The sequence below is a fragment of the Lycium ferocissimum genome, chromosome 4, assembly GCF_029784015.1.
Source record: "Lycium ferocissimum isolate CSIRO_LF1 chromosome 4, AGI_CSIRO_Lferr_CH_V1, whole genome shotgun sequence".
Classification (NCBI taxonomy): Eukaryota; Viridiplantae; Streptophyta; class Magnoliopsida; order Solanales; family Solanaceae; genus Lycium; species Lycium ferocissimum.
Genome location: NC_081345.1, coordinates 50595134 through 50667222, shown reverse-complemented (window position 1 = coordinate 50667222; position 72089 = coordinate 50595134). Strand labels below are relative to the sequence as shown.

The 72089-nt window shown below is 36.0% G+C and overlaps 3 protein-coding genes and 1 non-coding gene across 4 annotated transcripts; 1 reads left to right on the top strand and 3 right to left on the bottom strand.

Annotated features, from left to right (window-relative positions):
- Positions 1 to 10223: 10223 nt before the first annotated feature.
- LOC132053468 (uncharacterized) lies at positions 10224 to 16721 on the bottom strand. Its single transcript, XM_059445513.1, has 7 exons — positions 15487 to 16721; positions 14643 to 14758; positions 13087 to 14238; positions 12072 to 12492; positions 11834 to 11987; positions 11397 to 11490; positions 10224 to 11288 (listed from the first exon to the last, which is right to left on the bottom strand). Exons 1-7 carry the CDS (start codon positions 16309 to 16311, stop codon positions 11171 to 11173), a joined length of 2880 nt encoding a protein of 959 aa, XP_059301496.1. The 5' UTR covers positions 16312 to 16721; the 3' UTR covers positions 10224 to 11170.
- A 20515-nt stretch (positions 16722 to 37236) lies between these two features.
- On the top strand, positions 37237 to 49669 carry LOC132053467 (uncharacterized). Its single transcript, XM_059445512.1, has 3 exons — positions 37237 to 37436; positions 38196 to 38333; positions 49402 to 49669. The coding sequence occupies exons 1-3, from the start codon at positions 37346 to 37348 to the stop codon at positions 49416 to 49418; spliced, it is 246 nt and encodes an 81-aa protein (XP_059301495.1). The 5' UTR covers positions 37237 to 37345; the 3' UTR covers positions 49419 to 49669.
- Positions 49670 to 57433: 7764 nt separating this feature from the next.
- LOC132054975 (U5 spliceosomal RNA) lies at positions 57434 to 57550 on the bottom strand. The gene has a single exon (XR_009414447.1). It is a non-coding gene; the product is annotated as a U5 spliceosomal RNA (small nuclear RNA).
- A 1174-nt stretch (positions 57551 to 58724) lies between these two features.
- Positions 58725 to 60729, bottom strand: LOC132054836 (transcription factor MYB86-like). The gene is made up of 2 exons (XM_059446804.1): positions 60480 to 60729; positions 58725 to 59860 (listed from the first exon to the last, which is right to left on the bottom strand). Exons 1-2 carry the CDS (start codon positions 60655 to 60657, stop codon positions 58938 to 58940), a joined length of 1101 nt encoding a protein of 366 aa, XP_059302787.1. The 5' UTR covers positions 60658 to 60729; the 3' UTR covers positions 58725 to 58937.
- Positions 60730 to 72089: the final 11360 nt, after the last annotated feature.

Genomic DNA, 72089 nt, shown 5'->3' with positions numbered 1-72089 from the left:
GGATTCGAAATCAATAGAGTTCAAATGAATCAGTAAATTTGTAACTACATCTGCCCCATGTGGGTGTCATGATATGAGCTTATTTCCAGCAGAAGTTATTTAATATTTAGCCACATTTGCACTATCTAGCTAGAATTAGTTTAGAATAGTTTGGTTATTATTTCAGCTTTCAATAATCGCATTTTAGTCCTTGTCATTTCCTTTTCTTTGTAACGACTTAGTCATGTGTTCCAATACATGTTAGAATTAGGCTGATGTAATCGTCCTTTATATTAGCTGGGTTGTACTACTAGTCCTTTTATGAAATATATGAATCTATATCTTTTTCCCCAATTCTTCTTTTCTCTATCTCATTTCTGTCTTCTGCAACTTAACTCACGACTTGAGCTCTCAATCAGCTCAAATCGTGACATTGGTATCAGAGCAATCACGGTTCTAGGGCCAGAAATGTCGGATAATCAAAAGTTTAAAGGATTGGAGGATGGAATTAAGAAGCTTGAAACTCATGTTCAATCCATGGCTGCCAATATTGCCAAAAGATTCGAGGTACTAGAAACGAACTAGAACCAATTCTCGTCGCAGCTACAAGAAACACAGAAAACTAAAAAGAAATTAGAGCTGATAATCTCTCAACTAGAAGCAATGAAACAATCTAACGCTGCTGACACCACACCGGGATTTATGGCTTCCAGCGTTCATGGACAACCAAGTACCTCCGAACAGGCCAAACCATGAACAATCGTATGCAGGTAACACCTTCTTCCACTCCTACTAGCTATCCAGTCGGAAGGGGATTTACTTTTCCTCCTATTTTTTCACCTCAAAGTTCACCGTACCAAAGAATTTCCCTTTCACTTCCAACCCATTCACAAAACCACACAGCCCGTCACCGGTAACCCCCAATTACTCCCTTTACCCACCACAAATACTAACCATAACCCCAAAAATGCAATCAATTCCTGCCACTCCTTCAAGGCTAAAATCAATTTTTTGGAGTTCAATGGAACTAATCCCCAAGGATGGATAACAAAATGTGAGCAGTTCTTTGAATTATCAAATTCCCGACCATAGCAAAATAAGTTATGTATCAGTTCACATGAAGGAAAAGGCAGATGTATGGTTTGATAGCCATATATTGGAGAAGAAGGGTACTAATTAGCAACTGTTTTGTGTTGAAGTGTGTCGAAGGTTTGGTAGTATTAGATCCCTTGACATAGTTGATGAGTTCAACAATCACAAACATACTGAGAGTATTGAGAGTTATCAAGAGAAATTTTGATGAACTTAAAGCATATATGTTATTGGTGAATCCTTTGCTAAATGATACCCACTTTATTTCTAGCTATATTAGTGGACTGAAATATGAGATCAAACCCTTGGTGGGAATGGCTATCCCACTGACTTGATGGATGCCTTTGAAATTACTAGGTTTGGTAATATTAGATCCCTTGACATAGTTGATGATTTCAACAATCACAAACATACTGAGAGTATTGAGAGTTATCAAGAGAAATTTGATGAACTTAAAGCATATATGTTATTGGTAAATCCTTTGCTAAATGATACCCACTTTATTTCTAATATATTAGTGGATTGAAATCTGCAATCAAACCCTTGGTGGGAATGGCTAATCCCACTAGCTTGATGGATGCCTTTGAAATTGCTAAATCATATGAAACCTCTTTCAAAGCCTTTGCTAAAGCCATATCACCTAGACCAAACAATTATCCACCAACTAACCAAACCAGAGCCATGGTTCCTTAACAAGGACCCACTCAAAACCCATATTTTAGAGCTGTGGTACCTTATTTAGGACCCACTCAAGCCCAAAATCCCAGAGCTTGCCCAAAAACAACTCCCTTCAAACTAAACCCTGCACTAATGAGTTGAGGGGTAAAGGATTATGTTATAGGTGTCATGAAAAATATTACCCTAGTCACCAATATAGATCAAAAACTTTGAATGCCATTACTTGGGAAAGTGCTGAACAGGGTATGCCTATTCCAGCAATTTAGGAAGAGGGTGAAAGTAGTGGAGTTAATTTAACTAATGAGGATGAAAAGCCCCCTGAGGAGGAAAAACAAGTCACTGAGATGACAGTTTCCTTATGTGTAGCCTTGGGATTAGATGATTTTCCTTCCACTATAAGGATTCTTGGGTATGTTATAAAATACGTATCATTATTTTGATTGATTATGGCTCCACTCACAGTTTTATGTACCCTCAATTAGTTAAAAAGTTAGAGATTGGATGTTGTTCCTTATTTGAGCCCTAGGAAGGTGAAGGTGGCTAATGGTGTTGATATGTTGTGTAGAGGATACTGTTCACAGTTTTGGTGAAAAATGCAAGAGGAACACTTTTGTTTTGATATGAGATATTAAAGATTGGGGGTGTTGACAGGGTTTTGGGTATTGATTGGTTGGATCTGTTCGCCTCAATCATACTCAATACAAGACCTCATAGCATCACCTTCTTTAGAAGTGATCATTGCGTGACAATAATGGGACAACAAGAGGAGCACAAAGTGGTCGATGGAGAACAACAAGTGCAAAAGTTGTTCAACAAACATTGGGAGGCTGTTAGTGTTGTCTGCATCGTTGAGAACTTATCTGATGACACTAAAGAAGGCTTAGATGACTCAATGGTTCCTGCTAAAGTAACAACATTATTACACATTTTTCAGAATGTGTTTGAAGATCCACAAGCACTACCACCTAACAGGGACTGTGATCATGTTGTTCTATTAATTTCTAGAGCTCAACCATTCAGTTTGATGCATACATGTACTCATTTTATCAAAAGAAGGCAATTGAGAAGATTGTTAGTGAAATGTTAGCATCACAAACTGTAGTGCCTAGTCATTCATGCTTTGCATCTCCTGCATTGTTAGTTAAGAAGAAAAATAACACTTGGGAGATTATGTGTTGATTCTAAGAGGTTAAATTCTTTGACTGTTAAGAATAAGTATCATGCTCCTATGGTAGAGGATTTACTAGATGAACTAAATGGCTCCAAATTGTTTTCCAAAATAGAATTAAGGTCAGGGTACCATCAAGTGAGAATTCAGCCTTATAATGTGCACAAAACTACCTTTAGGACTTATATGGCCTATGACTATTTAGAGTAATGCCCTTTGGATTTACAAATGCGCCTGCAACCTTCTAATCACTAATGCATCAAGTGTTTTGGTCCTTGCCTCAGAAAGTTTATCTTGGTATTTTTTGATGACATACTTATATATAGTAGGTCATTAGAAGATCATTTGGAACATTTAAAGGAAGTGTTACAGTTGTTAAGGGAACATCAGTTGTTTGCCAATTAGTCAAAGTGTTCTTTTGCTCAAAACCAAGTAGAGTATTTAGGACATATCATTTCTGGATAAGGGGTAGGGACTGATTCTGGTAAAGTGACAGCTATGGTTCATGGCCGGTACCTGAGACACTGAAAGAATTAAGAGGTTTTCTTGGTTTGACTGGTTACTATAGGAAATTTGTAAAGAACTGTAGTCTGATCAGTAAACTATTAAACAATCTTTTGAAGAATGGGGCCTTTGAATGGAATGAAGAGGCTGTTATGGCATTTGAGGAGCTCAAGATTGCTATGAGTTCTGCTCCTTTGCTTATTCTACCTGATTTCAGCAAACCATTTGTGGTGGAAGTAGATGCTTTTGGAACTGGAATTGGGGTTGTACTCATGCAAGGAGGACAACTATTAGCTTATCTAAGCTAAACACTTAGCAAAAGGCCCAAGGATTATTAACTTATGAGAAGGAGTTGATTTCACTATTGATGGCAGTGGATAAATGTAGACATGATCTCTATCTTCACCACTTCATCACTAAAATTGATCATTTTAGTTTGAAACTTTTACAGGAACAAAAGATCACTACCTTTCTTCAACATAAAGGATTGACTAAATTAATGGGACTCAGTTATGAGATCTCAGTTATGAGATCCATTATAAAAGATGAGTTGAGAACACTGTTGCTGATGCACTGTCTAGAGTGCATGAAAATGTTCCCACATGTTGTGTCATTTCTCAGGTGCAACCTAAGTGGATGGATGAAATTTACGAAAGCTATGAGGGGGGACATTAAAGTTACAGCTTTGTTGACTCAAGTGACTATAAATCATGTTGTTGTTGAACATGTTGCTCTGCACTAAGGGCTTTTAAGGCACAAAGCCAGGATTTAGGTTGGTAAGAAAACAGAACTAAGACTCCAATTGGTACTCCATATCCACTCTTCTGGTTTGGGGTGGGGGCTGGTGTATCTACTACTTTATAAAGGCTTAAAACTGCTTTTTAGTGGCCTAACATAGTTGAGGATGTCAAGAAAGTAGTGCTGGAGTGTGAAATATGCCAAAGGTGCAAGGATGATCAAGCAGCTTATCCTGGACTTCTTTTACCTTTACCTATTCCAGCTAAACCGCGGGAGCATATCATTATGGACTTCATTGAAGGACTTCCCAAGTCTGAAGGGAAGAACACCATTTTTGTGGTTGTGGACAGATTCAGTAAGTATGCCCATGTCCTGTCCCTTTCTCACCCCTTCAATGCTATCCAAGTTCCTATATTATTCAGGGATAATATTGATAAACTTGATGGACTGCCCCAAAGCATTGTTAGTGATAGAGATAAAGTGTTTCTGAGCCTATTATGGAAAGAGTTGTTCAAAGGTCTGAAAATTGAATTGAAGTTTAGCTCTACCTATCATCCCCAGACAAATGGGAAAACTGAGAGAGGGAACAAGTGTTTGGAAAATTATTTAAGGTGTATGTCTTTGAGTCATAAACCAAGTGAATGGCACAGATGGTTGTCCTTATCTGAGTTTTGGAACAATTCAAATTACTATACATCCACCAAGATGTCCCCATTTAAGGTGTTGTATGGTTATGAACCCCCTCAGTTTGCTTTTGAGTTGAAGCTCAATCCAAAGGAGCAGCAGTGGATAGTGGCTCCAAGAGAGGCAGATCATGACTGAAGTCTTAAAGGACAACTTGGACAAGGCTCAATAGAGAATGAAGTTCTTTGCTAATAGAACGAGAATTGAGAGAGAATTTAAAGTTGGTGATTGGGTATATTTAAAACTGCTACCTTATAGACAGACCATTGTGGCAATTAGAAGTAATGTCAAGCTGACTTCTAAATATTATGGACCCTATCGAGTGATCAAAAAGCTTAGTTTTGTGGCTTATGCACTACAATTTCCTTTAACAGCTAAGATACATCCAGTTTTCCACATCTCTCGCTTAAAGAGAAAGATTGGGTCCAATGTAATTCCAAAGAATAGATCCACCAATATGCTCATCTGAGGGGCAACCACTTACAGAACCAGTTGCAATTTTGGACAGAAGAGTTGTGAAGCAGGGCAATGTGGTAGTAACTCAAGTGTTAGTGCAATGGGTGAATCTTTTTCCTAAAGAAGCTACATGGGAGGATTATAATTTTCTGATCTCTCAATTTCCCAACTGTGATCCTTGAGGACAAGGATCTTAAGGGGGATGGAATGTCATGATATGAGCTTATTTCTAGCAGAAGTTATTTAATATTTAACCACATTTGCATTATCTAGCCAGAATTATTTTAGAATAGTGTGGTTGTTATTTCAGCTTTCAATAATTGCAGTTTAGTCCTTGTCATTTCCTTTTCTTTGTAACAACTTAGCCACGTGTTCCAATACACGTTAGAATTAGGCTGATGTAATCGTCCTTTATATTATCTGGGTTGTACTGGTAGTCCTTTTATGAAATATATAATCTATATCTTCTTCCCCAATTCTTCTTTTCTCTATCTCCGTTATTTCTTCAACTAAACTCACGAATTGAGCTCTCAATCAGCTCAAATTGTGACACTGGGAAAGGGTGTTGACTCCCACATCGACTTTGTAGGGATGGCGTGGTCTGTTTATATGGTTTGATTCTTGAATAACCCTCATCCCATGAGCTATTTTTCGGATTAAACTTGGATAATTGCCAGTTTTCTTAGTTGTTTAATTTGAAGTGAAATGGCGTCCTTATATAATATTAAGAACACAAAGCTAATTTAGGTTGAAATTGTTATCTTTCGGAACAAATTGAATCTCTACCTTTCGGAACAGAGACTTCTGTTTATAAATCGTTAAAAATAACGAAAATAATATATAAAAATGGAGTTACTAATTATCCAATTCAGTTTCTGAATTTCTAGAGATGGTGTCGTCTTAAATATTATCACAAAAGTCTATTTCACTTCAATATCATAAATTGCTTAAGTCAAGGAAATTCAAAAGGCTAGTCTTGCACTAAGGCCACATGTAAGTGCATCCGGGGAAAGAATTAGAGACCACAAGAAGCTTTATCATGACGCACTTATCCCCGCATTTCTATAAGAGACCTACCCTGAATGGGGCGATAACTATGACCTACATGCATGCTTGGTTTTGAACACCTACAATCATATCATTATGAATTATTGTACGTACATGATCTAAATAATGTTTACAACACACTCGAGCAACAGTGAAAAGTTCTCTTATTTTTGTCTCACAAGCAAGAGAGATATTATATAAGGGTCCCAAACATCCTTCAGCCAACCAACAAAAAGATATAATTAAAATATAAAAAAAAAGTATTACTTACATATTTCCAGCTCTAAGAGGTCTTTATTAAAGAGGCAGGAGGACCAAGGGCGACTAGATCAATTAATACGTACACTAAAGATGATGGAACGTTTATGTTTAAAGGCAGAAAGTGGCAAAATCAACTCTTTTTTTTAAAAGTAATCCGCGTAACTCGTTCAAGTTTTAACAAGGTGGATATTATGATTCATTTCTTGATTTAACCTAGCGGGTTGAATTCGAAATGATCCATCATTATTGGGACAAGCGCATAGATGGGTTGTTTTTGGGATCACTATTTAAGTCATAACCGTTGTGTATAAGAATTTGCAAGTTTAACCACTTTAAAACCAACTTCAGACATACATAATTCAAATTGCAATTATTCACATATGAGGTTTGGCATTTTGATTGTGCAAGCAAACTTCCAACATTTTTTCTTGAAGTTTATCTTGCCAAAACCAAACTTCCGACAATCGTGCCTAAAGTTTGTTTGCCAAGACCAAACGTCAAACATGTATATGTGAAATTTCAAACATATATGTTCGAAATTGAAAGTAATTTTTTTTGGAGTTTGAACTACTAATCTCTCTGTGACCAATATTTCAAAGCATTACAACAACACCCCACTTGATTTAGACTCAATTTTCATATTCACAATTCAAGACCCACTTCAAGCTTGGAATAATGGTGATTTTAATGCTAAAAAACAGTATCCGAGTACGGATGCAAACTAAGTGTTTAAAATATGTGATTACGCCTTAAATTGCGATGTGCAAGTTAAACAGGCTGCCTCTGCGAAAAAAAAAATCATTATTGACTAAGGCCAACATGGTATAACCCAAGGGGTTAAAATTCAATCCAACCTTAATTTAAGAAAAATACATTGACATTTCTATTTTCTTTTTTGAAAAGCAAAATAAAAAGGAGGAGAGGTTGGGTCATGTTGGACGAATTGGATTATGAAACGGTTATTTAATTCACCTTGACATTGGCGGAGCCACATGCATTGGCCAAAAAATTACGCTATGTAAATACGTAAAAAGAATATCTTTATGTATATATACTATGTGTTGAACCCCCTTAATTTCATCGTATATTTACTTTTTTTATATTTTGACACCCCTTAGTAAAAATCCTAGCTCCGCCACTGCACCTTGACCCAAACAAACTTTGAACATGTTGGATGATGACCCTTTTATTGATTTTAACCGTTTTGACCCGCTCAATTTGATGTGGATTTGAGACTATTTGTACATATTTAAAAAAAGGGAGAATAACCTATATATACGTACGAATAGGGTATATTTACAAAATAAGACGATACTTTTCAGTTTACAAAACATACCAATAGATTTCTTACAAAACATATACGAAAATTTTGTGTATGAAATGTGTATATCTCACTCAAAGCTTAAAATTTTCGCTCAAAATTTTGTGTATGAAATATGTATATCTTGCTCAGGACTTAAAAATTTCACTCAAATTTTTGTGTATGAAAATTATACTATGAAATATGTATATCTTGCTCAAACCTTAGAATTCTCAACATTTTTCGTGTATGAATATGTATAAATTGGTATGAAATATGTATATAACTATATAAATTTTGTATAAAGTTCATGTTGGGTTTTTGGAAATTTATTACAACTATAACAACATTTTATACAACTTTCATACAAATTTAACACAATTTTGTATCTCGCTTCGAAATTCTGATGAAATTTAATACAACTACAATAACATTGTATACAACTTTCATATAATGTTAATACATTTTCCAATAGTCCAAAATCAGAATAGAAGTTTTTATTTCTTCCGAATTTCTAGAGGGGCAATTAACTCAACTGTCTTGGTTTTTCGTTTTCATACCTAGCTTTAAAAATATTAGAGAACATTTGGGTTAGTCTGAGACATTCTATATTGAAAATCGAGTAGTCATTGGTTGAAGGATCAAAGGAGAACAATATAAAGTTGCTAGTGCACGTTGTAACATAAGTACTTCCCATCGGTAGAAATTTAGTTGTCATCTTCTCAAAAGGCAAAAGAACTAATAATTCATATATCACACTTGATTATTGGTTGAAGGATTTCATAATTGGGGCGGGGCTTTGAAGGAAAGCACCGATGAAACAAAGCATGGCGAGCGATTTTTTTCCGAATCAGAAAAGATAGAGAAGGAGTATGGAAGGACGGTTGTTTTTTTTTTCCAGTGTCAGGTATTAGAGAAGGGAAGGGAAGGATGGCATTTAATTTTTCTCTTTTATCCGTTGTGTTCTCTAATTAAATTGGTATATTTTGTAAATAAGGAAAAATATCCTTATATATGTTTTGTAATATAGAATCTTAAGTAGTATTATTAGGTCATTTTTCCTTAAAAAAGAGCTAACATGTATATGCATAGGGTCCGCGACAACCAATTTTTTGAAGTTGGCATACAAATAGATATGTTGTCCCTCTTTTCTGCCTTTTGCAAGTTGATATATTACTAATGAAATTACTATAGTGACGGCAATATGCTCTTAATTAGCACCAACTCTTATCCGTAAGCCATATCACTGCATATGCATTGCTTTAGTGGGGATGGTTCATCCATTATCACCTTAAAAAAAAAAAAAAAAAAAAAAAAAAAAAATAACAGTCAGGTGCGCTAAAGTTCGAACTAAGAGGAGTTCAAGCTGGCGGAGTTAAAAATTTTACTAAAGGAATTCAAAGTATGAAGAAATAAAATATAAAGAAGCCAAAAGAATTCAACATTACTATATATACATACAATATTATTTTGACCTTATATATACTGTAATTTTCAGTGAAGGGATGGATGAACCCCCTTGCACCCCTCTCCGCCCATGGCTCGGGGAACGGGTGGATTATTATATTTGTTCTAACTTCCATTTTTACTTTATGTTTCTACAAGAAGTTGTTTTTATCACTTGAACAATTGGACCCGTGACCTTCTAATTGTAACACGGCCAGAAGAGGCTGTGCGGCCGTTTTTCTTCTGGACCACTCAATTTATGGAGTCAAAAACCTTAGTGCAAAAATTAAGAACGAAGCCAGAGCTAAAATTCACATTTTGGTTATACTATGCAAATAGGGTAAAAGTAAATCATTTTGGTTGTGTATGGATCGTTGAATCTCCTTGATATAAGGAAAAATTCTAGTGTAATAGTAAGTTGATTCAAAAGTTGTTTTAGGTTATAAGTTCAAATCATAGCTTAGATTCTTTTAATCCCCTTATATAAATTCTTAGCTCCGCCCGTGACCCAATGGTGGAGCTAGGGCGTGCAAGGGGTTCATCCGAATCCCTTTCCTGAAAAATTACATATAGTATATACAAAACTAAAACGGATTATGTTTTATGTATATGATGTAGATATTAAATCCTCTTGGATCTTTATGTGTTTACTTATTTATATTTTGAATACTTTTAATGAAAATTTTGGCTCCGCTAGTGCAGCATGACCTACGTCCATGATCTTCATGTGACACGACCCGAAGAGGTTGCATGGCTTTTTTTCTTCCAGAGCAGCCAGTTTATGAAGACTAAAACCTTATTGCAGAAATTAAGAAGCACAAGGCCAAAGCTAAACTCAACATTTTATGAAGAATCTCTCACCCTTTAACTGGTGGACGTTAATTCTAAATTCTAAAGGGAAACTTGTTGGAAAGTAGAAGATATACATTGCATGTTCTATATATCTTAATAATGGGAAACAAAGGGTAATTCATTGGGTACTGGTATCTTTTGCCTCCTGATGATTCTTGTTCACAATGAATTTCTTCACCAGTTTACCTGTACAAATCAGCCTGATCAAAGCAACCTCGATTTCTATTGTCTAATTTAACGCTCCATCGCCACTAAGTTGACTAGTGCTCTCGAGATCCTTATCAGCAAGCACCAACATGGATCATTCTGAATGACTTTCAAGTAAGATTACTCTCATCTAAGGATAAATTTGTTCTACTATTAAATATGATGCTAGTACACAATGCTAGTCTTATGGAGTATTATTTACGTTGCCAAGTATCTCCAAGTGAGCTTTAGAATTGCAAATATAAAGAAACTTGAAAGACACAACTCATACTATATATCACAGAAGGAAATCTTTCCTTTCTCCTATTATATACAAAGGATGGTTAGTGGAACCAGCTGAGACTGAATCCTCTGTCAATCTACACCTGGTTTAGATAGTAAATTAACCAGAAAAGAATTTCATGACTAAGAAGAAGAAAATATAGTAATCACCCTTTTGCTCGTCTTTCCTTGTACAAAAAGGGCGTCCGGCACACCTCCAGAACTCTGCCTTGCTCTCGGTGTCCGTCCCAACCCTGAATAAAGGAGGAGTATTGTAATAGGGTGACAACCGCCGTAAACTAGTCAATTTATAATTAATCCTCAACACAAAGTATGCTTGGTCGTGCTTTCCTATCCACACGTTACATAATATATTGGACTGGGATGAGCTTGAGATTCACATAGCCGACCTTAACTTGCTCAGAATTGAGGCATAGTTATTGTTTTGTCGTTGTTGTCTGGCAGACCTCCAGAGCTAAATCCAGTTCACATGTACATCATGAATGAGCATATGCACGTACAACGTCCATTATTGGAGCTCGGCATATTGGACATTTTCCAGTACTGGAAATCAATTCATGTGCACACTTGAAACAGGTGCACATATGCCCACATCTGAAAACAATGGAAAAAGTTATGGACATGATTAGTTTAATGGATTTCTAGTATAATTTTTTTGGTTTGGTACTTAGCGTGGTTAAACTGCTATCTATATAAAAGTACCTGTAAAGAAGAGAATCAACTGGCTTCTCACTGCAAATACAACAATTTCCTTTGTTTGGACCCTTGTTATCTGAATTCCCCTTGCTCTTTTGACCTGTATTATAAGAATCTCAGTCTCTTCTTTACATAATGAAAGGAGATGGTATTTTCCCCATGAAGTTTTTTTGTAGTTTGTTGCAGTCAAACTTCTCTATAACAACATCATTTGTCCAGATATTTTTTAGTTGTTACGAAATGTTGTTAAAGAGAACATATGATATAACATACCATGAAAGATCGGTTCCACAGAAAACACTGTTATAGTGAAATGTTGTTATAGAAAGGTCTGACTGTATAAAGGGTTTTACAAAGTCAAAACAAAAACATAAAATGGACTTCAATTGAATATAAAAAATTTATTAGAATCTCATATCCAGATCTTTGTTGTTCCAGCTCACCTAACTGACTAATTGCAGCAGCAACATCCTGCTTAATGGAACGTTGTAGTGTCATTTGCATGTTCATACAACTCTTCATAGATCTCCGAATTTCGAAAATCTCTTGGTGGAGCTGCTCCATATGTCCTCTCATTTCGTATATGAGTTCCATTTCCTGTTAATTCCATGTCATTAGGTCTAACTAATCCCATACTTAGCAAGAATATCTAGCAAGTCAATCCAAGAATAGACAACTCACAGTTGAAGGATGTCTGCTAGACGGAATATTAGACGATTGAGATAGCAGTGAAGAAGGAGATGGGAAGTGATAAGAGTCATCAGTGATTTCCTGGTCTTGATTTGTGTTCCATGACTGTAAAGTCTGTGAAGATGTGTTCTGATGAATTAGTACTTCGGGTTGTCTGCTAGAGCTACTATCATCTTCAGAGTAATTGGCATAGCCCCATTCTTCTTCGTGTTCTTCTACTTCTTCTTCTTCTTCTTCTTCTTCTTCTTCTCGTACCTCATCCTCCTCTTCTCTTGCATTCTCTTCCACTTCCTCCTCCTCGTCTTCCTCAACATAGCTTCTCACTGCATTTGGTAGTTGTTGTGAGCGAGACGCCATTATTCGATCAATTTGCTCTCTCAAATCACTGGTAAGAAATGTCGAAACACTTTTTCTGCACGAATATGAAAATCATAATCAAAGTGCAAGTCAGGGACTATGCTTCAGTTTCAAAATTTGAAGGAGGAATATCATAGGAGGGAGCAAGATCATATAAACTAAAAAGTGCTTATAAACTAGTTTGACCGGCTTATAAGCTTAGCCAAACACCGTCAAGACCCAAAGGCAAGTTAACAGTTGATTAAAATGATGCATTTTTTTCTCAAATATTTAGAAATATATATGGCTGATTCCCATCTCATATCAAGCGAGTCTTTCACTACAAATTGAGAGGACAAAAACAGATAACCTTCGTGTTTCTAAGTGAGAATTTAAATGCTTTAAGAAGGGAAGTTTACTTTGTTATTGCCTTCATTGTCTGATTCTTTTACCTAGAATGTCTAGGCAATCTCTTAAAGATGCCTGAAGTTTACATGTCTATGTATGAACAAGCCTTTCACATTTTCTGCTATGTTAATGGACACACAAAGCATATTTTTCGAACATGGATGATTAACAAGTAATTTTGAACTAAATCACAAAAGGTGCAGAAAATGATGACAAATGTATAAGATTAGTATGACAATTAAGTGGAAGGAGTTGGTAATACCTGTGAAGAAGTTGTTGTATGTCATGATTGTCTGACAAAGGATCAAGCATCTCTTGGTATCTTTCTTGCCTGAGACCTTCCCATTCTTTACGTGGACGAGAGATATTACTTATCCAGTCTTCATTAGACTGCAGTTCATCCCATCCACTAGCTGTGAGGGAATAATCACTTACCGAGCCACTTTCACTATCAACTAGACACTTAGGAGGTCTTGCTGACTCTACAAAATCCAGCAAGTTACTATGGCTAGCTTCGGAGCTTGTGTTTCGCCAACTGACTTTTTCAGTGACATTATCTAAGCTCTGTGCTTGAGAAGCAAAGCTCGGTAAGCTGGTGGTAACTTTATGATGGTTAAGGTCCATGTCATGTTGATTTGATTTACAAGAACCTTCTGATTTTTTCGTGCTACATGCCATCTCCTTCTGATTTTTTGACAAGTTTCTGGAGCTCAATTTCTTACATAATTCCTCATAATGATTCTCTTCACGCAGTTGATTGGATACACCAAAAGTTTCAACTTTTGGGATGTCATCTACCACCTCTTTATGGAAGTTTCTTGGTTTATGATGATTCTCTTCTTTAGACGTGCAAGGGTCTCGAGTGTTTTCTCCCGATGCTCTATTGGTACTTATTGACTCTGAAAATCCATTTCTCACTTGTATACCAGTTGCAACTTTCGGGGGGCTTACTTGCTGGGGTACTTCCCCGTGATGATTCTCTTCTTGTAGTTGATTGGACATATCAGTATTTCCAACTTTTGGGTTGTTATCTACTACCACCTCCTTCTGGGGGCTTCTTGGTTTGTTGTGATTCTCTTTTTCAGATATGCTAGGGTCTCGACAGTTATCTCCCAACGCTATAGGGGTATGTCTTGATTCAGCTACACCGGGGTGCAGTCCTGCTCTCTCCTTGACCAGCCCCTTAAGCGGATCCTGTTCTCTCCGTTGATATAATGAAAATCCAGTTCCTTTCGCTGAGTTACTACGAGCCAGTTCTCTATGGGGGCCTTTGAAGTCCCGATAAATACTCTCTTTTTGTTGTCGATTTGGTGTGGAAGGGAGGCTTCCGCTCTCATGGGAACTTTCTGCTGCTTCTTTTGAGGTGTTTCTTAATTTGGTAAGACCATGCTGTCCTACTGTATTGAACTTTTCCCTGAAATGAATTAGCATTATGGTTTGGTTCACTGTGTATTAGAATTCAATATACATCAGAAAGATCACAAGTTTGTTACCAACAGAAGCATAATTGAGTTCCTTTCAACTTCACAATTCATGAGGAAAAGTCTTAATCTCCTACATTTTTGTAACTGCAAATATATTCAATTCAAAATACAGTCACACCTCTCTATAACAACACTTCACTATCACGGCCAAGTTTTCTTTGCAACTGATTTTTCACGTTATGTTTTATTATATGTTCCCTATAACAACTTTTGCCTATAGCAGCCAAAAATATCAAAACAAACGACGTCGTTATAGAGAGGTTTGACTGTTTAAGACTGGCCTTTCAGCATCCACACATGGAGAAAGAGTCAAAAACAGAAGGAAGCACTGCACCTGAGATGCATAATTGCAGAATGTGTCGATTTATTTGATTCAGATGCTGGCCAAGTCACTGATCGACCACCTCTAACTTCTGCACCACGTCGTATGAGTCTAACTCGAAGCACAGCCTAGTTAGGAAATTGAATTATAAAGATTAATCAGTACCCACAAATAGTAAGTCCTTTAATGCTTAAGCTTATCAGTTATATTACAATAATAAACACAGTTAAATAAGAAAAGTGTCATGAAAGCACAACAGGCAATACTGTCTATCCAAACATGAAGTTCAACAACAAATTACATTATGAAACAATGAAAACTAGCAATCTAAGCAAACTGGGGAAATGATTTTTCTAAGAGAGTCGCAAGCAGCAACTATGAAAATATGAATGAAAATCTGTCTCTTGAAATTTCATTAATCATAAGGCTTTAAATACCCAAATAAACAAAGTGGTAGACTCCTCCTGCAAGTAAAGTATTAGACTCTTATCAAAATGAAACTAAATATTCTACTAAATCAACCACAATCAGACCTCTCTATGGCAACCATCGCTATCACAACATTTCACTATAATAGCTATGTTTCATGTGGAAACGATCTTTAATGGTATGATATATATATATATATATATATATATATATATATATATATATATATATATATATATATATATATATATATATGTTCTCTATAACAAAGATTTCGCAAAAAGCAGTCAAAAGCTATCGGAACAAATGACACTGTTATAGAGAGGTTTGACTATATTAGACTTTTCTCCCAACTAAACAACTAATTATTCTTAGAAATGTAGCAGTAACAGATGCAACATCCAACAAATAGAACAGAAAAATGCACCTGAATGCGGCCTCTTTGTTGGAACTTAGAAACCGCCTTACGCTCCACAAGACCTTCAAGTTCCCTCTGCCTATCGCGTTCCATTTGCAAGAGCAAATCACTAAACGCCTGTCGCCCCCTGATGAAACGGGGCGAACTCAGAACTGGGGAAAAATTGCACCTTTGTCCTTCCGAATGATCCATTGTTGATGTTCTAACCCGAGGCAACGATCCGCCATTGACAACAACAACATTACTATTATCAAATTTCAATTTCTTGATTATATCTGCAACTCCTAGCCTCTCACTTTCTTTAACATCAGAATCTTTACTTATAGTATCTGTTTTATCTGATTCCCAATCACCAACTGATTCACTTTTCACAATGGAACAAGAAGATTCATCACATTCATCATATCCCTTCTTAGGGGACCCCACAAATTCAGAATTTTCAAAATCTTTCCATTTTCTAACAAGGGAAGAAACACCACCATGATTTGGAGATTCAACAGAACTTTCTTGATTCTCTCTATCCATTGAGAAAACCATATTTCTAGCTTTATCCCATTTCTCAGCAGCTTTACTTCTCTTCTTTGGACTACTATTCTCATTCTTTTCATCACATTTTGTTGTTTTGTGAACCCATAATTCTGCATGCTTTTGAGAATTTTCACAAGAATCAGAAGCAAATGTTTTTTTGTGTTGATTTGACATGCAAGAATGCAAGTGTGTTTGGACCAAATTCTTGAAATTTTTCTGATAAGCATTGGAATCTCTAGCACAACATCTATTAAGGACATAACCAAATGGAGAAGAGGAGGCAATTTCTACTTGAGAAGAAGCCATTTATTTCTTCTTCTTCTTCTTCTTATTATTATTATTCTAATCCTCTCTTCTTCCCCACAATCAAGATTGTTAAGGAACTAAACTCTTACTATTATTCTAATAAGAATAAGGTGAAATTTTTGAACATGTCAATGTTTTTTTTCAACAAGCAAAAAGATTTAAGACAAGAAGAGAACAAGTTTGATAAAAATAGGTAACATAACAGAAAGAATGAAAAAAGAACAAGATTTTAGGAGCATCAACCGTAAAACAATGATCATCAATAATAATAACAAACCATTTTGCTTCCCTCTATTTTTGGTCTAATCCAAATGAGTCAGTCAAAGTGGAAATTTGAAAAAAATTGCCTAAAATTTTGGGTTAGTATTTAATGGCTGTTTTATTGGGAGGGAATTTGAAACGTCAACCGATCAATTATAGCTCTAATGCACGTTACGCCTATATTTAAACACCTCCACTTTCCATATTTATTATGGGGTGCAATGTTTGTTTCTTCTTTCATCTTGTACGTCAAAATTGTTTGAAATAGGCAGGGGCAGAGCTAGCTCACTGGGTGCAGGTTCGGCCAAACTCATAGCTTTGGTTCAAACCTTATATTTGTAGTAAAAAAAATCCATTGAATATGTACAAATTAATAATTTAGAACCCAGTAGCTTTAAAAAACTAAAATTTTGAACTCATAAACGTCAAATTTTGGATCCGCCTGTAAAAATAGAAGAAGTTGATAAGACAATTTTCCATAAGGAAACAAAAAGAGAGAGAAAATACATTAAAAAAAATATTACTCTTGTGGTTTCAGTCTTTCTATTCACGTGATACTTTTTTTTTTTTTTAAGTTACTCAAAAAGAATGGTAGCTTACTATATTTAATAGTAACAATTTTAATTTAAACTTCTCATTGTACGTTAATGAGATTATTTAGTCACACAATATCTATGCATTATCTTAGATCACATGTTGTCTTCCTTTCATTCTTAAACTACGTGCTCACATACACCACCACATAAATTGTGACGGAGGGAGGATGAATTAAACATGATTAAGTGAGATAAGTGTATGTGCAAATGCATGTCATACATCTATGTATTTGGTGTAAACACTGAGCACGGATAAGTTTTTTACTTATGACAAGATTGCACAAAAGTGCAGCCTAGCTAATGTTCGATAAAATGGGGTGAAAACTGTGAAAATCCAAAGGTTCAAATTTCACTAGAGATAAATAATAGACTAGCTAATTCTTTCTTATTTGCTTAAGCATGGGTGATCAAACTTAACCGATATAATACCGGCGGAACATAGTAGCTATCTAATAAAATAGTTGAGGCGCATACAGAAATAAAATAACTCCGACACGATTTATATATAAAAAGAAATAGAAAATGGGATATGACTAGGTGGTGTTGTGTGGTTGGGAATGAAAACGTGTCTATAGGTCTAGATACATGTAAAGGTTGAGCAAACAAACAAAAATTGGAAGCTTCGCATAGAGAAGTACCTTAAAGAGAAATAAAAAAAAGAGGACTATGAGGTATTTGATGTGGTGTTTTGTTCGATAAAATATTTGCAAGTGTACAGTTATGGCACTGCCAATTTGTTGTGTGAAAAAGGTGAGCGAATGATTAGGAAGGGAAAGAATTGACATTGGGTTTGTGCAATTAGGAAAAATTAAATTTAGGGTCATTTAACGATCATTCCGAGGAAAATGAGAAAAATTGTGTTCACCACTTAAATCGATTCTCGAGTTAAATTGGACATAACTATTTAATTATGTGATTGTCTTCATCTGTACTCGGTGTTTACACTGAATTAGTGAATATATGATACATATATTCACATAGACTCTTATCACTAAATCATATATGTAATTACTACACATTTTTCATTTTATTTTATGACTTAACCATGATAAATTAGTATAATTTGATATAAATATGAGTATGGTAGTTCTTATCCTCATATAACAAAACACCAATTAGCAATATAAAACCGTTCTTGTTTTCTTTGGCATTTCTTGCCTTTTACGTGATCGCATCACCCTTTTGAAATCTTCTTAATTATTTCCAACTCATTTTCTTTAACGAAATTAATCGATCAATTACGCCTTAATTTCATTGTTATGTAATTTAGTACTCCTGCTCCATATGTAATTTAAACTGATTTCATTCTAATACTAGATTTTGTTTCATGAATAATGGAGACGAATTTGATATCTGTTTAACCTTAAAACGGAGAACAATTAAATTTATGCATGACGCCAAAGATATGTGGCTAAATTCAATTACGGACTAAATTGCGAGATAAGCCAATAAGTAAACAAAGAAACGGATCTCAACCAACTATTAAGTATGTCTGGCCTCAGCATAGAAACTGAGGTTGATACCTACGGTGAGTACTTACACGATGAATAATAAAGATGAACTTAAGAACAAAAATGGGAATGGTTTCAAAGGATTCTTATTATTCTTGATATGAACTCTTTAAATCTTTTTCTTGCCAACCCCTCCAATGATGGGAACCCTCCTTTATATAGTAGAGGAGTCAACTGCATAATCTGATTAAAGAAAGAAATGCGACAATTGTATTTATTCTGAGATCGACGCCGTAAATATCGGCCGAGGGCGGATATTTCGATCTTCTCCTTATGGCAAGAATGCAAGCCTTTCTTTATCGCCTCATCCCAAATCGAGCTCGATGCCTCGTTCCCGATGAGCTGGTCAGATCGTGCCCCAGCATAACCATGACAACGGAAAATCGAGTATGTCTGTATCCTCGATTTTACCCGTATACAGATAGTCCCCCCATTTTCGAGGTAAAATTACTAACGGCAGGGAATTTGCCTAAATAAAGTCAGAATAAAATGTTCTTCAATTACCTAGGACAAGACCTTTCCGGGGCCAAAATTCTTCACTCGCCCGATTTGTGCTAGGTCATCATTACCCAAATTTCGCCAAATCTTTTTGGGAATCCTCCTCGTATCGAATCCTTGATATGCCACAGACTTCGATTCTCTTTCTATATAAAGCCCGTGTCTTATTCCTTTCTTACGCATAGCGCACTTCTTCAAATCTCACTTTGCTCCTCCTTAAAATCTTCGCGATTCCACTAAGCTTGTAGTAATCCTTCTCGAATTTTCAATCTTCCTTCATCGCATGGACTATTTACCTAAGAAAACATTCCACGAACATGGCTTACATCCCATTATTGACTCAAGTGTGACATCAAGACTCGCTTATGTCACTAACGGAGCTTCGCCGTTCTCGACAGTGGGCCAGAATCTCTCGTCGTTGTGTATTCTCCGTCGGCCTTATCTATACGAATGACGCAAAATTTTTCACCATTTAATTCCTCGCGAAGAACTTTAAATCTTTAGACATGACGGCGCCATTACCGTGGTTGAAGAAGACTGCAGCTTAGCGGGCAGATGTCGTACGGCTCGGGCCTATTGGGATCAGGTGAAAATAAATCACCACATTGTCTACTGTTGTCATATACGTATTCTTTTGCTATGATTCACTCTCCCCGTCATCGAGGATCGAGGACTTCACCGTCACCTAGATTTGACATGATGGGGTAAATCGCTTCCACAAAGTTCGAGACTCATGGGTATTGTATCGGCTGGCGACACGGGCCGTGAGTCGGCCGAATCGTGCCTTTTCAACGAGGCCTCGCAGTATTGGAACTGTGCCGCCGAGTTCTACGCCCTTTTCACTTAGCCTTAATTTCAAGCCTTATTTTAACAACCATTCCTCTTTCCTTATGTGCCTCCGCGTGCTTCATTATGCAAGCTTCCACCTACCAACAGTACGAAGTGGCCGGCCAAGGAGAGCTCAAAAGCAAGAGTCGTGAGCGGACGAGCTCATTTAATCAGACGAGCAAGTCGCATATATCTCGTCTCTCCCCGACCTTTCTATCCTTAAAATTGATTTAGCAAATGGCCGAGCGTAAGCCGTCGAGGCCAAGCGGAACGTGGCCACAAGGTAGAGACAGGTATTTTCAAGTTTATAATAAATCTCATTGGCCGAAAGCACGCTCTTCTTCGTGCCCGGCATATTTTAGCTGCATTGATCAACTTCGGTAGACCTTGATTTGACCGTCTATGTTTAACGCCCTCCGTAACGACTATCGTGTTTGGCCAAACGTGATGTTCTCGTAGAAAAATTTTCAAGGCCGAGAACAAATAAACGGACGCCATCGCTCATTGTAATAAGTTGAACGGGATCGACTCCAATCCGTCATCAATGACGACAGATGCATCATAGCGCCTGACTGTGATTCCTGGAAAGAGAACAGACAGTAGCAAGGCCGACGCACGCCGCCAGGTGCCAAGAATTTACGAGCCGAGTACGCGCGGTGCTTATCGCGAAGTGGAAACTCAAAGAAGTCAAGCCACCGGAGTGGACTTGTCAGATCTGATCGAGGAGGCCAAGAAGCTCGAAGCTGAAGCAAAGGCTGCGTTCGACCCTGAGGATTCGAATATCGACATCGAGTCAGCCGGGGAAGAGACTGAGGGATCGGGTGAAGATTAGGCTCGTAGGCCTTACATCTCTTTTTTCCCCCTTTGTTGTTATTTTTGCTTTTTGTTTTAAGGCAGCTAATTTGAGCCTTTGTAAATTCACTTATATGTATGTATAAATGAAAAAAAGATCTTCATACTGCCTATATCATCGCCTTTGTCGCTTTTTGCAAACTATTCCTTGTTCAATATTTGTTCGATTTATGCCATCGTTTTAGCTTGCCTTATTGTTTCGGCCGGGATAAAATTCAAGTGGTAACGGCTCGTGATCGGATTTTAGTCCGTGTTGACTTTAGTCATTACTTTATTTATAAATTGCAAGACAGAACAGATCACGATATTTTTTGCGTTTTAAGATCGTAATCTTCATGTTTTATAGACCGTAGTCTTTAACCGATTAGGCCATAGCTTTTTAGCATTATGTATGCTTTCTAGATCGTAGTCTTTAATCGTTTGGGCCATAGCCTTTCAGTATCTGGCAACATTGGATCATTGTGATCGAAATAAGATTTTTTATTGAAAAACCGACCGGATATGTATTTGCAATTGTTGCCGTGGCAAAAACAAACTAATTGGACACGATTCAATCGATCGTTTGGTCCTTACATCTGATCCTATCGTTCAAGCCTTGGCTTTTACATAGTTATCACTAAGATAATACCCCCCCCCTAGTACTCGAGTCCAAAGAGAGTTTCTGGTACTATTAGCCCTAGACAAGTGTACCCCTTGCCTCCGGTCTTCGATCGGTATAACTATTTTATGTAAAGACAATCGTTCGCCGCTCATTGAAAACCTTGCCGAAAACCCACTTCTGGACAAAACTGGCCAAAGGAAAAAAAGAGGGCAAAGACGTGCTTTCACTCCTGGGCCTACGACTTTGACTTCCGTCATGGCCGTTTCGGTGCCCCTGACCGTATCCCCGAGTGGTTAGATCGAGAGAGAAGAAAAAGAAAAAAGAAAAAGTTATTCGCACCTTTAACAAGAATATCGTTTTAGGTGTGCTACATTCCACCCGTGTTTCTGGCCAGTCGTCCGTTCGGTTCTTCGAGCCGATAGGTTAACCCTTCCTGGCTATTCCAAGACTCGCACGTCCTTCCCACCCGAGGCTAATTCCCTCGCGAGGGTTCTTGTATGAAGCGTGACCTTCCTCGCACCAAGTCCCCAATCCGAAAGTGCCTCGAGGCCGGTCCTCGGCTATAATATCTTTGCATCCTTTGTTTTTGCACAAATTTATCCGGACAAGGAAAGCGCTCTTCCTCCTTTCGTCCACGAGATCTGTGATTGACAGACATCGCTTCATGGTTCCGAGTCCTCGTGGCATATCTAATCTAAGTTTGCTCACCAACTTCGACGGCATCGCCTCGCCCATACAAGGGAAAACCTGAGTCTCCCGACAGCCGATCTTGCCGTGTACGTGCAGGCCCATAAAACTCTGCTAACCCTCCTTCCATCTAAGTGCTTAGAGTCGGCCAGCTTTTTTCTTTAAATTCTCGCAAGATAGTTTTACTGCAGACTCGCCCGGCCATTCGCGGGCTCCGATGATACTAAGTGGATAAGATTTTCGATTTTGTATTCTTCGAAAAACTTGTCGACCACGCTACCTATGAACGCTTCCCGTTATCACACGCGATCTCCGGCGGCATTCTCGAATCGCCGCATTATATGGTCGAAATGAAATCAATGACCACTTTTTCCCCGACTTTCTCGAGTGCCTATGCTTCCACCCATTTAGAGAAATAATCACTACAAGAAAATAAATCGCGCCTTACCTGGGGCCCATGGCAAAGGCCTTACTATATCCATGCCTCATTTCATGAATGGCCATGGGGAAAGGACCGGATAGAGCTTTTCCCCGGGTTGGTGTATTGACGGGGCATTTCTTTGGCATTCGTTTTCGAACGAAGGTTTTGGCGTCTTCCTCCATCTCGTTCCAATAGTATCCTACCCTGATCAGCTTGCGGAGCAACGAATCGGCTCCCGAATGATTTTCGCAAGTCCCCTCGTGAACTTCTCTCGTAATCGTAGTCGGTTTCTTCTGGTCCCAAGCATCGCGCATGGCCGTGGAACGACCTTCGGATAACCGGCCATCGACCAAACAAAATCTAGCTATTTCAAGTCCGGAGGGCTCTTATCTCCTTGGTATCGACGGTAGCTTTCCCGGTTAAGATAGTCATGTATTTGTTCCTCCAATCCTGGGCGAGGCCGGTCGAGTTTATCTTGCCGTAGCCGATCTCTACGATCGATTTTCACAATCGCACCACAAATTTAACGGAACCCATCCGATTCTACCTAGGATCCTAGATTTGCCAGGGCATCCGCCTCATTATTTTGATCCCGAGGTACGTGTTCCAACATCCACTCAACCGGCGGGGATAACCTCGCAATTTTTTGATATCTCCGCATTCGATCATCCTCGATTTCGAAGGTTCCGTTCGTTTGATTGACTACCAGAGAGAATCACATTTGGCCCTCAATGATCTCGGCCCAAGCTTTAGCTAATTCTAAACCCGCAATCATAGCCTCATATTCGCCAAGGTTGTTAGTTAAATTAGCCGATCTAATAAACATTGTCTTATTACGTCATTCGAGGGAGGTTTAAGAACGATCCCTAACCCGACCCTTTTACATTAGAAGCACCGTCCGTGTAAAGAGTCCGCATCTGCATCGGTCCCCCGAGGTAAGCAGCGCATTTTATCGACCCCGCAATCATGGCCTGCAAAATCGATCACGAAATCCGCCAATATTTGGGATTTGATCGCGCCTCGGTTTGTATTCAATATTATAGCCAAATCTGGCTGTACCCACCTCGGTTAGTCCGCCCGAGAGTTCGGTTTATGCATGACATTCCCAGGGGGTACGACGTTACGACGCATATGATGACACCGCAGCAAGGTTTTAATTTTCGTATGCACTCAATAAAGCCAAAGCGAGTTTTTCCAAATGTGGGGTACCTGGTTTTGGCGTCACCGAGGGTTCTACTTATAGTAAACCGGGCATTTCTTACCTTTCTCTCGAAACTGTGACGCCGCTCACCGTTTATCTCGACACCGCCAAGTATGTATACTACCGTCATTCGCGGCGCGCGGGAGTAGAGGTGGGCTTGACAAGTACCTTTGAGTTTTGCTAAGGCCATCCTCGATTACTCCGGGTCCATGCAAAGTCGCCTTTTTCTTTGTCACTTTTTCTTTAGGAACGAGAAAACGATGGCTCTCGTCCGAGGATCCGGAGATTTAATCGCGCTCAAAAGGGCCTATCCGTCTTGTCAATCTTTGTACCTCTTTGATGTCGTTGATCACGGATATCTTCAATTGCCTTTTATCTTATCAAGTTGATTCCGATCCCGATTTGATACCATGAATCCGAGAAACTTGCCCGATCCGACTCGAAGGCACATTTTTCCGGTTAGAACTCACGTTGTACTTCTAATATGCTGAAAGTTTCCTGTAAAAATTTTAAGTGGTCCTCTGATCGCAGGGACTTAACGACCATGTCATCTATATAAACTTCTATGGATTTCCCTATTTGGTGTTCAAACACGCGGTTGACTAAACGCCGATAGTGGCACCGCATTTTTTAAGCGGGCATTACATTATAACAATATGTACGACCTAGTTATAAAGGAGGTTTTTTCTCGATCCTCCGGTCCATTTGTATTTGGTTGTACCGAGAGTAGGCATCGAGAAACTCCGCCGTGTCGTGACCCGGGCAGAGCGCGATCACGCGATCGACGCTCGGCAAAGGAAATGAATCTTTCAGTGCGGTGCTTTGTTTAAATCTTTATAATCTACGCACATTCTAAACTTATTCCCTTTTTTAGGCAATACTACAACGTTAGCTAACCAATCTGGGGTATTTTACCTCTCGAATGGATCCTATATTAAGGAGCTTGGTTACCTCGTCCCTGACGAATGTATGTTTTACCTCGGGTTATGGCCTCCGCTTTTGTTTATTTGAGGAAAACTTGGATCCAGGCTCAACTTCAAGGTGTCGTCACGTCCGGTGAATACCCGTCATGTCTAAATGGACCAAGCAAAGCACCGAGTTATTTTTAAGAAACTCAATAAATTCTTTTCTGAGATCGGGGGTTAACCCCGTGCCCAGGTATACCTTCTTCTCTGGTAGATGGACAAACAGTATGACTTGCTCGAGTTCTTCGACTGTGGACTTAGTGGAATTAGAATCATCGGGCACCATGAAGGTTCTCGGCACTTCGAATTTTATGAATTTTAACTCCTCGTCTAGTGTATCTCCGTTCCGATTTTTCGAAGAATCCGGGATCGAGATCTGTGATTGCTATTTAGCATTCTTCCCTTCGTTCCGACCTGGCGCCTTTATAGTCTTAATAGATTCTTCAACCGCGAACATTTCTTTTGCGGCCTGCTGTTCACCACGGATGGTTTTGATACCTTCTGGGGTCGGGAATTTTAATACCTAATGTATAGTCGAGGGAATCGCTGTTACGAGGTAAATCCACGGTCTGCCCAGCAATGCATTGTATCCCATGTCTCCCTCTATCACATAAAAAAATTTCTGCTGCGTAGTTCCTGCCATATTGATCGGTAAAGTAATCTCACCCTTCGTCGTTTCACATGCCATGTTGAATCCGTTGAGGACCCGTATTGCCGGCACGATCTGATCTAGTAGTCCCAGCTATTCGATGACTCTCTATCGGATATTAGCCAAGCTACCTGGATTAATTAGCACACGTTTAATTCTAAACTTATTGACAAGACGGATATTACCGGTGTGTGGTTACGGGTCGGGCGATGCCTTCCATGTCCTCATCATTGAACGTGATGCGACCATCGGGGCCATCATTCCGGATACGCTTTTCTCTCGTTATGGAAATTTTTGTGCGTTTACAATCGGCCCAACGGGAACGTCGGTCCTCCTACGATCAGCGTGTATCACCCGCCGGCGCTCTTCCGGCCTATCCTGGCTTGTCGGAGTCCGGTTTTGAAATGGATTTTTGCTCGTTCACTTAGGAATTCTCAAAGATGTCCCAAATTGAACCGTACGAGCGACCTCCTTTCTCACCGCCGACAATCCTGAAGGTTCGATGGCCGCGAGTATGATGATACTTACAAATAAGACTTTTATCCCGCTTCCTCGATCGATTGATTGGTCTTGATGTCTTGTTTGTTTGTTTTCGATAACGACCGCCGCTATGGTTGCTACATCGACGCAAAAGTTATACTCGGATAACCTTGGAGTTTCTCTGTTTCCCGGGGCTCTATCGATAGCATTCCTGTTTATCAATCCACGGCTACTTTGGCCTCGATCATTCCTCCTATCATTCTTGCCTGATTCGCTGTTGCGCCCGTTCCCCCTTCGATCGAGTGGGTAAGGCCGGTACCTGTCATATGATGGTCTAGAATCCCGATCTACCACTCTCCTCGAGCGATCACTCCCTTTACTGGAATTCCATGACATCGGCGCCCTCGAATCTTATCATCTTCGACCCCGATTTTCGACCGATAATTACAGTGTACACGCACCAAAGCGATCACCGGTATTCTATCGATTTTGCTTTAGCTCCATAGATGTGATCAAGCTCCTTGAATCGAGCCCTTCGGGTGAAAGCCCGAACGGCCCAATCGCGCTGATCGGGGGTAAGTCCATGCGCTCCATTTGAAATCGAGCCACAAACTTCGCAAGGGTCTCGTCATCTCGTTGCTCGACGTTGAACAAGTCCGATTTTCATGTTTCGACCTTGACGGCTCTGAGCCTTGACGAAAGCATCGCCGAGCATGGCAAATGAATCAATTGAATGCTCGGGCAAGTTATGATACCAAATCATCGCCCCTTTGAGAGAGTTTCCCCAAATTTCTTAAGTAAAGACCGATTCCCTTCGTCATCGGCGAGATCATTGCCCAATAGCCGTACGTATACGCAACAACATGTTTATTTGGGTCCGTCGTCCCATTGTACTTCGGGATATCGGGCATGCAAAATCTCTTAGGGATTTTCATCGGTGCCTCACTCGGCGGAAATGACATTTGAACAAATTTTTTCGAATCCGATCCCTTCAACACTGGTGGAGCCCCCGGAATCTGATCGACCCTCGAGTTGTAGTTCTCCACCTTCTTGTCGTTCGCCTCTATCTTCTTTTCGCCGGACTCGACCCGTTTAGTCAATTCTTCGAGCATTCTTATCAATTCGCTGCTTTGCCCGAGGTGGTTCTCGTTACCCTGTGGGATGCGTCTTTCCTCCGTATCCTGGGTCCGTTCGATGGGCATATCGGTGTTTGACCCCGCTTTTGCAATTTGCTATGATCTCTTGCTGGGCCTGCAACTGAGCCATAGCTATATCTAACTGGTTTTGGAGCTGTTGCAGCATGACTCCGTTATTCTCGCCAGCCGGTACGTTGCCCATCAATGATTCGACTTGAACAGGATTAACGGGGGGCGCGTTGTTGTTTGGTACGTCCCCGTCGTCATGCTCGTGATGGCTTGGTTCCACTTGAAAATTGACGCGTAATGGGAATCCGACATTTCGGTATACCCGAAATCAAACCTTTAAAGAACAAATGTAAAGTATCGAGTGTAACCCGAATGTTGTATTGAACCGCCACTTATCTAAGGCCCGCGGTGGGGCGCAAATCGTTTAACCTTAAAACGGAGAACAATTAAATTTATGCATGAAGCCAAAGATATGTGGCTAAATTCAACTACGGACTAAATTGCGAGATAAGCCAATAAGTAAACAAAGAAACAGATTTGACCAACTATTAAGTATGTCTGGCCTCGGGTATAGAAACCGAGGTTGATACCCTCTGTTGAGTACTTACACGGTGAATAATAAAGATGAACTTAAGAACAAAATGGGAATGGTTTCAAAGGATTCTTATTATTCTTGATATGAACTCTTTCTGTCTTTTTTCTCGCCAATCCCCTCAATGGATGGGAACCTCCTCTTTACATAGTAGAGGAGTCCCAACCTTAGTACAATTCTAAATAAGAAAAGAAATCTGGTGACAGCTGTTACCGAGATCGACGCCGAAATATACCGGATATTTCGGTCTTCTCCTTATGGCAGTTAACCACCCTTCCTTTATCGCCTCATCCCAGATCGAGCTCGATGCCTTGTTCCCGATGAGCCGGTCATATCGTGCCCGAGCATAACCAAGACAACAGGAAACCGAGCATGTCTATATCCTCGGTTTTACCCGTATACAATATCTAATCCCCTTTAGATTTCTTTTTCTTTTTTCAGAAAAGAAAAGACTAATCCTCTTAATATAGGGACGCTACAAATTTATTAGGACATTAAATAGCCATAAAAGTAAATAATTGTTAGTTTGAAAGTTTAGTTGTAGCATTAAGATGCAAAGGACGGCTTGTTGGCCACTCTTTAAAAAAAGTTGTTGATTATTTTCAAACTAAGTGCTGGCCAACAAAAAAATGCTTTTTAAATCCACAAAATTTGAAATGATCAAGATATCATCACTATAACAATCTAATTATGTGCTAGTTGTTTGCGACGCTAAATTTTGAATTGTTACTATCATTTATAGCTGTTCATTGATCAATCCATATTTAAAGGGTTTCCATATGTTCAGCCCTTTACTAATGTATGTAAATATGTTTTGTCATTTTAAACACTATGCATAGCATGATAGTGGACAAAAGTATTTCCACGTCTTGATCAAATGATTATACATATGATTTCACTTTGTTAGATCAGCTTCTTTCCTTTTTATTGGAGAAGTTCTAGAGATGGAAGTATTAGGAAGAACGTTTATAATCAACAAAAAAGATGCTCTATCGAATATATACGCATGGAGGAAAATAGGGTAACGGATAAGTTGGTGCGACATGACCATACTAGAATGTCGTTCAACTCTCTTTTTTTTTTTTTTTTTTTGGCAAAACCAACTAGTTTTGTCAAAGCAGCCCTCCAGGATGATAGATCAGGGGAACTCTCTGATGATTCCCCAGTTCAGAGGCAGAGCCAATAAGGGGCCAGGAGTTCATCCGAACTCCTTTCGCCGAAAAATTACACTGTATATATAAGGTTAAAATTATATTTTATGTATATATAGTAGATGTTGAACCCCCTTAACTTCTTCGTGTGTTTATTTCTTTATATTTTGAACCCTCTCAGGAAAAATTCGGAATCCGCCACCGCCTCAGTTATCCCTTTTTATAATAACTCTACTATGAGTCACTCCCAGGCCATCATGTTTGCCATGGCTCTGTTTTGACTCATGAGTCATGCATGCGCCTCCCTTTTTTGTGTATTGGATACTCCAGATTAAACTATGCTCCATTGCTCCCTTTACTATGACTACTTAATAATATAGTAGTATGTTTCTTCCAGACCAACAAATAATAATAAACAAAATGTGCTCAGCAATACTGTATTAAAATAATGATAGTGTTTTTGGTGGTAAAATATAAACTTGAGACATGCTACGAAAGTTGTTACCTGCAAATTTTAAAATATCATCTACTCTCATGATATACCAAATCATTCTGAAATCTCCAATACCTCTAAAGAAGATTCAATTTTTTAATACTTTATTAAAATAATGATAGTGTTTGTGGAGGTAAAATATAAACTTGAGACACACCACGAAAGTTGTTCCCTGCAAATCATAAAACATTATCTACTCTCATGATATAACAAATCATTCTGAAATCTCCAATACAGCTCTAAAGAAGATTCAATTTTTTAAAGGCCTGTTTGGAAAGCCACCCATGTAATTGTAATTGAGTGTACTTGCACAGTCAAGCCAAAGTAATTACATGGTCAGTAAGTCATTGGTCGTCGTAATTACTATACTGTGTCATTACTAGGCTGTGTAATTACCACCCTAGTAATTACACCAATTCCAGGTACCAGGTGGCTTTCCAAACAGACCCTAAAGGAATTTAAAATGAAAAACTTTTTTTTTCTTGGAGTATAGAAGAAATGAAGAACCATAGAGGATCATTTCATCTAGTGGTATCATCTCAGATTCCATAGAGAGTCGAGGACGAGAAATACATACGTAAGCATTTCAAGTTATCGGACATAAATGTGCAAAATAATTTGAGTTTATAATTTAAACTAGAGAATATTCCCGCGCTTCGCACGGTTATGAATGTAATTTTGTTTCTATTTTTAAGAGGATAAAATTCAGTATTAATATTTAAGAAGGTTTATCTGTAAATATCAATTGGGTGATTTGATAACTTAAAAAATTCTTATATTCGATGTGTATAACTCAAAATGAAATCTTTCACCACGACTTAAAACAGAACTATCATATTTATTGCAGCCATATAAGATTAAGAACAATGAGATCTTTTTTAATTGACAAATTTTGTAAAAAGCCTACACAACAATGAGATTTTTTTTAATTGACAAATTTTTCTAAAAAGCCTACAACATTATTAATTAATCAGCATACCCATGGCCTGTGGAGAGAAGTACACAATCTTAAGCCATGATTGTGAAAACTATTGGAATACTCCATATATAGAAGTATCACAAACTAATATTTCATCATAGCGATCAATTTATAGTTATATCAAATCGATCGATAAGATCAGTCGAACTAAAGTAAAATTTCCTTTCAAATATTTTGATACCTTTGTTCTTAAACAATTGCTAAGGAAGTGTTTATTCTTTTCTTCTTTTTCTTTTGTTGTTGAAGCGTCAAGATGATTATAATGGGGCAGATCTTTTCATTTTTTCCGATTGTATGTGTGTAAATCTAAGCCGAAAGCTAAAGTAATTCTATAGAGAGAATTAAGAGGTATTATAAATGCGACACACCTCTTCAGATTTTTCCCCTTTTACAGGACTTGAAATTTGTCATTTTTATATATGAAAAAAGCTTATCCAGTCCACATAGATAGATACTGAAATACTTGAATATTGTTCAATAAATAAAAATTATAGAGGAAGGAGAGAGGTTGAGTAACAATAAAATAAAAATGACCAAAAAAAAAAGATGAAATAGATAAATAGATTGAGAAGATCATATTACCACAAATAAGTTATTAATTCTCTGATGATCACCTTTAAATTTATTGTACCATCCTAGAAATTTTCGTGCTCCCATGCTTGTTTCCTCTCCTTCCCCCATAAGTCATTATATAGACCACATCCATCTCACAAATCACAACTCTTCATTTCTATAACTCCTTCCAAATGATTAATGAGTTTTATTATTATTAAAAGCTTCCGTCAGTTTATTTCCTAGTGCTCCAAATAGAGCTAATCAATATAATTACTTTCTATAAAAACTTAAATAGAGGAAGATGAAAAGAACAAACTCAAACAGAAAATGTTAAATGAAAAAACGAAAGATAAAGAAGGCAGAAAGAGGGTTTCTTGAAAAAGACATAAATAGTAGTAATAATAATGAGGAAAGAGAAAAATTAAAGAGTACCTAATTTCTGAAGATTTCTTTAAACATAAAATAAGGATACAATTCAAAAAATTGGAAAAATAGATAAATATAAATAGTGATCATAGAAAGGTATCACATCACCTTGTTTATGCCTAGCTTTATTACATAATAAATAAAGAGATAATATAATATATAAATTGAATGAGTAGAATGAGGAAAGTTTCATTGCTTTTAATTAATAAATTTAATACAAAGTAATCACAATAATTATAAGGGAAGTGGTGGCAAATGTAATGCTATTAAATGGTGAGTGAGTCTTTATTATGGGTGGATGGATGAAATCTTTAATATTTTAATTTATTTAGTAAAATAGAGAAATGAAGAGGAAAATGTCAAAAACTTGAGAAAAAAGATAAATGCCAATGGAGGCTATAGAGAGGTGCCACATAGGATTGGTTATTCCTAGCTTTATTATATATATTGATATTGATTTGGGATAAGGACACTACGTGACACATTGGAAATAAATAAGACAAATTTTAGCACTTCTTTGTACAAATTATCCGAAATATACTTCCTCCCAAAATAAAGACAAAGTTAACCACGTGAAGCTTGGCAGACGGTCTCCTCGCTAAGACTCTTCATTTTCAGTATCGACGATGGATAGATAGACGGAGCCCTTATCAAAGACCGTAGAGAATGAAAGGTGGACTGACATGGACAAGGATGACGACGTCACTTGGATAGAGGTACTGACGGACGACCCACTTGACGGTGAAAGAGGACTCGCCGTTGAGATCGACAATGATTACTATCTTGCGTTGAGCACCAGCGGTGGGGGTATCGGTGGTGTAAGGGGTGGTGGGAGGTGAAAAATATGGGGATGAGGACTTGATTTTAATGTTAGTGAGGCGGGCGAGATCGGAGTCGGTGGTAGTTGTTGTTGATATTCTTTTTGGGAATTTGGGGGGTTTGTGAATTGACCTTTTCGAATTAATTTCATTCGAGAGAGGTGGTTTACAGGTATATCATTAATGTATACTAAATGTATAATATGTGTATCATTAGTGTATAATAAATATCATAATGTGTATATCATTAGTGTGTATACATCATACACCGAGTGTACACAAATTATACAGCAAAATGTATATACTGTGTATATATATTGTATAAAAATTGCATATATAAAATGTATAATAATGTATATATAGTGTGTAGTATACATTTTGGCTACAAGATGTCTTTTGATTTTTTGTGGCCACCAGTTGTCAATATTTTCACTGGATGAGTCCTTGCCCCTTTAAATTCAAAGTATAATAGTCCAAATAAATATTGCGGGCTAATATAATTAATTTAATTATAGCGGAAAGAACGCGCACGCCCCCTAAAACCAAAGTAATTACTCGCTCATACCCTCATTACTTTCGTACCTCCAGAAAAAATCAAAACTATTTATTCGAGATGCCCCCAAATTATGATACCACCATGGTATATAAATATCTTGAGATGGTATCATTGCTTCAGTTCTTCTCTTAGTCCTTCATGATACCATTGATAAGTAGTGGATTTTGGGACTTCTTACATCCACTACTTATACTTTTTAGGAGTATTTTCAAGTATAGTCTCTACTTTTATAGTGTTTTCGTGTATTTTTAGGTTTTGTGAGTCCAAGGGCATAAAAGGGATAAAATGACAGGAAAAGAGCAAAAACCACCAAATGCGGAGCAAAGTTGCTACACCGCAAGTCGTAGATGCGGTTGCATACTCCAGCTCCTATCAACCAGTGAGTTAGACAAATTGCAGCAAGTTGCGCAGCGAATGCGGCACTGCATTCTCAATATGCGGTTGCATCTCTAAAGTTCAAGTAAGATCAAATGAAGAAGATGTGGTGCTATGAAGGAGTTGCGGTCGCATCTCAAGAATGCGACATCGCAAAGTGGACGCAAAACATCACGAGGTCTCAGAATTCAAAAAGCCCAAGCTGAAAGATGCGACCAGGATGAGGTTGCATACTTCTGTTGCGACCGCATTCATGTTGCGACCGCATTCGCTGCATCGCAAGTCGTCACTTAGTCCGTTTTTGCACCTTTTGTTCTCCCTCTATATATACTTGTGCTTAGGTTTCACATTATTGAATATTCCCTACACAGACTTTTTTATTGTCTTTTAGCATTGAAAATCAGTGATTGAAGGTTTTGAAGGAGAATCTTGTACTTTTGTCTTCATCTTCCATCCACTATTGTAAGCTTTATGAATATTCACTTTACCATTATCTTTTATTTAATGAACATGAGTAGCTAAACCATTTAGCTAAGGTTGTAGGACCAATTGTGTTAGTTATGTGATTGAGTTTTTTTATTCCAACTATATTTGTACGTTAAAGGTATTTTCTATTAACTCTTTATGCTTGAACTACTTTTAATTGTGGTCAACGTTAGTTGTGCCTAAACACTTTTATTTTTCTTGGAAAAGAAAGTATAAGTTAGGTAAATAGTTAAATAGCAAGAATTTGGAGCTTTAAACCCCACCTAATAGCTTGAGCTAGAAATAGGAAAGCTACTTGAAACTAAAAATGGGTATTCATATTTGTAACATTTTAAGGCTTGGAAAAGCTTAGTAATGAGATTTATCAATTTGGTTGAAAGACTTTTGGTAAAATTAAGCAACCCATTGTTTACTACATCTAAACATATAAATAACTTGAATTAATACCCAATCGTATTACTTTCTTTTGGAACCACAACCTTAGTCCTCTTACCAATGGATTAAATTTCACAACAAAGATTTCTCTAACAATTAATGTGACAAAAGTTCAAATCAAATATTAGTTATACCCCTGTCCGTAGAAATATAGACTATTAGTTGAACATTACACTTACTAAGTACATTTCTTCGTCTTATTCCCCATGGGATTCGGCCACAATCTCGTTTGGGTTCTATATTTGACCAACGACCGCTTTACTCCTATTTTTAAGGGTGTAATTTGGGCGTATCAAATTTTGGCACCATCATGGTATATAACAAAATCTGATATGGTATTATGAATGATCAGGTTCATTTATTCAAAAAGGCACACTTTTCTTGGAAAAAAAAAATCTCTATGATACCATCATCATATATACATATATTCTAATGGTATCATTAGGAATGCTTTAACCATTCAATGAGACACTCCTCAAGACCATGGGTACCATCATGGTATAAAAATATATTGAGATGGTATCATGGAGGAATAAGAGAAGGGATTTCTAGTCCTCCATGATACCATCACGATATATAAATATACAACGATGATATCATGTAGGAAGGGTTTTGGGCGATGGGGGGGGGGGGGGGGGTGCATCGGGTAATTACTTTAAGAGGGGCATGGGGCTGGTAATTATTTTGTGTTTTAGGGTTATTTGGTTAGTTTGCCTTAATTATATAAGTTTGATATGATTTTAATAAATAAATTCAAATTAATTGGGCCAACCCATTCAATTGGCCTACAACTGATTAGCCCACTTTATTAAGCTTAAGATGTCATCTTATTTTAGAGGCCCAATTTAGTGTCACGTGTCAAATGATGTGGCACGCGGGGTCAAAGGGAAACCCAGTAGGATCGTGCCACATGTCCAAATGACATAGCATGTCTAGTTAAATCAAAGGCCAGTTAAAATGCACCACGTGTATAAGTGATACGTTCCAGTGTCTACTAAAAAAAAGGGTAGCTTTTTTTTTTTAAAGCCACATGGCTTTTTTTTAATCAAAAAAAAAAGCTAAATGATTTTTTTTTAAAATTTCGTCAACGAAAAGGGTATATTTGCACCATTTGTGTAACGGTAGGAGTATATTTGCACTATTTTGTAATGGTAAGGGTATATATACACCACTTTTTTAAAGACGGGTATACTTACTCTAAGTCACAAAGTTGAGGGGTATATTTGCACCTTTGCCCTAAGTAAAATTTGAGTTTAAAGTTTAGCCGGCGTTTGAAATGTAATTGAAAAATAGTCACTTTTTTATGCGAAAATAAGATTTAGACAAAATGGAGTTAAAGCTTTTACATGTATAACTCTAGTGAATTATGATGGAGTTTCAAATTCAAGGACAAAGTTCTTGAGTTTTTTCAATTGTAGAACTACGGACTCTATGACAGAATACTCGAGTTATCAGTTGTAAAACCACAAACTGCATGACTCTTTCCTTGAATTCTCAATTGTAGAACCATAAACTATATAAGTATTTCCTTTATTTCTTAATTTATAAACCACGAATTACACGATAGAACGCTTGACTACCACAAACTCCAAAACTCTTACTTTAAGTTTTCAATTATAGAACCATAAATTCCAGAACTCTTCCTTTGAGTTCTCAGTACCACCAACTCTGTGACTAATTTCTTGTCAGTTGTAGAAACATGAATTCGCTGACTCTCTCCTTGAGTTCTCAGTTGTAAAACTACAAACCTAATGAGTATTTCATTCAATTATAGAACCATAAATTCCAGAACTCTTCCTTTGAGTTCTCAGTACCACCAACTCCGTGATTATTTCCTTATAGTCTTTCATAAGTTCTTAATCATGATAGAAATGACGAACTCAATGACTTCTTCATTGAATTCTTGGTTGGAGAACCATAAATTCAACGAAATATATTTTCTTGGCAATAAGGTTGTATCAATGTTGTACCTGTACAATAAGAAAATTTGAGAAACATATGTAAAAGCTATTATATTTTCGAGATTTGATCAACATTTATGTCCAATCGTATGAGGAAATTTGAGCATAGTGTCTTGAAATTCAAATTTATAAAAGTGAAATTTCATGACAATGTCCTGAAGCTAGAACTTGTACCAGTGAAACTCAAGACAGTGGAAGAGGTTCGAGAAGGAGATAGTTCAACCTCCATGAGCTTTTTCTCGGTCGATTTGGTTCGTTTTTCTATTGTTGCTTAAAATCAAAATCTATTCAATTTTTTTTTTCATTTTGGTTTGATTATCACTTTAGTTTGTTTTGTAAATTTTTCGCGAATACCCCTACATATACCAAGTAACAACAATTTTTTAAAAGGAAAAAGTTGTTATAAGTTACACACCGTAGTTGTCCAAAAAAGCCATTTACACACCTTAAGGATCCTTAAGAATAAGAGGATATTAAGTCCTCCGTAAATTTAAGGTGTGTAAGGCTTCATTTGTTTGTACTTAATAAGGTCTTAATCTTGATCATTCGGATAGCAGTCATTAAGTCCATTTATTGTTTGCGTCTGAATCTTAGTCATGAAAAACTAATGACTCTTCCCTTTTTAAAAGGGAAAAGGACACTGTGTGACCATCAGAAATTTTAATGACCCAAATTATATAGTAATGATGTATTTTTTAAACACATATTGTAGGGATACATATTTTATACAATAATGATACAGTTTATATACATATACAGTAGTGATACATATTCTATACATATGCTGGAATTAATTGAAAAAAGACTATCAAATGAAATTAATTTTAAAAAATAAATAAAAAAGTCTTTTAAGCTTCTTGGGACATCTGCGTGCCGAGTTTGGGTCGGATGACTGCTTGTCGTTTCAATTTTTTGTGCTTAGTGCCCTTCAAATGCAATGGTCTTTAATTTTTTCCCCTCAAAATGGTGGTCTTTAATTTTTGCCATTTCGCCTAATATCATGAGGTTTGGGGTTCGAATCTCGACTCAGTTAAAAAAAAAAAAAAAAGGAAGACAATTTCGCAAGGCAGAATTTTGTAGTAAAGTTAGGTCTGTTCAGGTCAAAATTAGGCTTTAAGACAGAGTTTTGGCATGCCTGAAGGCAAAACTCTACCTTAGCCTCAAAACTCTGCCTGATCAGGCAGGGTTTTAAGGCGAACTCTTCAAACTCTACCTGAAGGTAGCAAAAATCTATCTGAAGGCAGAATTTTATGTCTTGAGAATCCGAACTCTACCTTATAATTGTCAACTTGATAAATATAGAAATATACACTCACAAAAATGAGAGTCCCACACGTAACAACATTTTAAAAAAAAAAAAAAAAAAATGAAAATGAACAGCAGCCCAAAACCCGACCCAGTAGAATCCGATAAGGGTAAGTGAAATTTCCCAAGCCTACTGCTGACTGACCATTTCTTCAAAGAAGCAAAACCAAAAGTGCCTGAAAATCAAATCAAGAAAGAAGAAAAAAAATGCCTTTGAGTGCAACAATGGTTGGAGCCCTATTGGGATTAGGCACTCAGATGTATTCTAATGCCCTTCGCAAACTCCCTTACATGCGCCGTATGTATCCCTTTTTCTCATCCATTCTTCATATTTTAATTACAGTTCTTTTTTTTTTTTTTTATACATACCCTTTATTTCTTGTAATTTTAAATACACTTCTTTTTGGGAATTAACTGATTAAAGATTAGATTTTTTAGTACCCTTTATTGTATTTCACTATTACCCTTTATTTCTTGAAATTTTAAAAACACTTCTTTCTGGGATTAACTGATTAAAGACTAGATTTTTTCTAGTACCCTTTATTGCTTGAAATTTTTAAATACAGTTTTTTTTGGGATTCTAATGATGATTTTTTGGTTTGGGTTTTATAGATCCATGGGAATATTTGTTGGGTATGGGAATTGACAACTTATAATGTGCTTAGATGGATTTTTGCTACTGAAAATGCTAAAAAAAATTGAGTATTTTGCTTAAAATTTATTGAAGGAGATATAAATGTGAGATGGGTAATCTTGAAAAAATATTCATTTTTGGGGTAATTGCTTGTGTGAAACTTCAGATAGTTTACTCGTCTGGGTTTACCTGATAGGAGTAGAAAACGGGCTGGTTGGATCAGATATGGGCGGGTCAAAATCGGTTTAAACAAAAAAAGGATAAAATATCCGACCGGCCCATAGTTAACACGGATAAAAAATGGGTTAATGCCCTTCGCAAACTTCCTTATATGCGCTGTATGGGATTCTTGAATTTTTTTTTTTTTTTTTTTTTTTTTTTTTTGGGGATTTACTGATGATTTTTTTGGTTTGGGTTTTGTAGATCCGTGGGAACATTTATTGGGTATGGGAATTGGTGTTGTGGCTGCTAATCAGATGGTGAAATGGGAAGCTAAGAGTAATGAAGATCTTGATAAATTGCTTGAGAAAGCTAGACTGGCTAATGAGCGTCGTTACTTTGGTAAGTTTAAATTTCAAGAAAATTTGGATTGAATGTTGAGTACCAGATCTTTTTTTTTTTTACAGTACCTTTTTATTCTATTTTCATTGTTTCTATCTATTGGCAACTTAGGAAAGGCACAAGCTTTGAAATTGACAACCTCAGATGTGTTTAGCTGAAGTTCTACTACTGAAAATGCTAAAAATTGAGTCTTTTCCTTAGAATTTAGGGAAAGTTACACATTTGGCCTTACAACAAAAAATAATTACATTCACTAGCCAAATATGCACTACAACAAAAACAACAAACCTAGTGTAATCCCAGAAGTGGGGTCTGGGGAGGGTAGTGTGTACGTAGACCTTACCCACTTTGGGAGGTACAGAGGTAGAAAATATACACTATTTTGTAGATCCGTGGGAGCATTTGTTGGGTAAGGGAATTGGTTTCGTGGCTGCTAATCAGATGGTCAAATGGGAAGCTAAGAGTAATAAAGATCTTGATAAATTGCTCGAAAAAGCTAGGCTTGCTAATGAACGCCGTGACTTTGGTAAATTTCAGATTTTTTCTAGTACCCTTCATTGTATTGCACTGTTTCTATCTTTTGGAAACTGTGGAATGACTTAGGAAAGACATAAGCTTTGAAATTAACAACCAGAGATTTGCTTAGATGGAGTTTTGCTACTGAAAATGATTAAAAAAATTGAGTCTTTTCCTCAAAATTTGTTGAAGGATGGATATATGTGAGATGGGTAATCTAAAAAAACATTCTTTTTTTCAAATATAGTCAAGCTTCAGATAGTTTTCTCATCTGGGTTGATCATGATTGTTTGTTGGTAAAATAAATCATTTTATCAATTTCTTGAAGTTTCATATCAAGCAAATTTGGATTGAACCCCAGGTTTTTTCTAGTACCCTTTATTGCATTTCACTGTTTCTATCTATTTTTTCGAGAAACTGGTACTGAAAAATTTAATTCGAGAGAAAATTTCACTGTTTCTATCTATTTGCAACTATGCTATCTTTGAGATTGTCTACTGGGGTTGTGCTTAGATGAAGCTCTACTACTGAAAAGGCTAAAAAGTTGAGTCTTTTCCTTAAAATTTAGGGAAAGTTAAACATTTGGCGGGGCGTCCAAAAATAATTACATTCTCTAGCCCAATATACCAAAAATATACACTAGTTTGTATAAAACATGTATATTTTAATTAATATACAAAGAACATACATTTGTTGGCTATTATTTTGGCGGGCGGCTATACAGCATAAGAATCCCTAAAATTTATTGAAGGATATGCATGTGAGATGCGTAAATTGTATCATATCAAGCGAATTTGGATTGAACACCAGATATTTTTTAGTACCCTTTATTGTATTTTCACTGTTTCTATGCATTGGCAACTGTGCAATGACTTAGGAAAGATACAAGCTTTGAAATTGACAATTGCAGATGTGCTTAGATGAAGTTGTACTACTGAAAGTGCTTAAAATTTGAGTATTTTCCTTAAAATTTATTGAAGGGTATACATGTGAGATGCATAATCTGAAATAAAAAAGGATTCTTTTTTGTGTTACTCATAGTTAGAAGTGGCAAACGGGGTGGGGGGTGGGGTGGGGGTTTCGGATATAGGTGGGTCGAAATCGGTTTAAACATAAAACAGATAAAAATTCAACCCGCCCATAATTAACACGGATAAAAAATGGGTCAGGTTAGAACACAAGCTAAAAGCTGAAATAAGCTTAGACTCCCAGAAAGCAAGAACGCATGAAAAATAACAAGCAAACAATGAGAGAGAGAGCTAGGTTTGGCAATGAGCGTCCTTATTTTGGTAAGTTTCATATCAAGCAAATTTGGATTGAACCCCAGATTTTTTCTGGTACCCTTTATTGCATTTTACTGTTTCTATCTATTGGCAAATATGCAGTGTTTGAAATTGACAACTGGGGATGTGCTAAGATGAAGTTCTAGTGTTCTACTGCTGAAAATGTTAAAAATTGAGTCTTTCCTTAAAATTTAGGGAAAGTTACACATGTGGATTGAACCCCAGATTTTTTTAACACCTTTTACTGTATTTTACTGTTTCCAATCTATTGGCAACTATGGAATCACTTAAAAGGCACAAGCTTTGAAATTGACAGCCTGAGATGTGCTTAGTTGAAGTTCTACTGCTGAAACTGCTAAAAGTTGTAGATTTTTGTATATTTCGGTTAGTTACATATCAAGAAAATTTGGATTGAACACCAGATCTTTTTCTAATACCCTTTATTTTATTTTCACTGTTTCTAGCTACTGAAAACTATGCAATCACTTTGCAAAGACACAAGCTTTGAAATTGACAACAGGGATGTGCTTAGATGAAGTTATACTACTGAAAGTACTAAAAATTGAGTTTTTTCCAAAATTTTATTGAGGGATACATGTGAGATGGGTAATCTGAAAAAAGGATGCTTTTTTGGGTTGCTCACAGTTAGGAGTGGAAAACGGGCGGGCCGGATCGATATGGGCGGGTCGAAAGCGGGTTAAATAAAAAACGGATAAAATATCCAAACACCCATATTTAACAGGGATAAAAAATGAGTTAACCTACAGCCATGGTTTCAGGAATAGTTAGCTGAGAACACAAGCTAAAAATCGAAATAAGCTTAGACTCCCTGAAAGCAAGAACTCATGAAAACTAACAAGCGGACAAATGGGTATCGATAATGGATAATATCCATATTTGATCCATTTTTAAATGGTCAGTTATCCAATCCATATTTAATGGGTGGGATTGAATGGTTACTTGTCTTTTAACCATTTTGCCAGCCCTACTCACAGTTGTTTGTTGGTAAAATAAATCCTTGTTCTTCCAAAGGATGTAGTCGGTCAATGGGAGGCCAGTGTAATTGATAGAGGAATCCTCAGAAATGCGGGAACCATTCGTGATTCCATTCCTGAAAATTCTGAGGGATGTCTTTAAAGTAGTAAATCACCTGTTTTGAACTTTAGAAAAGTTGTCATTCAGGAAATTGGTTATCACTACCATTGAGGTCTTTTCTTTAAAAGATCCTTTATTTGGAGTCTATCTTAATTCTTTATCTTAATATGGTGAATAAGTTTGTAATTTTTGTTGTGTTTCATTGGATACTAGTTTTACTTTTGGGTTGAAAGTATCTAATTCTTGGATGTATGGATCTTGTTGTTCATTTGAGGCATCCCAAATCATCATGTAGTATGCTAATTTTACAAGGATTATTGAGCTGACCTTAAAGCTGAAGTGTGTATTGTGAGATTGAACTGAGCTCTAATAGTACCAGGACTGGCCTCAAAGCTCTGTTATGCATTTTGGATTGGAAGCCCTAATATTTCCAGTACCCTGTATAATTTTCCCCTTAGATGTCTTTTGCACCCTAACACTTTGTTTGGATGGTTGTTACATATTGTTTCATAATGTATGGTATTGTATTGTAATGTGTTATATTGTATCGTATTGTATTGTTTTGATTAGCACAACGTTTGGATAGATTGTATCGTTTCTCGTCGTTACATAATCTCACACATCAGCAATCTGAAGGATAAACTTACAAGAAAAGTAGGGTACCGGATAGAGCTACCTCAGAAAGTTAGGGTAAATGGTAAAATATAATTATTAGATAATAAAAATGAGAGGAAAAGATGAGGTAACAATGCAATAATACCAAATCGGTTGTTACATAAAATGGGACTTTTCGTCGTTACGTAACGACGGTTTTAACGATACAATACATTAAAATTAAAATAACAATCAAAACAAACATTGTATTTAACCTAGCAACACAGTACAATACAATAGGTAACAACCATCCAAACAAGCTGTAAGGGTGTGTTTGGTATGAAGGAAAATGTTTGCTAGGAAAACAAGTTCTTACTTATTTTCTAGTGTTTGGTATGACCCAGGTACTTTTTCTGAGCCAAGGGTCTACCGGAAACAACCTCTCTACCTCACAAAGGTAGGGGTAAGGTCTGCGTACATCCTACCCTCCCCAGACCCCACTTGTGGGATCACACTGGGTTTGTTGTTGTTGTTGGTAAGTAAGCAAAATAATATTATCCCAAGAACATTTATATGTAATCTAGCAAAACACTTTGGGGATGGAATAGGGTGGGAAGTGGGGCTTCGGGGGTGGTAGGGGATGGAAGGGTCAAGGGATGGGGTTGGGTGGGCGGAGAAGAGACAATGAACTTGGAATGTTTCACTTATGGGACTTGTTTTCCCTACTTCCATTAGGGAAGTCATTTTCCTCATTTTTAAAGAGCTTGTTTTCCTAGAGAAAATGTTTTCCAAAATATTTTGACCAACCAAATATGAGAAAATTGGAAACTTTTTTCCTCCATACCAAACACACCCTAAAAGTAAGTTAAGGAGCAAAGAAAAGATAATGGAAGAAAAATATGCCAAAAATAATTTTTGCTCAAGTGTGGGTTAGGTGAACGTCTCAGGATGGAATTCTGCAATAGAAAAAAGCTTTGTATTTAAGTGGAGAAGGGTAGAAGGGTGGGGCCATTATCCATCGAGTTTCAAACCATGCGCCTCTGGCCTATGGGATTTGTCGGTTACCAAGAAAAAAGAGTCTTTGCTTGGTGCAGCAACACATATGTTTACAGTTATCAACTGAGCCTTCATCTCTTTTGCTCCCTTGCTGCTTATACCGATTGAATTTCTTTTTCAAGAGGTTCTTTTCGGGCAAAACTGTTATTCCAGTGCTCATGGAAAAGGGATTATCAGTCTCGGTTGCATCTTTTTCACCCTTTGCCACAAATCCCGCACCTGCATATACCTTAAACATCTTTTGTTCCCGAATCTGATACTTTTTTACCACCATTGTTGAAGTAAAACAAAAAAGCAAACATTTATTAGTGGATAATAGAACCAAGACTGATGAATCTAGAATTAGATCAGACTATAATTCTCATGAAATATAGCTTCCATAGCTATTCAGATTTATTTTATTACACGACATAACTTGGTTTTCGTAGACTTGATTGTGAAAAGAAAAGCTTTAATTATACTTGACTATATTTTGTTTTCACCAATATAGGGTGTGCTTTGTGTTATAGGACTCAGGTGTTTGGTTTGAATTTGGTATTTGGTTTATATGACTGATAGGTTTTGTCTTGGGCATTAGGTTTATTTCTGAGGGTAAGTGGCTGGATGTTGCAACTCAAGGGACCACCATCTGAGTTGCAACTCAGGGCCCTTCCAAAATCTCCTGCCTCTTTTGGCTCTATTGGCCTCCTCCACCGAGTGAAATTAAAATAAAATCAACCCATGGCCGAGATCAGGAATACCAGTGGACAGGCTCCATGAATTAAATGTCCACTTTTGCAGCTCAGTAGAAACCTTTAAGTCCCCACAGTGTAGATCTTCCACCATGCATATTTTAAGAGTAGCAATTCTGAATTTTGTTATTTCTTTTAACACCATTCTATTAAATCCATTCTGGAAAATACGTTTACCTGATCAGAAAAAATTAAATCCATTCTGATCCAACTTGCATTGAATATGCTCTGCTGGCCAATTCAAACCCTTGACAACACTTGTGTAGCTCTTGGAATGCTTTTGAATTGCAGGACTGGAGTTGGTGTGGGTCTTTTTACAACAAACCTCCATTCTTTGTCTCTGCTATACCTGAATCTCCAGCATTTAGTGAGAATGATGAACCTTTTTCTTTGTCTCTGCGCAGTGCTAATTCTCGAGTTTGGTGAAGTTCTGACAAATGCACCTTTCTCTCAATTCGCTCATACCAAAAATCATGTTCAGTGGCTTTTTCTTTAATCTCAAAAGATTTCTGGCCAACCATAACAAGGGGTGTTGTATCCATCAGTGAGGGAAAGCAACCAGTTTTTATAAGATCACAAGTAAGATTATCTAGCGAAAAGTGGCCAGTGAGGTTAGGTTTGTGGGGAGGTGAAAGATGGAGGAGAAAGTGTAGTGTGGGATTGGAAAGTTAATCGGAGGGGAAGAGAAGGTAAGGCTTCTCTCTCATGCTCTAAAACGATTTCTTTCGAAGTGCATGTGAGGTTTTTCAATGGCCTCATAGAATATTTTAATGATGCTCTTCATTCCAACCATTCTACTGCATAGTACTATATTTAAACAGTAGACATATCTTATCAACACCCAAGAATCTAAATCTCCCCCACGCTCTGGAATGTAAATTGTGTTTCTTTAGTGATGCTTGATAAAGCTCAACCAAGTATTTTGACGTACGAAAGGTACATGACCAGTGTCCTCTTCCACTTCCACTGCATCGATAGCATCTATTTTTTTGAGCCATTTGTTTCTACCACTTCGTGCTTCTCATCCTTCTTTTTCCCCTTTTGGAGTGATTCTTTGATGAATGATTAGCCCCGAGGGGAAGAATTTTTTCTTTGACCACGACCATGACAATGACTAGGGCCATGACCTTTTCCACGCTTAGAGTAGTGGGCTGCACCTCATTCACTTCAGGGAGTGGTGTAGAGCCAGTTAGTTGATTTTCATGATTTTTCATTAACAAATTATTCGTTTTTTCAGCCACGAGAAGATGAGAATTCTATCCAGAATGCTTCTTGAAACCTTTCTCTCGACATTGCTGCTGCAGGAGCACAATCAATGCATGAAAGGTGGAGAGCGTCTTTTCCAGCATATCAGAATCACTAATCGTATCTCCACATAGTTTCAGCTAAGAGGGTGTTTGGATTGGCTTTTTAAAAAGTAGCTTATAAGCTAAAAGCTAAAAGCCATAAGTTGGAAATACCGAACTTTTGGCTTTTTACTTATTTTTGTACTTTCTTGACCTAAAAATAAGTGTTTAATTTTTATCTTTCCCAAACACCACAAACAGTAGAAAAGAGCTTAAAAGCCAATAAACACTTAAAATAAGCCAATCCAAACACCCTCTAAGATGTAATCCTGAACGTTGCAGTATTGTACTCAATAATTGACTTAAAGTCTTGTAACCTTAGATTGGGCCAATCGTACCGTGCTTTTGGGAGGATGACCATCTTCAGGTGGTCATACCTTTCTTTCAAGTTATTCCACAAAACAAGTGGATCATTAATGGTGAGATATTCAATTTTCAAAACTTCATGCAATAATATCATTGCTTTAGAACAATCTTGGTTGGATACTTTATTTTTTGGACTTAATGGTGTCTCCAAGACTCATTGCATCCAAACGGATTTCAGCATGCAACACCCATGAGAGGTGGTTCTTCCGAAATATCAAGGGCAACGAACTCAAGTTTTGTAAGATTAGCCAATGATTAGAGAGAAGAAAAAGTAGTCTTTAAATTAGTTTTTGAGACGGTAGAGCGTCGTGATGATAACGTGTTATAAAACAAAGATAATATAGAAAGAACCATGTATTTTGGAACTAGTAATAGAAAGGGAAGACAAATATTAGGAAGAGAATCGTTCCTTCTTTCTTTCCTTTTCTTTTCGGTGTATCAAATGAGAAGGCAAAACTTCCTATTTATAGAAAATTTTTGCCGCTCAACATACAACTTGTGCAAGTTGATCTACAACTTGGATACAACTAAGATACAACTAAGGTACAACTTTCAAGTACAAGTTGTATTATCATTTTAAGTTGTATTGTCATTTTAAGTACAAGTGGTACAATTTACGTTTACATGTGGGGGTACTGTCATATCTTGGCGATCTACAAAGCATTCTATTGTGGCTACTTCATCAAATCATGGTGAGATAATAGCTATTCATGAAGCAAGCTGATAATGCGTGTGGTTGAGGTAAATGATACATCTCATTCGAGAAAAATTTGATTTGGAATGTGACAAAATACCTACAACTTATATGAAGATAATGCAAAAGATGCATATCCCAATTAAGGGGAGGATTCATATAAGTAGATAGAACAAAGCACATTCCACCAGAGTTTTTCTTCACACACGATCTCCAATAGAATGTTGATATCAACGTATAGCAGATTCGCTCAAGTGATAATTTAGCGGATCTGTTCATGGGAATAAAATACGCGCTGTACTCTTTTTTCCTTAACCAAAGTTTTATTGGGTTTTACTAGTAAGGCTTTTAATGAGACAGCTAAAAATGCGTATTACTAGATATGTGCACTCTTTTCCCTTTACTAGAATTTTCCATGGGCTTTTTTCTAATAAGGCTTTAACGAGGCACATTATCTATTAATGAAACATCCAGGGGGAGTGTTATGAACTATTTTGACAAGTTGTATTTTGGATGTATTATTAATAGATAAAACTAGAAGTGTAAATTGTACCACTTGTACTTAAAGTGACAATATAACTTGTAATTGAAAGTTACTGTTGCTGTATCAAATATAACTTGTAATTGAAAGTTGTATCTTAGTTGTAGCCAAGTTGTAGATCAACCTGCACAAGTTGTATGTTGTATGTTGAGAGGCAAAATTTTCTATGAATAGGAAGTTTTGCCTTCTCATTTGATACACAAAGAAAAAGAAGGAAAGAAGAAAACACTCTCTTCCCATTACTAGTTCTAGTTAATTACACAGTTCTTTCTATATAGATTCTTTTTATAATAAAATGTGTATAAACTTTGGAATAAGTTTTTGGTTCAAGCCAATTGGCTCTTATGATAAAACTAGAAGCAACAAGTCACTTTAAATAAGTTTTTTACCCTTAACAACATTAAGCCTAACATTACAAGACTAGTCCTTGTGAGAAATTATGAGAGAAATATTATTATTGAATTGTGTATCTACATTTTTACATTGAGCCCTATTTATAGATACTACATCCCAATCCTTTTTTATGTAGGATACTATATACAAATCCTATTCCTGTTCTAACACTCCCCCTCAAGTTGGTGCATACAAGTCATATGTACCGAGCTTGTTACAAATGTAACTAATACGTTACATATGTAACTAATACGAGGACATGTGAGAGACTTGGTGAAAATATCTGCAAGCTGATCACTCGACCTCACAAATTTTGTAACAATATCTCCGGAGAGCATCTTTTCTTCGACAAAGTGACAGTCAATCTCAATGTGCTTAGTCCTATCATAAAATAGCGGATTTGATGCGATATGAAGGGCCGCTTTGTTATCACGCACAAGTTCCATCTGACTAATTTCTCCAAATTTTAATCTCTGAGCAACTGCTTAATCCTAACTAGCTCACAAGTTGCTACAACCATTGCACGATATTCTGATTCTGCACTAGATCGAGCAACCCCACTTTGTTTCTTACTCTTACAAGATACCAAATTACCTCACCTGAAACACAATATCCGGGTATAGCGTCTATGAATAGGGCTCAATGTAATAATGTAGATACACAAATCAATAATAATGTTTCTCTCATAATTTCTCACATGATATCAGAGCAGGACCCATCCCAATTATTATTTCCCGATAGTGGGCCCCATATTAAATTGCCCACGCACCAGATGTGGGGTGTTAAAATATCCCACATCGGTGGTTTAAGGGATGGGTGGACTCCTTATATGAACTTGGCAATCCTCCCCTCGTGAGCTAGCTTTTGGGGTTGAGTTAAGCCCAAGATCCATTTCTTTACGGTCCTAAAAAGATTTTAGAAATCAATGTTGATTCTACAGTAGTGGAGATTGACATGAAGGGCAAGCCTATGGATAAATTTCAGAAACTCAAAAGTTATCATCAGAAAGTTATCTATCTCAAAATGTTCATCACGAAGAGGAGATGCAAAATTTTTGCCAAATAAAAGCAGAAGCTTCACAAGGTAAAGATTTGGTGAACTTGGAAAACTTCTCCAAAAGTACCTAGATAGAAGCTGTCATGCTCCTAAACAAATTCTTCCAAAGTACATGGGAGGTTGTTTATTGGCCTATTAGAATATTTTAGTGATGCTTTCCATCTTTCATGATCTGAGGTCCCACGAGCTTTACATTTATATTCTAGTCAGGGAAAATATTGATATTAAAGAAATGTCATTGAAGTCAAATGTGAGGTATCAAATACTGCTTGCATCCCAATTTATGTGGTGGTGTTTGATTGGGCACAATTTTTTTTGGAAAAAGTACTTTTGAAACTTGTGGTCTAAGATAAACCATAGACATTTGTGTCTATAAATCATCTCATTAAGGGTAAAATGAGAAATTTAAAGTTACAATGTTAATATAGAATTGTCATTTTTTTTTTGGATAAACCCGTAAGGAAAGTGTCCACATAAAATGGGACGTAGAGAGTTGTAAAAAAGAAAAAGGACATGGTGTAAAATTCCGCAAAGTGAAGACACTAGGAAACATGTCGTAAGGAATCCTAATTTTTTATGTTAAAACTTCTTTAAACTGTCAAGTAATTTGCCATTTATTTGGCCTTAGGTTGAATAAACTCAATTATTTCTGAAAGCTGTGTGGGTTCGTTTACAGTGAGCTATATTGGCTGTGTAACTTTGATAACTTGATTTTCTCTCTTATCGACCATTAAAGTGTAGCCTAATGATCTGGGTTTTGTCCTCGAGACTAGGAGATCCTTGGTTCAAATGCTACCCAAATTGTGGTACTTATAGTTAAATATGTTAACAAATCACTTGTATGCAGGTGTTTGTTCTATCAGTTTGTGGTTCAAATAGGAGTATAAGCATCAGGCAAGAAAAAGTAATGTAACGGGTGATGCTGATTAAAACAAAGTCTCTCTATAGTCGTAACCTATAAAAACAAGAACAAATTAGCGCAGTTAATATGTTCTACTTTTTTCATTTTATGGATTTTGAACATTTCAGACATAAATGCCTTGAGCAGCCTATTGCTTCTGAAAATGTTCAAAATCCATTTTTTTACTTTGTTAAAATGGGATGGGAACATTTTGGTAAGCAGTGCATGAAAATAACGTGAAATTTATATCTAAAACCAGGGGAACCCTTTTGGAAACTCTGCATGCTTTAAGGTTTAGGCATTCTGAAAGTTACTATTCTGGGCTCTATGATTTTGTTGGAGTGGCTTTCTTTTATGCTATGTCTACCTATCAATATATTCTTTGGACTTATATTTTTCCTTGTCCTAATCTCAGTTGAACTTTGTAGTCTATCGGTATAGTATTTGGACTCTTATATTTTTCCTCCTCCTAATCTCAGTTGAACTTTTGTTGCAGATGATGATGAAGATTAAAATCATGGGTGGTCTCCAGAGAATATGTTGTTTGCTTAAGCAATTTTTTATCCTCTTTAAAAGGTTTGCAGTACTTTGATCTTTGTATCGGCGAAGAACACTTTGCAATAATCATATTTGAATGTCTTGCAAAATGTGTTCCCTAATAATGAGATCATCCATAGTCTCCTATGACTGTTTGGATCATTATATGTTACAAACCTCAAATCTCTTTTAACTTAATAAAAACAAACTCTCTTTTGCTTTTCTGATTTTTATACCTCTCTGAATCGAGCAATTTGGGTACTTAGCCATCTCTTAAAGTAGCTAAATTGTTTTGAGCCTTATAACTATGGATTACTGTGAGGCTGAACATATATCTGCTCTCTGGTTTGAGATCTGGTGTTTTCATATACATGTCGTAGATGTTTCATATACATAAACTTGTGGTATGGCATTATGCTAGCAAAATACCTTGTTGAATTATATGTTTCATATACACACACTGGTGGTAAGGCATTATGCACTGTCCAGGACCACGTTCATGGCTCACACCAGCAACAGAAAAAGGAAAAACAAGAACACGAAGAACAACTACTGCTATTTCTCGATTTCAAGCAAGCCAGCATTGGCGTTATTTATTTTCATATTCCCTGTTCGTCCATTTATAAGTCGGTAAAGAAAAAGCAATTCTATTTTCTTAAATAGAATGATATAGTGGTTGCATTGAGGTTATTCTAACTCACTGTTTATTATTAAAATCGTGATTTAAGTTTGGGATATCTATGCATAAAACAAGGTAGTCAAAATTTGGTCTCAGTACTTTGCGAAATAAGTTTTATATTTTTGTCCTACGTTAGAATTTGGATCCATTGTCCTCGACGTCACAGTTTTGACTCGAAATTTCCCTTAATCAATACTCCCTCCGTCCCAAAAAGATTGTTTTAGTTTGACTTGGCATTGAGTTCAAGAAATAAAGAAAGACTTTTAAAATGTGTGATCCAAAACAAGTCTTATATATTTGTGTGGTTGTAAATCATCTCACAAAGTTAAATTGTTTGTAAATATAGAAAGGTGTTAATTTATTTGGGACAAACTAATAAGGAAAGTAAGACAATCTTTCTGAGACGGAGGGAGTATTATTTAGAAGTAGGTTCAAATTTGCGCTTATGGTTTGTAAAATGTCTAAATTTGCCCTTGGAATTTGGGAAAAATCATACTTTGACCCATAACGAAATGGATCACAGAAAGGCAGTGTCATCGGTAGGAAGTGTTCCTTTGTTGCAGTCATTCTTCTTAACTATTGATTCTACCAATTTCATATTTGTTCTCTTTACCAACATTGAATGTATATATGTTGTGACTCCTCTCTCTTTCATCATATTATATTCCATATTCCAAAAATACCTTATTTTATTAGGTCGAGTTTTTGCGATAGAAGAAATAAAGAAATCAGCTCTGATTTCTTGAGTAGGTATTGTTCCAGGCGATAAAACTTTCATTAAACCATTTGCTCTGTATGAGGAAGTTACTATAATGGTGACTGAAGTAGAGAACAATACTACTAAAGAATGTTGCTATAATGGTGACTCAAGTAGATAACAATACTACTAAAGAATGTTACTATAATGGTGACTGAAGTAGAGATCAACACTACTAAAGAATGGTCTCTTTCTCCCATAATTTAAACTTGGATTGTTTATTTTCGCTTGTTCAATAGACTTCCAATCATTTTGACCTCGACACAAGTCAAACATATGTCAATCTATACAATCGCTCAAACTTGTACGTTATTCTTTAATGTATAATTATTTATTCAACATTAACTTTTGAGCATAGAAATGCATATGGCGAGTCAAAATTTTCACTAAGATGATTCAAAATATAAAGAAGTAAATGTATGAAGAAGCCAAGAATATTCAGGGTCCCCAACAAAAATGATGCAAAAAATTTTTTTTTAACCAAAATACCCCCAACAAAAAAAATCTACTTGAATATACCTTTAGCGCATGTTTTTCTGCGCTAAAAACTATAACAATAACGGAACTCCGTTAGGCGCTTTAAGCGCAAGATAAATAATGCGCTAAAGAACTTTTCCTACTTGCAATATAAGCGCATTATTTTACTTTGCGTTATAGTATCAACATAAACGATCGGGTTCAACCACTGGTCCCCTCCTGTGGTTTTAAAAAAAAAAAACAAACGGCCATTGACGAGAAAAAAAGAGGTGGTCCCACTTCCAAAAACGTCACTTTCTATTAAATTTCGTCCGGAAAGTTTTTAGATTCTCGGTATATTAGTCGAGGAGCAAGATTCTAAGTTCAAATTTTGGGGAAAAGCGGCGTAGAACTCGATTAAATAACTCTACAAAAAATCTTCGATTAAGGTTTTTTACTATGAACTTTTGTTATTATTTTGTTATATACATTATATTCTAAGCATGCTTAACATTTAATCCTTGCTATGTTTTAAAAAAAAAAAAACAATTTTTTTTTGTTCTTTTTGGTCAGGCGATTGCTTTTGCCTTTGTTAATTTTTTTTTGTTTTTGGTTTAATTCAATATTTGTTAAATGTTTATGCATTGTTAATTTATTAAATGTTTATGAATTGTTAATTTGTTATATGTTTATGAGTTGATAATTTGTTAATTATTTATGAATTGTTAATGAATTATTATTTTGTTAAATATTAATTATGAATTTATTAGTTGTTAAATATTGTGTATGAATTGAAAGAAATTGAATGGTAATGAATTATTATGTTGTTAACACTTTGATTGGATGATTGTTATGTATTATTTTGACATTTTTCGTATTGTGTCATATTGTATAGGACCAAATCAATGATTACATAAAATAGGACCTAGGTCGTTCATAAAAATTATCTAAAAAAGTAACAATCAAAACAAACATTGTATTTAAATTAACAACATAATATAATACAATAGGTAACAACCATCCGGATAAGTTGTAAATGATTATGAATTGTTAACTATATAATTTTAAAAGCGTGAATATATATATGTTAAATAAAAAAAGATTATCTAAAAAAGAATAGTTAAAGTTCTTCTTTTCATAAATACATAAGTTAACGATAAAAATGTAAGATTATCTAAAAAAGTAACAATCAAAACAAACATTGTATTTAAATTAACAACATAATATAATACAATAGGTAACAACCATCCAGATAAGTTGTAAATGATTATAAATTGTTATCTATATAATTTTAAAAGCGTGAATATATATATGTTAAATAAAAAAAGATTATCTTAAAAAGAATAGTTAAAGTTCTTCTTTTCATAAATACATAAGCTTAAAAAAAAATGTAAAGTTTGTAGGAAAATATGTGGTCGACGAATATACTCTTTTAGTTTAATTTTATTGTAGTTGTGTTGGCTATTTGGTCAATTAAAAATATATCACATATTCAAAATAGAGTTCTAAACAAATATTATATTTGAATTTCGATTCTCAAACTAATTAACTTAAGATGATTCTCAAAAAAGTCTTTGCCATCACATATGTGTCCTTACTATCACATATTAAATTTGCGCATATCCATATTAATTATTCACAAGATATAATACTACATAATTCACATATTCCCTACAAATTATTAATTAGTTAATATAATTTATCTTTCATTTCAGAATAATGACTAATTTAGTTTTGTACGGATCGGACTCTTTCATGGATCCGAATGTTCCCCACAGGCCCGATGTTCCCCGGGCCGATGCTCACGCGGCCCTCGTTCACCGGGACCTCGTAGATCGCATTGTCTTTACAAGACAATCATAGATCGAACTTATTATGGGTCGGTGCTATAGGGATATACTGGGCTCGCCCCGTAGCTACGAAAGAGCTTGGGCTCTTTTACGCGAGCACCCCCCGCCTCGCGTCTTGGAGATATTGTTTCGGGACGGCATCTCTGCCGTTGCGTGTCGTTGGTCGAGTACGGTATGATTGGGCGCTCGTCACGGCCATGGTTGAGCGGTGGAGGCCGGAGACACGTACCCATCTTCCATCTTGGTGAGGCCACGATTACACTTCGGGATGTGGAGGTCCCATTTGGTTTGCGGGTAGATGGAGAGCCATTAGACACTCGGTATGAGCCTCCTCCTGAGTCGGACGTGGGCGACGAGTTGACTAGGCTCGCCCCGGCCGTGCACATTGCCCGGGGCCGGATGTCGGGGCAGTCGGGTTCGGATTAGTGCACTGCGCACTTTTTTGGAGAATCTTGATCGGTTGATGGCCACTTTCGCGGAGACGCCCATTGATCTTCATGCCCGTTTGTATCTGTTCAATATATTCGGGGGCATCCTGTTCCCGAATTCATCGGAGTGCCTTTGTCGGCTTACGTTATTTGGTTTTCTTGGAGCATCGGACCGCCCTTTGGGAGACTACGGTAGGGGGGGGGGTTTTGGAGTATCTTTACGGATGTACGTATGCTTGGCGTCTATTGGAGTTGTCACGGATGTGTGTGGATTTTTCTTCATTCTCCGGGTAATATTTTAAAAGTATGCCTTCCTTTAATGTAGACAAAACTCTTGAAAAGACGACTTAAAAATCGTATTTTCTAATATCGGTACTTGATTATGGGCATGGGAGAGGATCTTGCCTTTCGGCCCCGTACTAGGCATCACCTCGACATTGACATGCCTTATGCGAGGAGGTGGACGGCGGGTTTTGATCGGGATGTGGATATGCGCACGATGTATTCTACCATTCCGGGACCAGCTTGATCACATGACGGACGATGCGGTAAAACAATTTAAATTTACATTAATAATTTAATTAAACGTCTTTTCGACTTGGTGATTACTGATTTGTATGTATATGATTTGTATGTATATATTATGCAGCTATTTATATGGACGCCATACGCTGCTATATTAGATGGTTTGCCGGCCTTCTGTAGGGCAGGTCAGGGGGTTTGGATGTCGCGGTGTCCATTGATACACACAGACATCGTAGAGGAGCACATGCCCGAGCGTGTCTTACGACAGTTTGGGCATACACGAGTATACCCCCTCACGTCCCGTCATGAGCTCCGACACTACCGGGATGATCGATCGGTAGTTGATGATGATTTTACGCTTTCGTGCATGTTCGGCTCACGGTGGGAGAACAAAGTTGGACACTTTAAATAATCGGCCATTTGACTCCCATTCGGCATTACATGCGGCTGGTATCATCAGAGATCACACAGCCGATTGATCGGCAACCCGGCTTGCGTCCCCGGGGATGTGGGATACTCGACGCTCGCCGCGCGGTGCAGGCATTGGTAAGTTTATCGTATTTAGATTTATTTAATCGCATTGAATGTTACGTTTTAAAAAATAACTTTTTTTTACGTGGATACAAATACAGGGGTGGCCGTGCGGCGTTTACGCGTGTTGGGGTTAGAGCATATGCCTTGCCCAGGGCTTGCGGGGCTTGCGGCGGAGATGGTACGGATAAACGAGAGGATGGTATCCGGCAGTGCGCGAGATTAGGCGCGAGGAGGAGCCTATTCGAGGCCGACTATCGAGCGGCGCCGGAGGAGGGCCGGTGCTCCCGAGGGAGGCGGCCGTCTTTGGGCAGAGGACGCCGTGCTGCCGGGGGACGCGGTGAGCGTAGAGGCCGCGGTGGTGCGCGAGAGGACACTGGTGGTGGAGGAGGACACCATCGGTAGATGAGGCGGATGAGGCCTATCCCATTCCGGGGCGTTCACGGTCTAGTCCATCGCGGCCGTTCCGGCGGTGGCGACTCACGGGGACTACCACTACGTTTACGCCGGCGCTCTGCTTGCCGAGATACCGGAGTCGTCATCACGGCCAGGAACGAGCTGCATACATGGAGGAGCGTGATAACGTTGATTGGGCGGCGTTACGCGCTTCGTTAGGCGATGAGCGGCTTTGTGAGGAATTTAGAGGGACCCGGATTCTTGACTTCGATGAGTTTTTGATTAAATTAGTATTTAAAATGCTTATTTGTTCATTTAATTTGTTATATATATATATATATATATATATATATATATATATATATATATATATATATATGTTACTCATTATTATTTTATATTTTAGGATTCGGCGCCGGCGGGTCCGAGCCACCCACTCGGCGTTTTCTCATGGGTACGTCGAGCCGGCGGTGTCTTCCCATATGACCACCGAGCCATGGTAAGCTTTTTATTACAATTTCTTTTATTCAACATAAAGTCAATATTTAATATATATATTTTATTATTTAAAGTACTTATTTTAAATATGTATGTTACTTATTATTTCGTTATTTTGATATTTTAGGATTCGACGCCCGGCGGGTCCGGAAGAGCGACCCACTCGGAGCACTGCGGGTCGACTGCGAGGTAGGCGTCTTCTCATGAGACTGCGAGGCGCGTGTAAGTTTTTACTTAAAAACTACTTTTATTCAATATAAAGTAAATATTTATTTAATTTTTATAATCTTTACTTGGACTTCGAACGAAAGATCTCGTCCGAGACTACCTCATATTCACCACCACACGCATCCGAGGAGCCTACGGACCCATCTCGGGAGCCTACTCGGGCGCCGTTGACACACGGAGTTTGATTAAATAAATAACGTTAATGTATTCAATATAAATAAGAAATGGTACTAATTATTATATACTTTTTAGGTTCATCCTTCGGCGCCTGAGGTAGCGACTCCAGACGAGGAAGTGGTTGAGTCTCCAGACCTAGCTCAGCCTGAGGTTCTGAGCGTGCCAGCGGGAATAGATCCCAAGAAGAAGCACGTTCTAGTCAACGGCGCACGGGCTAGGGGAAGAGGAGATGATCATGACTTGGAGCGTCCGGTTATTAAGAGGAAGAAGGACGATGGAGACGATGGCGAGGGCGGTGGGGATGGCATGAGCCTTAGGCCTGGGATAGTCTCCGGCATACTACATGTGGGACCCATCCTCGATAGTGTATATACATTAGTGTTGTACAATTTATCGTAAATATAATATATTTTTTGCATATTTATACATATTATCTTAGTTTTTATTATTATTTATAGTTTCACACCCTAAATTGATAAAAAAAAAAAAAAAAAAAAAACTGGCACGTTCGAAATAAAGTTAAGCATTAATTTAAAAATAAGACGAAACCTAAAAGATAAATAACGTAAAGCTAATGACTACAAGTCTTCAAACAAAAAAGGACTTCGAGCACTTTTCAACCACTAAAATGACAATCCAAAGTATTGCGTATTCTTTATGTATTGAGCCTATCTTATTAATTGTACAAATATAAGTAGGGTTCTATATAAAATATTGAAGTTCCGGAGTCTCAAAGCATGATTAATATACGGCTAAACTACGTAAAAAGGAGTGAAAATAGGCTGGTTTTGGAAAATGACCGCTATAGCGCAATATTTTACCGCGCTATAGGCCAAGGAGAAAACGCCCTTTAGCGCAGTATTTTACTGCGCTAAAGCACTTAACGGTACCGTTACAGTTAAGTGATTTAGCCTTGAAAAAATACCGCGTAAAAGGTATATTGGTAACATTTTTTTTTGTTGGGGTATTTTGGTTAAAATTTTTTTTTTTTGCATCATTTTTGTTCCGGACCCGTCCCCGAATATTCATCATCTACTATTTATAAGTAAAAAAATAATATTGACCTTGTATACAATGTACTTTTTCGACGAAGGGAGTTCGAAACTTCCTTCAAGTATCCTAGCTCCGTCCATGCCCATGGGCTATGGCATATGGAGAAAGGGCAAAAAGGGAGCAACTCTGCTGTTGTTCCGTGAGACTATAAATGTGATAAAACAGAGTTATATCAATCTTTGTCCCAATTTTTTTGTATTTATGGTCCTAATGTAATAAGTTCTCCTAATCTTCTTTAACCTGCTCCTTTTTTTTTTTGGATAATTCTTTGTCAAAAATAGGCATTTTTGTTGTGACCATGTAACTGTTCAATGTATATGCAAGTATAGAAATCACAAGTTGCCAATGACCTTTATACTTATTGGTTAATAAATAAAAAACGAGTTTTAAAATCTTATACTTGAATTGCTGGGAGAACTCAAAAAGAGAACCCCTTCAAAAATAGGCGTATGCCACTATTTGCGGCAAACACACAGTATTCTTTAGTAAAAGGCGAAAGAATAGTTCGGGCTGTGCTCACCGCGATGGGAACTGTTGTATATTGGTGTAAGCAGCAGGCAGTTGCCTTCAATTTTGATGTGGGCGCTGGAGAAGATTGAATGTACAGTTTTATATTATGATTTATTTGAACCGGAACTTTCTTCTTATTCTCATCCTAATATATGTATATACAGTGGCGGAGTCAGGATTTTTCACTGAGGGGGTTCAAAATATTAAAAAGTAAACTCACGAAAAAGCCAAAGGGGTTTAACATCTACTGTATATACATTAAAAGTAATTTTAACCATGTATAAACAGTGTAATTTTTCATCGAAGGGGGTTCAAATGAACCCCTGGGCTCTACTTGGCTCCGCCCTTGTATATATACACGGTCAGACTTTTCTATAGTAGTCATCCTCTATAAGTGAGATTTCATTATGCCAATTAAGTTTTTTGAACTAATTTTTCATGTTATGTTATATTATACGTTTTCTATAATAATATTTCGCTATAACATTCAAAAATAAGACATATGACACTGTTATAAAGAGGTTCGACCATATATATAACTTAAGCTTTTTCGACGAATTACAATTTGCCAAGATTTTTCGTTCTGATCATTAAGTATAGAACGGGACTATCTTTCCATTTAAACTATAATTAAATTAGTCTCCCTTTCTTTTTGTAGTTTACTAGTTTGTGGTGTCAATTCATAAACTTTAAGAGGGAAGGCAAAATCCAAGAAAAATTGACCAGCGACCCCGGAGAAACAATAAGGCAATGCATACGCATAAACAAAGAAGGAAAATACCTCTCATTTCTCTAGGAGAACAAAACATTTCGTTATTTTGACTTCCTCATACAATTACTTAATGAAAACGAAAAGAAATGAAAAGTAGACTCATGAATAAATCTCTAGTACTTTTTACGTTTCTTTATATGTGGTATAGTTTAGGAAAGAAATAAAGTCTTTATAATTTATGATATAAAAGATGTCAGCAGTACAATTGTGTGGTTATAGAACTTTTGAAACTTTTTGTTTTAAACATGTCATAACATTTGTGTGGTTATGAAAGTTTCTCATTAATGGTATCGTCAGAAATGTAAAATTAATTTTTTTTTTCAAATTTAAAAATGTATCATCTTTTTTAAATGAACGGAAAAAAGTGTGTCACATCTATTGGACATCGACACTAATAGGAAGGAATCATGACAATAGTTACATCATACATTGTAATTATGTGTTTTTCTTTTCCAAATATCACAAGTTAACATTCTTTTCAAACTAATCATGCCTTTTGACATAAAGCTCATTAGGTGCACTAATCGATGATCAATCGTGCCCAAATTTGAAAGCTACCAATTTCTTTTTTCCCAACAAGGTGTAATATAAATTAACATCCAGGAAACTAGAAAAAATCTGTAAAAAAATATTAATTAACCATCCCATGAAAGTTGATTCATAGAATTAACATTAGTGTACAATCCATAAGACACTAATGCAGAATCCATAAACTCAAAATCGAAGTTAGAGCTGTCATCAAACGTATTTTCCACCATTTGATCATGATCATTAACCTTGTAAACATCCTCTTGATCACATGAAAACTTTGTCTGAAGAATTGGAAATTGTTGATCCCCTTGTTGTACTTGCATTACTTCTTCTTGTCCATTAGCAGGATTTAAGGTTGTTGGTTCAAGTCCAGTTCCGTGCCACATGCTATTCTCATTTATATAAGATGACACATTACTCGTAGCGCTTTCCATTAAAGAACAACTCGCGAAATCCAACATGGAATTTTGAGCAGTAACAAGATTTCTCTCGCTTGTTTGGGACTGAGGCATAGTTATTGTACTATAATTTCTTTCGCTCCACGTGAAAGTAGGGTTTTGGTATAATTCAGTGTTGGGAACAATAGGAGTGTAATTGTATGTACTAGAAGTATTGTCACTACTATAAGTGAAAGGAGGAAAGGTGGCAAGAGTTGATTTTATGTCCATTGAAGTTACTTGTTTATTTGTTGAAGTATCAATGGTGAAAATTGAGGTAGAATCTTGATGACAATTGTTGTTGGCTTTTTTGGTTGAATTGTTGGATTTGTTCTTGAGGAGATTGTGGGTATTTGGATCTAACCCTTGAGCAATAAGCTTCTTTTTAATGCAAGAGTTCCAAAAATTCTTCACTTCATTATCAGTCCTACCTGGTAAATGTTTGGCTATTTGTGCCCATCTATTTCCCAAGATCCTATGAACATCAATGATGGTTCTTTCTTCTTGTTCAGTAAAAGAACCCCTTCTTAAATCTGGCCTCAAGTAATTTATCCATCTCAGTCTACAGCTCTTTCCACACCTTTGTAGCCCTGCAGAATGTTCGACGATATAATTCAGTAAATAAAAGTGTATCCTTTTTAACATTCTAAACTTATACAGTATCATATCAAACAAAAGTTTTGGATTCAAGTCTCACATGCCTCCTTCATTATAAAACAAAATTCCCCATCGTGAGCGCTTGACTCATGAAGAAAGAATCAGGCCGCACGTGAGAGGGGCGACAAAGATATAATGAAGCAAATAAATGCATTCTCTATATCAGTTAAGTCTATGAATGAGACGGTCACACAATTCAACGCAAAACATTAATCAGTAAACAAGAATCCTCCAACTAAGACTGAAAGAAAGAAAAAGCTTTTCTTTAAGGAAGGTTAAGCTGTCTCGTCTTTAAGACAGGCAACCAGGGGAATGATCTCAACTCGGAGTGGAAGGCTATCCCACAATCCTCTTGAATGAGAACAGATGCAGTAAGGCAGGTATTCTCAAAAAAGAAAGAAACGAAAACAGGCTGGAAGGTATGAGCGAGTAAGACTAGGTTATAGGCAAGACAATGATACCGCACAAAATATCAGTCAGTTAACAAGAATCCTCCAATAAAGAACCAAAAGAAAATTATGAGAAATTAACAAATTTTATATGTTTATGAACCTGTTAGTTTTGGGACAGAACTCCAGCAGCCATGGCCATGGGTGGTGATATGTCTAATGAGTTTTTCATCTTCTTCTGGAGACCAAAGACCCCTTTTTACTTTCTGTTTGCTGCAGCAGTGATGGCCCATGCCTATGTCCTTCTCACCACTAGTGTCCTTAAACTGCACAATCTTCATCTATATATATAGTGGCTGGTCTATGAATAATAGTATAAAATACAATTGTCTTCAGTACACTACATATAGAGAGAGAGAGAGAGAGTGGTGTTTTCTTTCTCCAAATATTTGTAATTACTATACGTGTGCAACAAAGATGAAGTAGACATCTTCTCAATGACTATAATAGAGAGAGAGAGAGAGACTTTAACTTGGAGTGTACTCATTAAAGGACCACCTTTGGTACTCATTGGGTGATTTTGTTTGCAGCTTCTCTAAGTTTCTTTTACCCATTTTATTTTTAGAGTTTAAGCTCTATATACCGATGGTGTTTCCTTTTTTTTTTTTTTTCACATAACTAGATTATTTATGGGGAAATTATAGCGTAATTGTGTGATGGTCATGATGGAGGGAGAGTCAAAGAGAAAGACTAGGAGGCTTAGGGTTAATGACTTTCGAAGAAGGTGCACATCACACGTGTATTTAATTTTAATCGAACAAGAGAGGAAATTAAAGAGCTTTGTAAGTATAGTACAAGTACACATGGCACGCACATTTTTGAGTACACATGGCACGCACATTTTTGGACTCGATGATTACATAGCCGAGAAACAAATTCATCAAATTTGTTTGATCAAAGCGGACAATATGTACCATGTGCTTGAGTCGTGACAAATTGCAGGTATATTTTTAAAATAAACATTGAATGATAACATGATAAAAATAATAATTAACCTGTTATGATATAATAACTTATACTACTGAAATAAAAAAATATATACATTGTCAATTACTCCATAACTTAAATTCTTACTTTTAGCTTTATTATCACTCTTCCTTTATTGAAATTTAAGGATATATTTTTTGCACCAGTAGTTAGTAGATACTCATGTCTCATGTACTACTATGTACGACAACAGTTGAAGAAAAACATTAGGTCAATAGCTGATCTACTATTTGTTTTAGCATTTCTTAATAGTATAATTATATTATATTTGAAGATCGTCCCGAATACAAGAAATTGATTTGTTAACCTCATACTCAATATTACTATATTTTGTTTCATCTTTCTGTATCGATTTGACAATTTTTAAAGTGAAAAGAAATTAGGCACACTCATATGGTTAAAATACCAACAATATATACTGTATTCACACATGCGCACATGTTTAGTGCGTAGAAAATGAGATAATATATCACAGTCATTTCATTTGAATGTTTCATTTAAAGCCTCTCAACTTTGATTTACAATCGAAAATTAACTGTTTTGATTTAACCAAAAAGTCACCAATTATGGATGTTTCGTTTAAAGTCAGGCTTCATTTTAGTGTGGAAAGAGACTTGTATAGGCTCACTCTTTCCTTTTAAAATTGTTTTATCAATCTTTTTTTGTAGATTAGAGGCAAGGTTCCATGTCCCCCTCTAATCACTGTAAGTTTCTTACATAAATTAACATGGTAGGGGTTAAGCCAAAACCCCTCACACCTTAGGCCCACAACTTAATGGTGATGGCTTAAATTAAATAAAAAAAAAAAAAAAAAAAAAAAAAAAAAAAAAAAACTTAACTTTGTTTTTAAACCAGAAAGTCACTCAACTATGAGTGTTTCACTCAAAAAGTCACTCATCTATGGGTGTTTCACTCAGAAAGTTACTCAATTTTGTTTTCTAACTAGAAAGTCACTCAACTATTTAAGTGATTTTTTAATTACATTTTTTGATTTTTATTTAAAGCTAAAATTGTAAGAAATAAACAATATCCATTTTAACCATTTTATTGATCCGACCCACTAAAAATATATTGACCAAGTCCTTTTCAAATGATGTTGTAAGTGGAAGAGCTATATACGTATAAGGCTCCTTGTTCTTCTTTTGCCAACTTAAGTAGAATTTTTTTTTTTGGCGGGAGGGGGGGGGGGGGGGGGTTGGGGGCAATTTTCATAAGCAAACTTATTCTTTAGTAGAATGGAAAAGGGCCAAATATAACCCCCCGTGCTATTGGAAAAGGATTAATTATATCCTTCGTTATACTTTGGGTCCAAATATATCCTCTTCCGTTAAAATTGTCCAAGGTAGACACCAGATGTGACGCAGCACTGACAACTAGTGAGGTGGACAACACATGGTATACCACCTCACCACCAACTCATTTACTCCTCTCCTCCCCTTCTTCACCCACCACTGCCATCTCGTCTCTCTTTACAACCACTGCCACCATTAGCACCATGCACCACTCCACCATCTCAACCTACCTCAACCCTAATTAATTTTCCGGCCATGTTGAATCCACTTCCGCCTCCCATTCTTCTGAACTGGTTTCCATAAGTACTTCTTTTCGGCCATAAATTCAAACTCTCCTCTCCTGCACTTCTCGTATTCTTAGCTATTTTTAATGTCAATTCCTACGGAACTAGTTCTGTCATTTTTTGAGTTATTTCTCTATCATTCTTTTCAGCCATAGTTCAAATCCATTTGACGAATAGGTCCACCCAACTTCGAAGAAGTAATTTGCTTTTTAGAATTTTCTACAAAGAAATGTTTATGATGGTATAACGTAGACTTGTTTTAAAGGCTTTGAACAATTTGTATGATGGAGCATGATGGTATATATAGGTTGTTTTTCTTTTTTGGTTGTTACCCATTAGTTTAGAAGCTCATCCAGTAAGAAACATATCAATATCCAACACTGTAACATCATTTGTAGAATGATTTAGGAGGGAATAAGGGTAAAATAAAAGGTTTTGGTCACTATATTTATAGTGGGTTGCGTCAAGTGGGCAGATCAATAAAATGGGTTCTTTGTTTATTTCTTACAAGTTTAGCTTTAAATAGAAATCAATAAAATGTAATTAAAAATTACTTAAATAATTTCAGTGACTTTGCATATGAAACACCAATAGTTGAGCGACTTTCTGGTGAAAACAAAGTTGAGTGACTTTCTGGTTAGAAAATAAAGTTGAGTGACTTTCTGAGTGAAACATTCATAATTGAGTGACCATCTGAGATATTATCTCTATAGAAAATGGTATAAAATTCCCCAAGCTTTCCTATTTGTTCAGAATGAATTTAATGTAATGAAATTTTAGACAATCAATATATTTTACGGTTAAAGCTCAAATATGCCCCTAACGTTTGCGAAATTGCACACATTTGCCCGTCGTTAAAAGGTTGGGGCAAAGATGCCCCTAACGTTTTTTTTTTGGCTCTATATACCCTTGAGTTAACGGAAAATACTGGAGGACATATTTGTTCAGTTTCGCATAGTATAGGTGCATATTTGAGCCTTTGAAATTCCTGAATATTATGGCACAAAATATCATTGCATTCCAAAACATAAAAAAAAAACATTTGTAATTACAATCCATCCACCATTGAATTACATCAAAATTATACAACTAAAAGAGCAGATGCAACTAAAACCATCTTTTAAAGATTGTTTTCACAAACAAAAGCACCATTTCCCCTTTTCAAAAGATTTTTTTTTTTTTTTTTTTTTTACTAATGATAATACCATTTTTATTTTTCAATTTGTTGATGATCTGGATAGTTCTTTTTGGATATTTTTCATCTTCTCAGTCCCAATATCTACACGATAAGGGATGCAACTATTGCCGCAATAAAACATAAACATAAAAAAGGAGATAACCTACATTAGACTTGTGACACATGTTATTAATTCTACTATTCATTAATTATACATGATTAATTCTACTATTCTATTATTATTAATCATGGATATTCATTAATCATGTATATTCTACTATTCTATTATTACTAATTCTATTAATCTCATGGATATTCATTAATTTCAAAGGCTCAAATATGCCCCTATACTATGCGAAACTGAACAAATATGCCCTCCAGTATTTTCCGTTAACTCAAGGGTATATAGAGCCAAAAAACAAACTTTAGGGGCATCTTTGCACCAACCTTTTAACGATGGGCAAATGTGTCCAATTTCGCAAACGTTTGGGGCATATAGCCTTAACCGTATATTTTAACATGATGTAGCATTTAATCTACCTAATTTGTAGGTTATTGATATCAAGGTTATGTGTTGTTATTTTTAGATGGCATAATAATATAAAATTCTTTTATACTGTCAATGTATATAAATTAAACTCCTTTTGGATATGAGGAATACAACATGAGTATTTCCACAAATATCTATAGATATCTTACAAGGGCACAAATGTGACACTCGTGAAGGAGGGAAATTCACAAAGAAAGACTGGGAGACTTCTAGACTGACAAGCTTTTGAAGAAAGGGTCCACATGATAATTTAGGCGATTACCACATCGAAATAGGAGAAGAAAGTGCGGCGCTTTATAAAGCACAGCACAAGCTAAGTTCACATTGTACAAACACTTTTGAGCTCGATGATGGTATAGCCCAATGGACAAATCTATGAGGCCAGTTAGGCCACAACAAACAATGCGTATCATAGGCATGGATCGTGACAAATATGGTACCAAAGCTAGATGCATCCTCAGTGCTCCATTTGCTCGTCATCTTATGAGGTATTAGCAGTTTCCGGTACATTGTTCCCCTCCCAATAACAGGTTCTTATGCGTTACTTACCTCAACGAGGACGCTGACCTGAGAGAGGGCCGGGGGGGAGGGGGGGATGGTGTAAAGGGCTTTATAAAACATCACAAGTTCATATGCTATGCACATTTTTGAATTCGATGATGACGTAGCTCAAGAGATAAATCTGTAATATCAGTTAATCAGGCCAACACAGACAATACGTGTCATGGCCTTGACTCGTGACACAACTGGTGTTGACTCGTGACACAACTTCTTGTGTTGCTTTTGTGGACCAATAATGCAGGTACTCTTAGGGAAAAATGATGTCTGCAAACAAAACCCTGATACAAGAAATCTCTTAACCATCTGATAGGTGAAGGAATAAAATAAACGACTAATAAATGAATACCACATTTGTCATGATCCAATTGTTTTCGACCAACATCAACGGCTTTTCCCACACACACATATGAATCTATTTGTCTCAAAAAAGTTGGCTTAGTAATGAGTGTAACATACTTAAATAATTACGTAAGAGGAAAACTAACAAAGAAAACAGAGAGTACAATTATGAGTCAAATATGTAAAGACACAATTTCACTTTTAATGTGCTATTGATGAGATTGACTTTATTTTTTTTTGGTATTTTAGACATGTTTTCATAAAGCCAACAAATTTACCAATTAAAGCCTGACGACGGACAAGACTATGAGTGAAAAAAAATGTTATTTTTAATGTGCTATTGATGAGATTGACTTTTTTTTTTTTGTTGGTATTTTAGACATGTTTTCATAAAGTAAACAAATTTACCAATTAAAACCTGCCGACGGACAAGACTACGAGTTAAAAAAATGTTAAATTTGTGGTGTTATGATATTACCGTGAAAATGCGAGCAAAGAATTCTTAAAAAATGAGTAGTTATGATGTTATTTAATGAAAAATGTGTCCAAAAGAATCTTAAATTATGCAATGGTATGATTTTCTTACTTTAGATCATTATACAACAGTAATTGCCCTGTTGAATAAAAGACAAAGTCATTATTATTGGGAATGAGTGGTAATAGTACGTATTGCCATTCAGGGGAAGACCTAATTATTTTGAATAAGCCATCATTTTCCTAGCATCCACATTCAACCCACAAATTAACAAGAATCTTCATCAAGTATCAATCTCCTAGTTTCTTTTTTCTTTGTCGAGAGATGAATTCAAAATTTGTCAATTTTTATAGCAATTTCAAATCAACATACAATAATAATTGAATTCGTAATTTAATTTTTATACATATTTAATGAATTTATAAATTCAAAAAAGAATGGCTTACAAGTTAAGATGGTCTAGAACAACTAACTTTCTAATCCTAATTTAGTAATCTATACACTATCTCTTCGTCCCAATAATGTACTCCATTCATTCCTTTTTACTTGTTTAGTTTGTACGTTGTGTTTTCTTCAAAAGTCACTAATTAATTAATTAGATGTTTTTATACCAAATTATCCTTATTAATGGGGATTTAAAATTTAAAATTTGACTCTCAAATTTGTTGGGAAATTTTCTCTTTAACGATAAGCATAATATTTAAAATAAGACAAGTGAGGGATGACTCAGTGGTAAAGCACCTCCACCCACGCACCGTGGGTCACAGGTTCGAAATCCTGTTGGAGGGGAAGTGTGGAAACACTATAAATCCTCCTAAATGGGTGGGGGGAAAAAAAAAAAAATATTTAAAATAATACTCTCTCCGGTCCATATTACATGGAGTAGTGATTTTAGCTTGAGCGCACCCATTCACCCCTAGAAGTAAATATATTTTCACTAAATAACCCTTAACTAAATAGTACATATTTAATATGATTTCTTATGGACTATTAGTTAGGAAAAGAATCCACTTATCTACTAAAGGTATATCTGGAAAAAAGAGTTAAAAGTATAATAACTTTTTAATTATGTAAAAAATCATTTATTTTGAACTAAATGTGAAATCTAAGAATATCATATAATATGGACCGGCGGGAGTAATAATCAATTTTCTCATAATTTGCTAAAGTAAACAAGTCAAAGGGAAAAATTATTTTTGATATACTGGACAAGTAAAATGAAACAGAGGGAGTAGCATCATTCGATGGGCATGAAACTTAAAAATGAAATATTCTTTTTAAAAAAAAATTGTGGTCTAAAACAAGTTTCAGCCATTTCTGTGGCTATAAATCGTTTGATTAAAGTAAAATGAAAATTTTAATAGTAAATTATTTCTAAATATAGAAATATGACATTTTTATTGAGACATACTATAAAGAAAAATTTGTCACATAAATTGGGATAAAGAAAATTATCCGTTGCTAATTAAAATATACTGATAATATAAGAAATTTCTTTTCTTCACTCAAACGTTACTTGGGAGATTCCAATTTCTTTGGTGTCAACGAAGATGTGATGATTGGGCTGTCTTCTTTCCATGTTTTTCCCCTTTGCACAATACCTTTCACAAAGAATCTTCTTAATCTTTTTCTGTTTTATTTTTTGTGGTATTTTTTTCCTGTGGAGGAAATCACGTGAAAAAGCAAATATTTAATTGCACGGTTTGCCTCTCCAATGGGCTGGTCTTTAATTTTGCCCTTCAAATGAATTGGTCTTCAATTTTTGCCCTTCAAACTTATGTCGGGCAGTGCATAAGCTCTTTAAGCGCAACGGCATAATTTGTGTGATATTATAATACAAAAATTTAAGTTTATGATCCGTGAAAAAGTTATTTATTATGAGGAACAAAAAATAAAGACCAACACAAAATATGGGGTAAAAGTGCAAATGACCTGCTTAAAGAGGGGCATATCAAGCATCAAAGGAAATTTAAACAACTTTTTTTTCCTCTTTCTTTCTTAATCAAGGTTTTCTTGATGACAAGAGACACCCTCTAATAAAAAAATGTTTTACACTGCGTGTGAATAATATTAATAAAAAAGAAAAGAAAAATGCATATATACACCGGTTAACACTTGAAAATTATACAATTACACAAATATATATCAATTTCTTTTCATCACAATTTTAAATGCACTTAATAGGTTGTACAAATTACAAAATTCTGTACCCGTCCCTATTTTTCATTTTAAGCTGAAATTAGTATTTTCCCTGTCCCGTAGTTCATGATGAAAGAGACAGGTATTTATGATGCAAGAAATCACATGAAGATGAATAATTTTCTTTTTTTAATATCAAAACTAATTTAGAATGTCTACATTATTTTTCATCAGTCCAATCCTTTGAATGCTTATGATTTCATTTAATTTATTTGAAAAGCTAATTAAAGTCTAGTCTTGTCAGTAATTAATCCACCTTTCTCCTTCTCATTTTGATCCACCTTTCTAGTTTTCCTTGTAGATCTCATGTTTCACCACAAAACCACTTATTACGCATATGGATCTAATCCCGAGGAAGGAAGCGGATATATCACGGTAAATTAGGGGTGTTTACCGAAAATTGAAAAATTGAAAATCAAATTAAATCGAAGAAAAACCGACTCAAACCAACCATGAACACTTTTACTATAAACTATCGGATCAAGTGTTCTCCCGATAAATAATTGTTTGTACATGATATTAATTATATAAAATCAATAAAGGATATATGTTCACTTAATTATAACTAATTAATAAAATATATTTTAACTTTTATAAATTACTTAATCATGATAAATTATTACTCCTATATGTTAGTGTAAATACTCAATATGCTTAACTTTTACCTGCTCTGAATGTGTTTCAAGTACAGTTCCTTTATGAGAGGTCACAAATGCGACTCACGAAAAAAAGGATGTTGGCTTGAATATGAGACCTCTGATTAAGGATTTATGGAGAAACTCTGTCCATCTTACGAGGTGGTGATGTTGTTAAACTCTAGTCGATATCAAGATGTAAATCAGAAATGAAAAGTGTTTTAGACACAAAATTTTTCTAACCTTAATGAATGGTTTAAGAATAGGGCTTTTAGCCATGAAAAAAGAAAAGAGTGTTGCATGCATCATTAGTTAGATTCTCTTATTTTCTCCAAGATGTATGTCATTATTTCCAAGACAACCAAAAATACGTAACTAAAAAAATACTTATAATCATTTTCTAAGAAAACAAAAAATATAACACTTAGTTTATGCTTAGAAAAAAATAATATCCTCTCCATATAAATTTAAGTGTTTTACGTTTTTTTATTACATCAAAGTTTTAGCTCATGCTAAGAAAATAATATTATCTCCGTATCAATTTAAGTGTCTTACATTTCTTTTTTGAAAATAATTATAATCATTTTCTAAGACAACTAAAAATATAAGACTTAGCTGATGCTTACAAAAAATAATATCACCTTCGTATCAATTTAAGTGCCTTACCTTTCTTTTTTAGAAAATAATTATAATTATTTTTCAAGGCAACCGAATATAATCTTCAGAAAATAATTATTACCATTTTTTAAGACAACAAAATATAATACTTAGCATACGCTTAGGAAAAAAAATGCCTTCCGTGTCAATTTTAGTGTCTTACTTTATTTTATAGAAAATAATTATAATGATTTTTTAAGACAACAAAAATATAACTTAGCAAATGCTTTAGAAAAACAATATCCCTTTCGTATCAATTTAAGTGTCTTACTTTATTTTATAGAACTTAATTATAATTATTTTTTAAGACAACAAAAAAATATAAGATTTAGCTTATGCTTACGGAAATTTTTTTTATCCCATTCGTATCAATTAAGTGTCTTGCTTTTATATTTAGAAAATATTTTAATCATTTTTTAAAACAACCAAAGATATAAGATTTAGAAAATAATTATAATCATTTTCTAAGACAACAAAAAATATAACACTTAGCTTATGCTTCGAAAAAATAATATTTCCTCCGTGTCAATTTAAGTGTCTTACTTTTTTTTTTTTTTTTATAAGATAACCAAACATATAAGTTTTAGCTTATGCTTAAGAAAATAATATCATCTTCCTATCAATTTAAGTGTCTTACATTTATTTTAAAAAAATAATTATAATCATTTTCTGAGACAACAAAAAATATAAGGCTTAGCTTATGATCACGAAAAATAATATCCCCTCCGTATCAATTTAGGTGTCTTACTTTTCTTTTAAAAAATATTATAATTATTTTTTAAGGCAACCAAAAATATAGTATTTAGAAATAATTATAATCATTTCTAAGACAAAATAATAATAATACCTAGCTTATGCTTAGGTAAAACAATATCCTTTCCGTATCAATTTAAGGGTTTTACTTTCTTTTATAGAAAATATTTATAGTTATTTTTTAAGACAACCAAAAATATAAGATTTAGCTTATGCTTAAGAAAAATAATACCCCCTCCATACCAATTTAAGTGTCTTACTTTCTTTTATTTTATAAAAAATTCTAAAACTAATTAACATGAATGTTGAAACGCTAAATATTGAATGATAAAAATATCCTCAAAATACTGATCACCTTTTATGCCCTTTCCTTGAAAAAGTATTTCGATGTTGGATAAAACTGTAGTAATTTAAAACTTTAACTAATATTTACAATATTAAAGTCAACAAATATTCTATAGGATATTAGAAGTAAAATTAAAAAAGTGATAGTTTGAATAGAAATAGACGAGTTTGGCTAGTTATAATAACACAAGAACATTTTGACAGCTTGCAAAAAAGCACAAGCTCAACAGTCCAAGAGCAGTTCCATTCGAAAAAATTGTGTCTACATAACGCACTTATTTGCCGCGTTATGCAAGTTTATCTTCTTTTTTTTTTATTTTTTTTTAAAAGCTCAGATAACGGATGTTAACAAGGGGACGTTAACACACTTTTACCTAACACACAAAAAAGGTGCGTTAAGGGTACTTTGATATTACATTTTTTTGGGATATTTTGGTTCAATGGGTCTGTTATTGGGTCATTTAGGTTCCGGACTCGAATACTACCTGTCTGTGGCAATGGTGTATTTTTTTAACATGTAATATTTGAAAGAGTGATCGAGTTGTAATGTATGTTACCAAGCTCAAAGTGTCTTTCAAAGAGTTAACTATTGTGGTTGTTAACCACTAAGTTTGGTCATAATTCATACTTGTACCTTTGCCACCTCATGGCAAGAACAATAAACTTCAAAATTTAGATAGTTTTTATATTTGTAATTTCTTTTTTGAAATACTTCTCCCCACCAGCTTCATAATAATTTTAATTGAAAATGGGGATAGAGTGGGAAAAAAAGTGCGGAAGAAAACACAAAAAGGATAAAGAAACTACTAACTACTTCGTTCATGATAGGGTATTACTTGATGATTTATATATATAATAAAACGTGTCATTTTGGATTTTCCCTAGAATTCCGATATATGTTGTAACTCTTTTTTATTGATATTTTAACATCAAAGAAAAACTACTTATCCTTGGTAGGAGTAAGTGCATCTGTTTCTACCTTCTCCCCATACGCACGTTGTGGATTTCACCTTTGGTTGTTGTTGTTGTTGTTGATGATCTATAAATTCGTGTAATTTGAAAGAACTTTTGAGGGAAAAAAAATACTTTTGGTACTTTTGGGAGAGTGGTAACATAACCACAAAAGATCGAGCAGAGTACCATTGTTATTTAATAAATGAATTTGAAGATATCGCTTAATGAAATAAATAAAAATCATGAAAGACTTGAGTTCAAATTCCAGAAAAGATAATAAATACTAGGTAGTTTCTTTTGACCTATCAAGTCTTGATGAACACATTTATTTAAATTTGTACAGGCGAAAAAATAATATATACTAATGAAAGCAATCGAGATGTCACGAATACCGTTATATAAGCAGCACACACATAATGAAAGAGGACCAAACAAATTGATGTGACATTATAAATCTTGATGCTAATCATTGTAAAATGTGTAATGATAAGCACAATAGAGAATA

Bases quoted from the DNA above. Each gene is read 5' to 3' on its own strand.
- LOC132054836 (XM_059446804.1), bottom strand. From the start codon at position 60,657: ATGAAGATTGTGCAGTTTAAGGACACTAGTGGTGAGAAGGACATAGGC. The intron at 59,861-60,479 runs GTTCATAAACAT...AACATTCTGCAG, and splicing joins TTCTGTCCCAAAACTAACAG to GGCTACAAAGGTGTGGAAAG.
- LOC132053467 (XM_059445512.1), top strand. From the start codon at position 37,346: ATGCCTTTGAGTGCAACAATGGTTGGAGCCCTATTGGGATTAGGCACT. The intron at 37,437-38,195 runs GTATGTATCCCT...TGGGTTTTGTAG, and splicing joins CAAACTCCCTTACATGCGCC to ATCCGTGGGAACATTTATTG.
- LOC132053468 (XM_059445513.1), bottom strand. From the start codon at position 16,311: ATGGCTTCTTCTCAAGTAGAAATTGCCTCCTCTTCTCCATTTGGTTAT. The intron at 12,493-13,086 runs GTATTACCAACT...ATATTCGTGCAG, and splicing joins ATACAACAACTTCTTCACAG to AAAAAGTGTTTCGACATTTC. The intron at 11,988-12,071 runs GTGAGTTGTCTA...TGGAATTAACAG, and splicing joins CTAGCAGACATCCTTCAACT to GAAATGGAACTCATATACGA.